The sequence below is a fragment of the Schistocerca nitens genome, chromosome 6 (genome assembly GCF_023898315.1).
Source record: "Schistocerca nitens isolate TAMUIC-IGC-003100 chromosome 6, iqSchNite1.1, whole genome shotgun sequence".
In the NCBI taxonomy this organism is placed as follows: Eukaryota; Metazoa; Arthropoda; class Insecta; order Orthoptera; family Acrididae; genus Schistocerca; species Schistocerca nitens.
The window spans coordinates 662,284,300-662,356,388 of record NC_064619.1 but is presented as its reverse complement, the minus strand read 5'-3'; positions in this window follow the sequence as shown (position 1 = coordinate 662,356,388).

Below are 72,089 nucleotides of genomic sequence, written 5' to 3'. Positions count from 1 at the left end.
CTTGTCTTTTGGGTGAAATGGAGAACCAATTGTAGGTTTCCCGTACAAGAAACTCTATGTTTCTAGGAATGGTATTCACTGAGGCGTGCGAAACTGCAAGCTGAAGAGAGTGACAAATGCAACGGATCAATACCAAATGCTTCAAACCATATTCTCTCTTGAGTTGATCGAAAAGCCCATTGTTTATTCCAACCATTGCAGAAGCATTATCTGTGCCAATTCCTACCATATTAGCGATTGGAAGTTTGAGATCTTTCAAAGAATTCACAAGAACAGCAGCCAGATTTCTTGAATCTGCAGTTTCTATTACAGCGAGGTTGAGAAATGTTGATCTAATGGTTTGGTTGTTTACACTATGGTACCGTATAACGATACCTAGCATTTTAGATATTGATACATCTGTGGAGTCATCTATTAGTACACTGTATTTTTGGTTACCTATATCTTCAACCAATGATTGTGTAAAATATGGAGCCAAAACTTCAGTTATAATGTTAGTGCACTTTGTACAATGTAATTGCATGTTTTTAGCGCTCTCATCACCGGGAAACACCTTCTTGCACAGTATTCCTAAATGATCTACAGCTAAAACAGAACAATGTTCAGCAATAAACAAAGAAAGGGCGCCTTACGGTCTGTTTGCTATTCTAACTGCAGTTTTCGGAACAATTTTCACAGGTAAGGTGGTTTGTGTTTTTTTAAATCAGTTTTTTTGTTTATGCTTAATAGTTTTCGAATGCTTTTTAATATCCTCCCCCCCCCCCTCCCCCTACATCCGGATCTGGTAGGAGGATTCTCCTGCAGTCGGCCGAATCTCTTCGAGTATCTTGATATCAGTGGAAATACGTTCCTATTGGGGCGTAAAAAAAAAAAAAAAAATTGCGAATATTACACTGAGTGAAAGGGAGATAGAAGATATAGGGATTTTCGTGAGTACGATAAATCCTTCCCTGAAAAATGTCCCTCCTTCATACCTCCTTTGTGTTAACACAGATGACGCGTCATTCATCACATTTGTACTAAGATCGCAGTACACATGAGGTGCCTAGTTGCTTCCACCGCCCTGAGTGGAATCCATAAGTTCTGAATAATCTACACCAACCTGTTGTTTTCTATTATAGTTGTCCCCTGTGCAGAAAACAGTATGTAGGTCGAGAGTCTGTTATCTTGAGGTTGTAATAAACTGTTAGTGAGGAACTGGTACCATATAAATAATTAAATTTTGAATTGGTATATTTAAACGAGACGGCACTCGCTTTTTATTAGCAGCATACGAGGAGCTGCACAATTATAGTCCCCTTTATGAGTCACAAACACTTTCCATTCTTCACACTTTCACAGAAACTAATAAAAACAATGAACAGCATATGTGCGTAATTACTATCAAATTGTTCTCACTTACATGTCCAAATAACCAGATTCATAATTAGGTTCTTCACCGACACCGACCAAGGCGTGCAACATGTCTGTCTTCCGAGACTGCGGAACCAGCTCTCATCTTACAGCCAAACCACTTCGCCCGCCATCCAACTTAGGTGCGATCCGAAGATCTCGGAAGTGTTTCGTCTGCGTTTTGATTTAGCAATTGTTTATTATTCTGCTAGTAATTAACACTTTTGAATTAATTCGCCATGTCACAGATTGCGCGGCCCCTCCCGCCGGAGGTTTGAGTCCTTCCTCGGGCATAGGTGTGTGTGTTGTTCTTACCGTAAGTTAGTTTAAGTAGTGTGTAAGTCTAGGGACCGATGACCTCAGCAGTTTGGTCCCTTAGGAATTCACACACATTTGAACATTTTGAAATAACAGAATGATAGCCTTCTATTGAGAGATACTTTTATATGAAATGCAAGTAAATTCACTGTTTAGTTTTTCTAATATTAATAACAGAAGTTTCTCATTTAAGAGCGTTACTTCCGAAGGCAGCAGCGACTCTCGGAGAAGGACCACAATTTAGGCGGTCTGTCATCGGTACCTCCCACCACATTACATCTTCCCACTGCTGCCTTCTCAACTGCTCTAAGAAGAGCTTCTTCGAGCTGAATATGATGGTTGTAAAGTCAGAAATATTACAATATGGTACTGTTTGTTTAAAAGACCCTGACGGAAAAGTGAGCTACCAGCTGCTTCATTCTGCATTCTTCAGCACTTTATAAATTTTTTCTTTAAAATTTTGACATGCGAACATAATCGCGGTTTTCTTAACATTCAATTCGCCAAAAACTCCTACAAGCTCACCTAACGGTAACACATTCAAACCCACTAGTCCATCACTGTAAGTTGCTCATACCCACACACGCCCAGTTGCCCTTTCTCAATCACTCATTCAGCTCGACTCACTGTCATTATCTCTTTGTGTCTCAGCCAGTCACAGTTCCCTTCGTTCTATTACTACAGTCTCCTCTCACTCTTTTCCTAATTTATATTGAGCAATCCTTATCATTAATTATTACACTTCACAAGTAGTTGAAGTTATTCGCTTGCTCCATTTTCTCTCCCCCTATTTTCATACAGCATTTCTCACCTTTCCTCCAATTACCATGCTTTTCGTTTTCTTCTCGTTAATCTTCATTCTATATTCTTATAATTTTTTGTTTGATCATCCAATATTTGTTCCATTTCTCTTGCACTCTCTGCCACTCTCCGACCCCCTATACAAACTCCTTCCATCAAAACTTCATTAGTAATTTCCTCCAGATAGATATTGAACAGTGTTGGTGACAACCTTGCCTTACACATCTTCCCAGTTCAATTTCTTCACTCATCACACCTCCAATTCTTACTCTTGCTCTCTGGTTCAAATATAAATTTCTAGTTATCCGTCTACCCCTCCATGTTTCGTTAGGATTTCCATCAGTTTGTCCCATCTGACACAGTCAAAAGCCTTCTCAAGATCAATGAACACAACATACACCTTCCTTTACTTCTGCATATACCTATCCCCTATCACTCTCAGTAGCCCAATGGCATCTCTAGATCCCACCTGAAACCAAATTGTTCATCTCCTATTACGCAATTCTGCTTTCCATATAGCCTTCTGTTGAGCATCCTCAGCAAGGCTTTGGCAGCATGCGATATCAGGCTCACTGTTCTATGTTCCTCACACTTTTTGCTGTTCTTTTTCTTTTCTATAGGTATTAAGATATTTTCTATAAAGTCCTTTGGCCATTTTTCTGTCATGTATAGTTGATTACACTATTCAATCAACTCTATTTTCCCTTCTTTCTCCAATGTTTTTAACAGTTCCGGAGGAATCTCATTAATTCCAATTGCTTTCCCATTTTTTCATCTCCTTCATATATGCTTCAAACTCACTAGTTGGTATTGCATTTCCTTTGTCATCATCTGCAACTTTATCTTCTTCTTCTATCTCAAGCTCTCTTTCACTTGGTTGGCTGTCTGCAGCGTATAGCCATTCTATATTAGGAAAAGAATTGCAATGGCAAAAGAAGGATTCAAGAGGAAACATAAATTTCTTTGCGGACCACTAAACAAAGATCTGAGGAAAAGACTTGACAAATTTTACATCTGGAGCGTTGCACTATATGGTGCGAAGACCCGGACATTGAGGAAGGAAGATGAAAGAAGACTGGAGGCGGTAGAGATGTGGACATGGAGAAGAATGAAAAAAAGTGAAATGGGAAGACCGTGTAAGGAATGAAGAAGTATTAAGAAGAGCTGGAGAAGAAAGAAACATGCTGAAAGTCATCAGAAAGAGAAAACAGAACTGGACTGGACATTGAGGAGGGATTGATTATTGAAGGAAGGAATAGAAGGAATGCTAGAGGGAAAAAGGGGAAGAAGAAAAAGAAGATATAAAATGCTAAATGCTGGACAATATGAAAGGAGACAAATATTCATAAATGAAAAGACTGGCTATGAACAGACCCCCCTCCCCCTCCCCCTCCTACCTGGCACTGTCTCCTTGCCTCTTCTCCTAGCACTGTTCTGTCGCTGTCAACCAGGTTCCATTGCCACTGTGTTCCTCTCTTTCTCTCACAATGCCATTGTCTCCTTCGCTCTTTCTGTAATACAACCACTGTCTACTAACTTCCAGAATTTATTACTTTTTCGTCTCTTTGCTCTTTTTCTCTCTCAGAATTAAAAAGCGCTAATAATGTTGGAATGCCAAAATTCTTGGTAAATTTTTTAAAGGTGCTGAGGAAGATACAATGAGGCAGCTGGTACCCCCCTTTTCAATCAGAGTTTTTTAAATAAACAGGAATATATTCGCATTTTTTGTGCTCCGATAGGAGCAGTTTTTCCGCTAGTTTCCTTCTTTTCCTTGCTGCAGTAGGGCATGTAACTCAAAAATAAGTGTACCGGTCACTAAACTTTAGGCAGTTTACTTATGTGAAACTGAAATAACGCAGAACTAATGTTATACCACAGACCAGATTTTACATGCAAAATAATTTTGCACGTGCTTCAGGACTACAACATCGGGTTCCCCGATGATAACGGAGACACTTTACAGCGTTTTTCTTCGTGCTACATTACTTCATAAATTACGTTTCGTCTGAGGCAGGATTTTAGCGTGAGTATTTTACCTGTACAGGTAGAGTAATTTTGAACCTCTGTATCTCGGTTACGGATAGAGATATGAAGAAAAATTTGAAGGCTGTTCGAGATAGGGATTTGCTGTGTATAACCGTCTGGGAATCCGCGGCTGGGTTTTGGTACCCAAAAAACAAGTTTTTGGGGTGTTTCTCGATAACGGATAAAGATTTTTGAAAACGGAGAGAAGGCTCTTCCAGACAAATGCCTAGAGAATATACCGTCGAAATTTGAGCGCTCTGATGCGGTTATTTATTGTTTAGATTTAGCCTCGTACCGGAGTTTACGAGTAGAAATAGGATAAATTTGAGTCCCCGCATCTTGGAAACGGATGAAGACATCACGAACATTTTCAAGACTCTTCGATATCATATTCTTAGAAACATATCGTAAAAATGTCAACCATCAGCTGTGCATAGTCGCCTTGGAATACTGGGCTGGGTTTTGGTCCGCTGGTGACGGCGAAGAATTTTAAAAATTCATATAAATTTATTGAAAGAAGATATAGAGCTGGCTTTAGTATTATTTTGTAGGGAAACACATCAAGCTAAAGATGTTGTATGTGGCTTCTGTTGGTTACCCTGCACACATCCCGTCATAAGTCAATTTCTTCTCAAACTCGCTGTAGCATTGTAGGTGTAACTTGCTCAGTGTTGGCGTAAATTCTTGCTCTAAGCTCAGCTAGAGAAGCCGGCACAGGAGGTACAAACACGATATCCTTGATGAATCCTCATAAAAAATATTGCGTTCTATCGGTTCTGTGGAACGTGGGGGCCATGCAATTGGCGCATCACGGCCAGTTCATTGGCCTGGAAAGCGGTCACTGAGAAAATCCCGGACATCAGCCAGACAGTGGGGTCGTGCACCATCTTGCATAAAGTAAACATTTCGTTCTTGGTCATCCTCATCGATCTGTGGTATCAAAAATTGTTGTAACATATCCAGGTACACTACCCGTTGATGGCACTCTCTCAAGGAAGAAAAGGGACCGTACACTTTGTTCTTGTTCAATGCACACAAAAAGATTCAGTTTAGGGCTATCACGAACATGTTGCAAAATTTGATGTGGATTTTCAGTGCCCCAGATCCTACAGTTCTGTATGTTAATCTTGTCACTTAAGTGAAAATTCGACTCGTCATAAAAGATGATTTTGTCCAAGAAATGTTCATCCTCATGTAATCGATTTAACAAATCTGCACAGAAGTTCTTGCGAGCAATTTCATCAGTGTCTTTTATTGCTTGTACAATCGTCAATGTGTACAGTTTCAAATGCAAATGGTTTCTCAACACACGCCAAACAGTCGTGTGTGGGATTTGCAGTTCGCGAGATGCACGCCGGGTCGATTTTATAGGCCTGTTGAGAAAACGTTGTCTCACTCGCTCAACGACGTCATCAGATATGCTTGGACGACCTGATGATTTCCCATGTTTTACTGAGCACACTGTCTAGCCCTGGAAGCTGTGTGGCAGTGTGACAGAAGGTCAATCCTAAGAGCCCAGGTTCGATTCCTGGCTGGGTCAGAGATTTTCTCCGTTCAGGGACTGGGTCTTGTGTTGTCATAATAATCATCATTTCATCCCCGAAGTGGCGTCAAATCGAAAGACTTGCACCCAGCGAACGGTCTATGCGACGGAAGGCCCTAGTCACACGACTTTTTTTTTTTTTACCGAGCACTCTGTTTCTACAAAACATTCATCCCACTCATAAATTGTAGGCCTACTAGGAGGCTATTTAGCGTACTTCGTACGGAAATTACGCTGAACTATTGTCGCTGGCTTTCAATTCTTCAAACAAAAACACACAGCTAGCACGCTGGGGTCAAGTGAAGGCAGCCATCTTTAATGTAACTGCCGCTAGCTCTCCTTACGGTGCGATTCGATACTAGCGAACTACGCGAGACAAAACTTGACGTATTTCCCTACAAATTGACACTACAATCACCTCTGTAGGTACTAGAATTAATTTATATGAAGTTTCAAATTTGTAAAGTCCTTTTTGAAGCACCCTGCGTAGTAAGAAAACTCTCTCTGTGGGGTTTCCCGAGAAACAGCCCACAAACTAACCGTGCCTCCATAAGTCACATCAAGCCCACCGTAGATCACATCAAACTCAGAAAAGAACCAGCCGATTTGCTCCATCTGTCTGAGCAGGATGAGGTATGTAATAGTCAACTTTGATCCTGTATTGTAGGATAGTGACACTAAGACGACCTTTTTGTTGGGTATACAAATGGTTCATAGCCCAAGGGCTACCCAAAACACTTGACCGTACCTTGTTATCACCAATAGAAGCCGAGGTATGAGCACTTTTGAAACACCGTTTTTATGCACGGCGTTTTGGAACATAGGTACGCATGCTGTCACATGCATACCGATTTCCACAGACTTAACGTTGCGGGATTGTGAGAAAGTGTTACGTCAGAGACCGTTGGCCCTGAAGCTGGTCAACACGGAATTCCATGAACCGTCAGCAGCGGCGCGTTTGCTCTTGACACTGACCCGAGAAGTACTTGAGCGCACACGCGTCTCACCTCGCTCCGCCACTGTTTACTCACGTGTCAGACAGACCACCCATCCTCGTCACTTTTTCTGGCGAAGCACCCAGTCGTCGAAGTCTCGCCAAAACTACACTGGTCTGAAAGGACTCTTTATGCTTTTGTGAGGAACTACACTACTGGGTGGCCCATAAGCGCATTACCCCCCTTTTAAAACAAAAGCTTGGCGATAAACAAAAATTTAAAGTCAAGTAATATGAGATGGGAAAGGGGAAAACCTGCGAGAGTATGTTACCAACTTGGTGGTCATTTTGGAATCCGCCATCTTTGATGTAAGTCGAAATTTTCAGGAGAGTCATGTGACACATAAAACTGAGAGAGATGTACACAAAGAAGACAATGGTACCTTTCTCTTGAGAACAGCTTTATTTATTTTCGAGAACAAGGCTTGTCCCCAGTGACAGCAATCTAATGGATTTAAGTCTCAAATTCGACGAACATGGAAAAAAACAGCAACTGTGAAAAAATTACTCTTTCTGTTATATGAAATAGCTGCTATTTTTATCTGATGCTTCAAAGAATTTCTGGAACTTTACCACATTCAGTTATCTATACAGCGTTATTCACAATTCCTATTACAAGATTCAACGGGTCGCAGGGAGGACTTAGTAGATAAACTTTTGATAAGGACCCATGTCAGATATGTGCAGTTTGGATATAAAATAAGACTGAAGATCGGATCAAACCTCCCGCTTCACAATACGCAAACAGCTGAGACAATGGACCATGTGAATAAAACTGAAGCACAAATCCAGAAGATAAAGGCAAAGAAAAAGGAGGAAGCGAAGCTTTTGCTTCAGACTGCATGAATGATTACATCTTTTACATCTGACACAGAAATAAAGGCTGGTAGCGATCTGCTTCGTCTGCATTGTCAGCAACCTTTGTTGAGCAAGCTCGGGCATCTGATTTCGTTGTTTGGTTGCCGGAAACACCCCTTTTCGCTTTCTTTGTTGTAGGTGAATACATGTAACTTGTTGATTAAAGATCTCTTCATCAGATTAGGATATAAGTTTGGTATGTGCAGAAACTACAATGGTGTTTTTAACTAAGCTTTAGAAATGCATAGCCGGCCGCTGTGGCCGAGCGGTTATAGGCGCTTCAGTCCGGAACAGCGCGACTGCTACGGTTGCAAGTTCGAATCCTGCCTAGGGCATGGATGTATCTGATGTCCTATGGTTAATTAGGTTTAAGTAGTTCTAAGTTCTAGGGGACTGATGACCTCAGATGTTAGATCCCATAGTGCTCAGAGCCATTTGAACCATTAGAAATGCATCCCGAATTATTAGAGAAATTGCTATTAATGGAAACAAAAAATAAGAAAGAAGAGACAACTCGGAAAGTAATGCACTTATTTGAAGCTAGTTTCGGCACACAAATTGATTGAAGACGGTTGTTAAAAACAAGGCACTAACATGAAAACCAAGCTAAAAAGGAAAACGGATAGGAAATAAACTAATTGCTTCATTTGTTTGTGAGAAAAAGCTTCATAGCCATCTATAATACAAGGAGATGGGAATCCCATATTGAACCAGATTACAAACATTACACTCAATCTGTAATGTTAAAAATATTTTAGAATTTTTCTTTTTTTTCAAATTGTAATTTTCATAGATATGACACTGGGACTTGTATCGTCCACATTTAACAACTTTGGAGCACATGAGGTCATGTGATGGGATTTAGTTCCAGTTTTTCTTAGGTCAACGAAATTGATCTTGACTACCTTGTAAAGATAATAGCGAAAATTTGTTTTTCGCAGGAAAAGTAAAATGATCTTTCCTTACTCCGTTCATTATAAGAATAAACCTGATGTAAAGATTACACTATGTATTCTTCCACGTTTGCTGGAACCTCATTGGATTTCGTTTCACGTGGAGCGGAAGCCAAGCTGTCTGGAGTGAAGTTTGACCGCATTGTTAAAGCTGAAAATCGATGAAAAAACAATAGAAGTGTTGCTTTTCTGTTGTTAATATACTCGATTACGTCAAGTTTTTCTTGTGATTGAGAAGACACATTGTGGCTCACCTCTAATTTTATCGAAGATGCATGTACAAGTGAACAAGAGGAATTGTATTATGAGTAGTTCCACATAGATCTGGATCGCTGAATTACATTCATTTCCTCGCACGTGCGCCTTATCGTTTAAATTCCAATGGTTATTTATAGCAGATGTTTCACCTGTTAACTACTTACGAATCGAACAAACTACAACGTTTCGCTGAGCAGGAGACACAATTCACAAAGAACCTCGTGCTGGTTATTAGTTGTCCCCCCCAAAACCCACCCGATCGTCTGTGCATGCGCGAAGCCCCTTCATACGCCTGAGAATGGGATCCATCCTATTCCGAGTAAGAGCGATCGTATGTGCGGTCCCGTCTACCGGCTGGTGGAACCGGAGCGCCATGTGTAATCTTGAAAGCTCGCACGCCTAGTGTAGATCGCTCTTAACGAACACAGGGCCATAACTGGCACTGAGGCAGAATCTGTTCTCATGGGAAAACACAACAGACCTCCACTCTGCCCTCCAGTGAGCTCTCGCTTGACACCACTGAAGTCGCAAATGGCGATGGTCTGGGGTCAGTGGAATGCACGCTAAAGTGGGTCTGGCTCGGAACTGTCCTTGAAGTAACCCCTGTGCGACAGTTAGTTGTGTCACTGTGGTGCCAACTGCTGCTCAAATTGCTGCTACAGATGCAGTACGATGTCCCAGAGCCATGAGCTGAACACGATGGTCTTCCCTCTCGGTAGCGCCACTTGTCCGTCTGGAGCCAGGTCTTCTTGCGACCGTTCATTCTCGTGACCACCGCCGCCAGTAATCATGTACAGTGGCTGCATTTCAACTAAGTCTTTCTGCAATATCGCAGAAGGAACAACCAGCTTCTCCTAGTCCTGTCACACGACGTCGTTCAAACACAGTGAGGCGTCGATAATGGTGTCTTTGTCGTCTTGGAAGCATTCTTGACTAACATCAACTCGACACGTCCAGTCTCAAAGGTGACTAACCTTCACGACCGTTATAGCGTGTACTGAAAGAAAACCGGATTTGCATTCTCGTAGTTGGGCAGCTGGAGCGTCTTACGCGACTTGGTCGAAATTTGAACAGATCTCATCTTTCAGATGCAGGAACTCACCAGCCTACTTTCGTTTATGTCGTACACTTCCTTCTTGGTGTGGCGATATTTTATTCCGTCAGTGTAATTGCTAGAGTCTGGCAACCTAACATCACACAGTGGTTCCTTCAGAGTTGCCGTTATGTTAGTCAACAGGAGGTCTACTCTGGCCAGTCGACTGTTTTCCTCTATAAATGAGGCATTAAATATTTTATTTTGAGTCACTTATTATGGCCAGATCAATGAATTCATACCCTCTCTTACATCTATACAGGCTTGTTCTATACATACATAATTTAACGTCGCCTACTATATAAGATATTATGCTGACAAGAACAGATTTTTTTGATAAAGAGATTAAGGGCTGTGGAGGGTATGTACTGTGAGGAGATAACAGTCATGACATACCTCCCAATGTCGCGTCTGACTTTCTTTTGCCCGTCGTAGTGCAGCAACTGCTAGACGTGTCACGGACTCAACAAATCGCTGGAAGTCCCCTGCAGAAATACTGGGCCATTCTGCCTCTGTAGCCGCCAAAATACGTAAGTGTTGTCGGTGCAGAATTTTGTGCACGAACTGACCTCTGGTTTATGTCACATAAAAGTTCGTCGGGTGGCCAAATTATGCACCCGAATGATCCAGAATGTTCTTTAAACCAATCGCGAACAAATGTGGCCCAGTGACATGGCATATTGTCATCCATAATAATTCCATCGTTGTTTGGGAAATTGAGTCCACGAATGGCTGCAGATGGCCTCCCAGTAGCCGAACATAACCATTTCCAGTCAATCATCAGCTCAGTTAGATCAGAGGGCCCAGTCAATTCCATACAAACACAGCCCACAGTATTATGGAGCCACCAGCAGCTTGCATAGTGTCCTGGTGACAACCTGGGTCCATGGCCTCGTCGGGTCCGCGCTACACTCGAATCCTGCCATCAGCTCTTAACGACTGAAATCGGGGCTCATCTGACCAGGCCACGGTTTTCCAGTCGTGTAGAGTCCAACCGGTGTGGTCACGAACCCAGGAGAGACGCTACAGGCGGTGTTGTGTTGTTAGCAAAGACGCTCGCGTCGGTGGTTTGCCTCCACAGCCCATCAGCGCCATATTTGCCCTCACTGTCCTAACGAATACATTCGTCGAACGTCCCACAGTGACTTCTGCGGGTGTTTCACGCAGTGTTGCTTGTCTGTCAGCACTGACAACCCTATGGAAACGCCGCTGCTCTCGTTCGTTTGGTGAATGTCGTCGGGTACTGCTTCGACCGTGGAGAGAGGTAATGCCCGAAATTCGATATTCTCGGTACACTCTTGACATTACGGATCTCCGAATACTGAATTCCCTATCGATTTCCGAAATGGACGTGTCATGCGTCTAGCTCCAAATAACATTACGCGATCAAAGTTTGTTAATTCGAAACTATTTTATACTGTAAGCAGCCGTAGCTGTTGAAAGGCATGTTGTTAGGAAGAAATCCGCTGACGGCTGGTAAAATTGATGTTAATTAAAACACAACCGGTTTCGCGACTTAAAGCCGCATCTTCAGGTGCAGCAACGTTAGAAGATCATAGGCATACCCATCTTTCCTCATCAAAATTTGCTTCTCAGGCAATATCGACAAGTCTCTTTGTCGTTCGTGCGGGCCGCTTTTGCCTTTCCCTGCATCGAGCTGCCGTCATATCACACGGATGCGGCCAAATTTTAAAGAATGGAGCACGTCTTCTTCACCTTTCGCTCGCCGTAGTATTGACGATATTCTTTGAATAGTAAATATTGGCTAGGAGTGATGGGTATGCCTATGATCTTTCAACGTTATTGGACCTAATGATGCGGGTTTTTTGCGCCTAATGATGCTTCTTTAAGTTGTGAAACCGGCTGTTTTCTAATAATCAACAATTTCACCAGCTATCTGCGGTGTCCTTCCTAACATCACGTCTGTTAATTCCCGTTGTGCGACCATAATCACGTCGGAAACTTTTTCACGTGAATCACCTGAATACAAATGACTGCTCTTTTATAGCTAGTGTATGGAGTAGTACCGCCATCCGTATATGTGCATATTGCTAAGCTGTGACTTTTGTCAACTCAGAGTAGATGCTTAATGCAACAGTTGTGGATCCAGAGCTGGTCGCTAGTTCTTTCTACACTACTGGCCATTAAAATTGCTTCACCACGAAGATGACGTGCCAGAGACGCGAAATTTAACCATCAGAAAGAAGATGCTGTCATATGCAAATGATTAGCTTTTCAGAGCATTCACGCAAGGTTGGCGCCGGTGGCGACACCTACAACGTGCTGACATGAGGAAAGTTTCCAACCGATTTCTCATACACAAACAGCAGTTTACTGGTGATGAAACGTTGTTGTGATGCCTCGTGTAAGGAGGAGAAATGCGTACCATCACGTTTCCGACTTTGATAAAGGTCGAATTGTAGCCTATCGCGATTGCGGTTTATCGTATCGCGACATTGCTGCTCGCGTTGGTCGAGATCCAATGACTGTTAGCAGAATATGGAACAGTGGGTTCAGGAGGGTAATACGGAACGCCGTGCTGGATCCCAACGGCCTCGTATCACTAGCAGTCGAGATGACAGGCATCTTATCCGCATGGTTGTAATGGATCGTGCAGCCACGTCTCGATTCCTGAGTCAAGAGATGGGGACGTTTGCAAGACAACAACCATCTTCACGAACAGTTCAACGACGATTGCAGCAGCATGGACTATCAGCTCGGAGACCATGGCTGCGGTTACCCTTGACGCTGCATCACAGACAGCAGCGCCTGCGATGGTGTACTCGACGACGAACCTGGGTGCACGAATGGCAAAACGTCAGTTTTTAGGATGAATCCAGGGTCTGTTCACAGCATCATGATGGTCGCATCCGTGTTTGGCGACATCGCTGTGAACGCACATTGGAAGCGTGTATTCGTCATCGCCATACTGGCGTATCACCCGGCGTGACGGTATGGGGTGCCATTGGTTACACGTCTCGGTCACCTCTTGTTCGCATTGACGGCATTTTGAACAGTGGACGCTGCATTTCAGATGTGTTACGACCCGTGGCTCTACCCTTCATTCGATCCCTGCGAAACCCTACATTTCAGCAGGATAATACACGACCGCATATTGCAGGTTCTGTACGGGCCTTTCTGGATACAGAAAATGTTCGACTGCTGCCCTGGGCAGCACATTCTCCAGATCTCTCACCAATTGCAAACGTCTCGTCAATGGTGGCCGAGCAACTGGCTCGTCACAATACGCCTTCACTACTCTTGATGAACTGTGGTATCGTGTTGAAGCTGCATGGGCAGCTGTACCTGTACACGTCATCCAAGCTCTGTTTGACTCAATGCCCAGGCGTATCAAGGCCGTTATTACGGCCAGAGGTAGTTGGTTCAAATGGCTCTGAGCACTATGGGACTTAACTGCTGTGGTCATCAGTCCCCCAGAACTTAGAACTACTTAAACCTAACTAACCTAAGGAGATCACACGCATCCGTGCCCGAGGCAGGATTCGAACCCGCAACCGTAGCGGTGACGCGGCTCCAGACTGTAGCGCCTAGAAGCGCTCGGCTACTCCGGCCGGCAAAGGTGGTTGTTCTGGGTACTGATTTCTCAGGATCTATGCACCCAAATTGCGTGAAAACGTAATCACATGGCAGTTCTAGTATAATATATTTGTCCATTTAATACCCGTTTATCATCTGCATTTCTTCTTGGTGTAGCAATTTTAATGGCCAGTAGTGTATTTTACGTTATGATAATTATGACACATCTGTTATAAAAAGCCTTACATTTAATGTGGAAGATAACAACTTACAAATAATAATAACACATATGTAGCAAACAGCATTGGCTACAGTTTGTTTTAGTTCCTGAAAGTAGAGCAGCAAAGAAAAATTACATGCAGCTAGATGCAAACTACGGGCACTAGCAGTAATGGACGTAAGAGAAGGGATGGAAGATGAATTAAAATGTCATAGACGTAACGTATATTAGTCACGTAATATGCTCAGCTGCAACCATCATATTTTGGTGTATGAAGTACTGACATGGTCAAATAGAACATTGTTGTAGGTTTATAGTACATAAGCATATAACAGATTTTTCAGTACTCGCGTCGTGTTGAACTACTGCATATCGGAATAGTGGATATTCGAAGAAGAACCACCCTCACATTTTAGTTGGACTTCGTGGAGGCCCCACGCTATTTCTACTCAACTTCCACTGGATAAACCATATGCAGTATGTGTAAGTTTCTACAAAAGAGGACAACTAGTAACCCATAAGTAAAAGTTACTTCCAAATTCGCCAAAATATATTACAAAAACGTGTATGTTTACATAACAGTTACGTCGTCAGAATGATGGAGCGGATCAGACATTGCAAACATCACGATAAAAAATCTGATGTAGGTACCAGAAAAACGAACTTAACTGTAGAAAATATTCCCCGAAACGCGTCATGCGGAAAATAAATAGAGAAAAGTTGTGACTTGAGGAAGCATATATTATTGTATAGAAAACAAAGAATATTCTTGTTACGGTCATAGGTCTTCAACAAATCATAATAGATCAAATAAAATCTATTTATTTGTCCGAGTAGATGATTGTGTACTGTTAACACAACAATTGGCCTTCAGAAATCACTGGTGAAAAGGAAATTAAATGCGTCACTTTTTTAAAGTATGTTGTGGACACCTAGAAGACCACATATGCATGTAATATAACGCGAGAATGGTTACTTCAGTATTCAAGGGTATCCCAACAATATACAAAAAAATTCCTATTGTTATTAAAAAAAAGATAAACTTACAGTAAGTGAATGGTGGGGGATCGCTGAAGGTCTTTATAGCTGAATAGGCAGCGTTATTTATTACAACGCAAGAAGGATTTCATTAATATTTAGTCCAGCAATATTGGATATCACAAGAGAAGTACCCCTGCTCCAACTGTTGAATCCTGCCTTGCTGTCGAATATAGGGTGTCTAGGAAACCTTCTTTCTCGGATCGCTAGACAAACAATTCAAACAAATCATATTAACGAGCTTCATTACGAAAAGTAAATGACAATACCTAACTTTGAGAGTTACATAGATGTGCCGCGAGCAAAGGGTGACATCCGAAATAAACAAGCATCTTCAGTATCACAGTTCTAATACATATGAAGTAATGAGCTTTGACGATTCTATTCAGGTCGCTAGTCTCGAAGCTTCTCTTCGGCTGGGCCGCGGCAAGTCGGGCGCCGGTCTTTCTTCTCTTCACATAGAGACCACTGTCGTTGCGTTGTCGTCCTGGAGAGGGGTCGGTTAGTGTGCAACTGGCTGACGTCTTCTTCACAGCCCCCTCTGCTCTCTCGTTTCCGACTGGCATGCCGGCGCTTGACTTTATGCCATAACACCAACACTATAACTGAATAAAAATGATTTTAAAATCCAGAAATGTGTCTACGACCCATCAATGTCATTTATGTGTAAAACTTTGCATTTGTGTAAAATCGATATTTGAACGTTAACAAATCTAAATATTAGTGTAACACATGTTGGTGAAGTATTATGAGTAATACCGTGTATTAGACAGTTACGACCTGCAGATTCGCAAGAGTCATAAATGAAGTATTATTCGCCACTACATATATTATGAACGCATGCAGTACTGACTGTCGTTGTTAAGGTCTTCAGTGTGAAAAATGATTTGATACAGCTCTCCATGCTAGCCTACCCTGTGCAAATTTCTTTGTCTCTGCATCACTACTGTAGCGAACATCCTTTTGCACTTACTTTGTATAGTCAAGTTTTGGTCTGTAGCAGAATTTTTATTTAGGAGAGCAAGGAGAGTTCTTCCCACATTTCGGTTATACCCAATTCTCAGGCTACAGCTGATGAATCTGTTCCTGTTATATTCAAGGTCACCCTCTGTTGTGTACACAGTTCTGCCTAGTCAGCGCGTACACAACTTTCCCGCTAGAGCACGCCCCACTAAGCACAACAGCACAGGCGCAGCGCTTGTCCGTCTTCGCACTACGAGATGGCACTGCCATAGAGACGGACCAAATTCTGCTTCTGCCAATCTGCGTATTAATATGTAACGCAGCCAATGAGATTGGTGCTTATGCAGAACCTTTTCTCCTCGCGGATCACACTCGCACTGTGATACATGAACGCGCACGGTATTAGTCAGTCTGCATTAGTCTGTTCCAGTCTGTACGAGTTCTACATTTGTCTGTACCAGTCTATAGTCAAGTTTCAGTCTGTGCCTAATAAGATTATCATATTCTTGTACATAGCCATGAAGGTAAATGTATAGACACGTTTGTCAAGTATCAGAGATATATGTGAGAATAAGATTAACGTACCAATACCAAAGGAACTTCAGTTTGTCAATTGTAAATAGCATCCAGAACCAAGTTAAGTAATTTTCATGCTTGTTATTATTTTAATAAATGTGTGTGAAAATTAATTAAGTTCTGTTTAAAGTTGGTCACCGTCAATCTGCTACTCTAAGCGAGCAAGTGGCATTTCTATCGTCTGACCTAACGGCGGAAGACAAACACGCCACGATAAGATCACGAGACATGTTGCTGACACTCGCCTACTTCGTTAGAGTTACAAGTCAAATAATCTGATGGTGTGTGTACTGAAGGTCTTACAGTTCGCACACCAGACCCTCTCTCCTCCCCCTCGTCTCCCCCACCTCTCTTCTCCATTTCCTCCCACCTCATGCTTCCCCTCCTCTCTCCTCCCTCACTTTACTCCTGTACATTTTAGTTAAAGGATCTTCATGAAGCGCCAATGACAGGACTCTTTCCATTGTTAGTGGGAGTCTATATGTATTAATACAGGGTTATCAGGGTTATTCTAAATGATGGACTCATTTTCAAAATTTCGTATTTATTCAAATCCAAAATAAAGAAGCTTTATACCTATGAAAAGAGGAAGTTTCAAAGACTTTTTTTTCGTACTGTTTGATATGAATTTAATAATTTGTAGTTAATTAGTTTTTAATTATTATTTAATAATTAGAAATGTGATAAATTTTATAAATGTTCAATGTGGCCACTGTTGGCTGCACAGCAAACATCAATGCGGTAGCCAAACTCGTCCCCCACACACGGAAGCATATCTGCTGTTACTGAGTGCACGGCAGCAGTGATACGGTTCCACAGATTGTTCAGAGTGGTTGGTAGGGGCAGGATGTAAACAGCTTCCTTCACAAAATCCCATAAGAAATAGTCGCAGGGTGTGAGATCAGGAGATCTCGTTGGCCAGAAGTGCAGAGCCAGGTCCTCAAGTCCCCGGTGACTGATCCAGTGCTGAGGAAGGTAGTCATTAAAAAAGTCTCATACATCACGGTGCCAATGGGGCGGAGCTCCGTCCTGTTGGAAAATGAAGTCCTGGGAATCTTCCATAACTTGAGGGAACAGGCATTGTTCCAACATGTCCGGGTATGCGATTCCCGTTACAGTTCTTTCCACAAACAAAAATGGTCCATAAACCTTTGTATGGGATGTGGCACAGAACACATTGATCTTCGGTGACTCTCTTTCGTCTTGCAATGGTGAATGTGGATTTTCCAAACCCCATATGCGAACACTGTGTCTGTTGACTTTTCAACTAATGTGGATCGTCGCTTCATTGCTAAACATTACGCGCTGTAGAAATGCGTCATCCTCCATCCTTACTAACACTCAACTACAAAATGCTGGATGCTTCTCTTTGTCATGGGCGTTGACAGCCTGCACAAGTTGTAATCGGTACAGCTTGTGCAGCAAACGCCGTCTCAGAACTTTCCATGCAGATGATTAAGGTCTTCCAAGTTCTTGACTGGCTCTATTGGTAGACTTACTAGGACAGCGCGCAAAACTTTCTTGAATCCGTCGGACATCAACGTGGCCGGCCTGTGCTTTTTCCTTTGCACACATTCCCAGTCTGTTTAAATAGCTTAAACCAATGGCTAATGCTTTTGCGAGTCGGTGGTTGAATACAGAATTTGGTACGAAATGCCCGCTGCACTGCAATCTGCGATTCACTTTTCGCAAATTCAAGAACGCAGAAAACCTTGTGCCCCTCAATCGCCATCTCACAACTGATAGTGGAACGGAATGACGGCCCTATTGCCGCGGCGCGCGAACTCTACCGGCCGCTTCTGGAACCGTCAGCGCCCCCCCCCCCCCTCCGCCGCCCTACCAAAAACTTTGAAACTCCCCCCTTTCATTGGTATAAAGCCTGTTCATTTAGGATTTGACGTGGATACATACGAATTTTTGGAAATGGGTCTGTCATTTAGATAACCCTGTATACTGAAAAAGGGCTGAGAACCAATTCTTCTTCTTACTGTAGTAGCTTCTGAATCCTGATTCTGAGTCCCTGGTTGCCAAGTGCTCAATTGACAAGACACTTATGTTGAGCGAAGAAGACATTAACAATAGTATTTCCTTTGAGCAAGGAAACTTTAAAAATTGTATTTCTTGTAAAAATGCATCAGAGAAGTGCATTCACAGCCTCCTACATGAAGAAGGAAAAGAAATGATAATGAAAAAAATGTATGACAGTTTATTCGGATTGCCCAGCAATCGGGAAATGTGTACACAGAATAATTGTTAAAAAAAATAATGGCAATGCAAGAGAATGGAACGAAGATGGGTTACCTGATTGGGCTCTCTAAGACATTGAGTTGTAGTTGCTGGAGTTGTCTCCCCTTTTAACGTCCCTCACCGATCGGCCTCTCCCAATGCACAAGAAGCAGTTGGTACCAATGCAGTGAGTTTTGCAACCCAGGAAGCAATTCCTAGTCACATTTGAAAGTAAGTAGTTGTCCACCCATTACTATTATTATTAATACATTCGTATATACTTACGTTGCATTATTTGTGTTCCAGGAGCGATACTAGAAGAACTGCTGGACCATCGCAACAGCAACTGGAGCAGTCCGCGGGCAGTCTTCCAAAATTGTCATAGAATTCTGTACTGTCGCAACCAAAGCAGACACCTGAATTATGGGATTCCAAAAACGGAGCCGACATATGCACCCCAGGAGCAGCGGCACAGCAATAGCTTACCTAATATAAAGCAACTGTTGCGAAATCTTGAGGACTCATTATTGCCATTGTCAGCAGCTCTTGCCGACCGCTACCACGGTTGATTTCGACTACTAAGGTGATGTTTTTCTGTATAATATACAATCTAAATGCATGTGGTTGTAGGTTTATTCCTAAATTGTGGATTCAATGTAGTAGTAAAGCTGCAAAATCATCAACACAGTGGTATGAATGTAGTTCTTTCACACAACAAACGAGGTGTATTGTGTCAGAATTTCTCATAACTTATATGTTCAGTGTTCAATGATCAAACTCTTGCTGTGTTACTAGATAACCACACAATATGTGTTGGTGACAGCCTGAGAACAATTCAGATATTTAGCAACTGGCGTACTCAGGATTGGACTAACTTCCAGAAATCAACATTTAGAAAAAAAAACCTCATGCGCACTAATTTGACCATTCAGTGTGTTGTAAATGGCGTCTCCTGTGATGTGAGTGTGCGATTACAGAACTCATCCATCAGAACACGCCAGAGAACTTTTTTTTTTTTCAAAGAATGGGAGGTGGAATGCGTACAGAAAATGTCCAGTATTTTGCTGTTAATTTGTGTTCATTAAGATATGAAGCTTGAAGGTGGCCATTTTGGACCCTTCATTATTGTAACACTGGCTAAAATTTTTGGTGGGATAACACACAGTCATACAATTTTCCTAGTGGAGTGGTTGGACTAACATTATCCACTACTCTTATAAAAACGCATGTAATGTTGTAGGGAGTGTACGCCACATTCATTGACACACGATGTGATGCTGGCGGCATAGACGTTGGAGATAGTGGAAGCTCAAAATTTGGAAACAGTTCTGTATGTTCTCCAGATTTCGGAATTTTTCTCCATCGTTTATTTACTAATATATTAGGGGCAGTCTTATAGCACTGTGACACACACTGATAATGTATGCTTGGTATGTACTTGTCTAATGTATTATTTGCTGACGCCCAGGACTTTAAACCTTATGGACGTTCCTAAGGCATCCTTATTATGATGTTACATCTTAGATTAGGTGGAGCAGACAGAGACATTAAGCAGCAGAAAGTTTCGTGCCAGATAAAACGCAAATACGTACACTGGAAGATGTATCAGCCAACACAAGTGTTTAACGGCATGTAATCCTGACAGCATCACATCACCACTCTCAGCACTGTGGTAAGCTTGACATTCATGCGTACACCGAAAACGCCTAGAAATGAGTGTATATGGATGTCAAACGACGATTTTTTTTCTATCACAGTCGACTTAAACAAAATATTTGCCATACAGGAGATCTTTGCTGATATTCAGACTGTTAATAACACATCATTACTGTAAATATTCTCAGTACTTAGGGAGAGACATGAAATACTTTTTTTAGATTGCTTGCGTACGCTGTGTGTGTGTGTGTGTGTTCTCTGACAAGATAAAACCTTCTAGCAGTACTCAGTTCTTTACTGCCAGGTAGCACGAAGCAGGCATATGTCACAACCAAATGCTGAGACAGCAGAATGGACATCAATGTATGTATGTGTTTTGTCCTCTCTTATAAGCAGCGTGGTCATGACGCAACAACAAGCGACTGCTGCCATTTCCCAGCACTCCACATTTGTCAAGAGTATTAAAGACATCATGGGACTATAGTGGTGTCAGCATAGGCTACAGACGGATAACAGTAACTATTTCTCTGGCTTTATGAAACGAATGTGTGTATTATAAATTGACTATGTGATTATGAGATCACTTCCGGTTATGGATACTAAATTAGAATACAAATACATAATGATACTACTGTTAAAAATCGCGTTACGTGATAGGGGGATACTTCAGTACGGAATCGCACTGCTGCTACCGTCGCAGGTTCGAATCCTACCTCGGGTATGGATGTGTGTGAAATCCTTAGGTTAGTCAGGTTTAAGTAGTTCTAAGTCTAGGGGACTGATGAACTCAGATGTTATGTCCCATAGAGCTCAGAGCCATTTGAACCATTTTGATAGGGGGATACTACACAGTCACACATAATTTCCCTAGAGGACTAATATTTTCCAACATTTAACAGAATATGTCATGGGTATGCATTTGCTTCTTTATCTTAGGATGGAAGTGCAGCTATATGATAGCAAAGCCATGCTTTGTAATGAATATGTTGGAGTCTTTTACCTTAGTAGTAATACAACCACAGACTGTAATGTCAAAGTATGTTACATTCTCAGGTAGTCACCGGCGCGTACTGTATGGTTATCTAATAACGCAGTAGATGTTTCTTCATTGAACGCTGTGGCATATATCAGAAATTATAATATATTGACTGTGTGAAAGCGTTACATCCATACCATCACATTTAGGATTTTCAGTCTTTACTACAACACTGAACTCATGATCTGAGGATACTCCTATAAGGACACGCATTTAGATTGTATGGTATACAGAACAATGTCACCTTAATAGGTGAGGTATGCCAAGGTGACAGTTGACGACTGGTACTGATTATGGTGATAAAAGGGGAATTCAATATCCTGGAACAGTTGCTGTGTATCAGATTGCCCATCGCTATGCTGCTGCTCCTGGCGTGCATATGCCAGCTGTGTTTCCTGATCGCGTAATTCAGGTATGTACTGTGGCTGTGACCGTAGAGAATTCTGTGGTAATGTGGAAGACTGCCAGTGGACTGCTGCTGCCGCTGCTGTGGTGGTGCTGGTTGAACTGTTCATCTAGTATCGAATCAGGTTGTGTCGTGCTGCTCGAAAGCAAGTAATGCAATATAAGTACAGTATAACCTCGTCAGCGTGAACTCGCATAAGATGAACTTGCAGTTACCGCGAAAAAAATATTGGTCCAACCAGGATAAATTAGTTCTTATGGTATGTTTTATCGGTTAACACGAATTTCGGTTAAGGCGAATTATGAACTCTGTCTCAGATCCTAGCGTAATTAAATTTCACTGTAACACAAACTTCCGAGCTTAGAGTATTTGTTGTGTACATAGTTCCGCGTAGTCAGTGCGTACACAACTTTCCCATTAGAGCGCGCCCCGCTAAGCACAACAGCGCAGGCGCAGCGCTCGTCCGCCTCCGCACTACGACAAGATGGCGCTGCCATAGAGATCTACATCTACATCTACATCTATACTCCGCGAGCCACCTTACGGTGTGTGGCGGAGGGTACTTATTGTACCACTATCTGATCCCCCCTTCCCTGTTCCATTCACGAATTGTGCGTGGGAAGAACGACTGCTTGTAAGTCTCCGTATTTGCTCTAATTTCTCGGATCTTTTCGTTGTGATCATTACGCGAGATATATGTGGGCGGTAGTAATATGTTGCCCATCTCTTCCCGGAATGTGCTCTCTCGTAATTTCGATAATAAACCTCTCCGTATTGCGTAACGCCTTTCTTGAAGTGTCTGCCACTGGAGCTTGTTCAGCATCTCCGTAACGCTCTCGCGCTGACTAAATGTCCCCATGACGAATCGCGCTGCTTTTCGCTGGATCATGTCTATCTCTTCTATTAATCCAACCTGGTAAGGGTCCCATACTGATGAGCAATACTCAAGAATCGGACGAACAAGCGTTTTGTAAGCTACTTCTTTCGTCGATGAGTCACATTTTCTTAGAATTCTTCCTATGAATCTCAACCTGGCGCCTGCTTTTCCCACTATTTGTTTTATGTGATCATTCCACTTCAGATCGCTCCGGATAGTAACTCCTAAGTATTTTACGGTCGTTACCGCTTCCAATGATTTACCACCTATGGCATAATCGTACTGGAATGGATTTCTGCCCCTATGTATGCGCATTATATTACATTTATCTACATTTAGGGAAAGCTGCCAGCTGTCGCACCATTCATTAATCCTCTGCAGGTCTTCCTGGAGTACGTACGAGTCTTCTGATGTTGCTACTTTCTTGTAGACAACCGTGTCATCTGCAAATAGCCTCACGGAGCTACCGATGTTGTCAACTAAGTCATTTATGTATATTGTAAACAATAAAGGTCCTATCACGCTTCCTTGCGGTACTCCCGATATTACCTCTACATCTGCAGATTTTGAACCGTTAAGAATGACATGTTGTGTTCTTTCTTCTAGGAAATCCTGAATCCAATCACAAACCTGGTCCGATATTCCGTAAGCACGTATTTTTTTCACTAAACGTAAGTGCGGAACCGTATCAAATGCCTTCCTGAAGTCCAGGAATACGGCATCAATCTGCTCGCCAGTGTCTACGGCACTGTGAATTTCTTGGGCAAATAGGGCGAGCTGGGTTTCACATGATCTCTGTTTGCGGAATCCATGTTGGTTATGATGAAGGAGATTTGTATTATCTAAGAACGTCATAATACGAGAACACAAAACATGTTCCATTATTCTACAACAGATTGACGTAAGTGAAATAGGCCTATAATTATTCGCATCTGATTTATGACCCTTCTTGAAAATGGGAACGACCTGTGCTTTCTTCCAGTCGCTAGGTACTTTACGTTCTTCCAGAGATCTACGATAAATTGCTGATAGAAAGGGGGCAAGTTCTTTAGCATAATCACTGTAGAATCTTAAGGGTATCTCGTCTGGTCCGGATGCTTTTCCGCTACTAAGTGATAGCAGTTGTTTTTCAATTCCGATATCGTTTATTTCAATATTTTCCATTTTGGCGTCCGTGCGACGGCTGAAGTCAGGGACCGTGTTACGATTTTCCGCAGTGAAACAGTTTCGGAACACTGAATTCAGTATTTCTGCCTTTCTTCGGTCGTCCTCTGTTTCGGTGCCATCGTGGTCAACGAGTGACTGAATAGGGGATTTAGATCCGCTTACCGATTTTACATATGACCAAAACTTTTTAGGGTTCTTGTTTAGATTGTTTGCCAATGTTTTATGTTCGAATTCGTTGAATGCTTCTCTCATTGCTCTCTTTACGCTCTTTTTCGCTTCGTTCAGCTTTTCCTTATCAGCTATGATTCGACTACTCTTAAACCTATGGTGAAGCTTTCTTTGTTTCCGTAGTACCTTTCGTACATGATTGTTATACCACGGTGGATCTTTCCCCTCGCTTTGGACCTTAGTCGGTACGAACTTATCTAAGGCGTACTGGACGATGTTTCTGAATTTTTTCCATTTTTGTTCCACATCCTCTTCCTCAGAAATGAACGTTTGATGGTGGTCACTCAGATATTCTGCGATTTGTGCCCTATCACTCTTGTTAAGCAAATAGATTTTCCTTCCTTTCTTGGCATTTCTTATTACACTTGTAGTCATTGATGCAACCACTGACTTATGATCACTGATACCCTCTTCTACATTCACGGAGTCGAAAAGTTCCGGTCTATTTGTTGCTATGAGGTCTAAAACGTTAGCTTCACGAGTTGGTTCTCTAACTATCTGCTCGAAGTAATTCTCGGACAAGGCAGTCAGGATAATGTCACAAGAGTCTCTGTCCCTGGCTCCAGTTCTGATTGTGTGACTATCCCATTCTATACCTGGTAGATTGAAGTCTCCCCCTATTACAATAGTATGATCACGAAACTTCTTCACGACGTTCTGCAGGTTCTCTCTGAGGCGCTCAACTACTACGGTTGCTGATGCAGGTGGCCTATAGAAGCATCCGACTATCATATCTGACCCACCTTTGATACTTAACTTAACCCAGATTATTTCACATTCGCATTCGCTAATAACTTCACTGGATATTATTGAATTCTTTACTGCTATAAATACTCCTCCACCATTGGCGTTTATCCTATCCTTGCGGTATATATTCCATTCTGTGTCTAGGATTTCGTTACTGTTCACTTCCGGTTTTAACCAACTTTCCGTTCCTAATACTATATGCGCACTATTTCCTTCAATAAGAGATGGACCAAATTCTGCTTCCGCCGATCCGCGTATTAATATGTAACGCAGCCAATGAGATTGCTGCTAACGTAGAACCTTTTCTCCTCGTGGATCACACTCGCACAGTGATACATGGACGCGCAAGGTATTATAACGAGTGTACAGACCTCCGATTAGTCAGTCTGCATTAGTCTGTACCAGTCTGTACGAGTTCTACATTTGTCTGTACCAGTCTATAGTCAAGTTTCAGTCTGCGCCTAATAAGATTATCATATTCTTGTACATAGCCATGAAGATAAATGTATAGACACGTTTGTCAAGTATCAGAGATATATGTGAGAATAAGATTAACGTACCAATACCAAAGGAACTTCAGATTGTCAATTGTAAATAGCATCCAGAACCAAGTTAAGTAATTTTCATGCTTGTTATTTTTTTAATAAATGTGTGTGAAAATTAATCAAGTTCTGTTTAAAGTTGGTCACCGTCAATCTGCTACTCTAAGCGAGCACGTGGCATTTCTATCGTCTGACCTAACGGCAGAAGATAAACACGCCACAATAAGACCATGAGACATATTGCTGACACTCGCCTACTTCGTTAGAGCAACAAGTCAAATAATCTGATGGTGTGTGTACTGAAGGTCTTACAGTACGCACACCACAGTATTCTAAAGCGTAATTTTTTTCCGAAATGAATGTAGGAAATGTAGCTAAAAAGCTAATTATACTTATTGTTGACTCGCTTTTAACGTATTGTAGGTCGGTAACCGTGATTATCACCTCAACAATGAGCGTATGCTGTACATTGTAAGACATCCAATAATTTGTACAGCAGCATTTAGGAACGTACTCAGTGCCAGATTTGACAGGTGTTCTGTTTGTCGTAGCCATATAGAGTTGGAATACTCAATAAAAACTACAGTCTCTAACGTTGCCGTAGCACGAGAAAACAGACAGCTCCAAATCTACAGTTAAAGCTTAAGTTTCTAGATGAAGTGGACTGTGGTACCAAGAAAACAGCAATTGCAGAGCAGTTTGGAATACTTAAATCTACTTTATATACGATTATTAAAAATCGAGAAAAAATTATTAGTGCTGCGGCATCAGGTTCTGGAAACAAATCTAAACGATTTCGTACCACCGAGTATGAAGACATCGAGACGTTACTGCTAGAATGGTTCAATCATATGTGTGCATCTAACATACCTATTACTGGCCCTGTGATTCAGTCAAAAGCAAATGATATTGCTAAAGATATGGGCATCGAAGACTTTCGTTGTTCTGCTGGTTGGTTGTATCGGTTCCAAAAGAGGCATTCAATTTCATCCGTACAAATTTGTGGTGAAGCAAATAAAGTTGACGAAGAAAGTGCGAACAGCTGGTTGCACGAATTCAACCGAGTGAGGGAAAAGTATGCCTCGTGTGATGTGTTTAACATGGATAAAACTGGATTTTTCTACAATCTTTTTCCAAATCACACCCTGGGGATAAAAGGTGATAAGTGTCACAGTGGCGCACGAAGCAAACAACGTGTGACTGTTGTACTGTGCTGTAATGCTGACGGCAGTGAGAAGTATCGTCCCAAGGTTATCAGTAAATCCGAGAAACCACGGTGTTTTAGAAACATAAATATGGACACTTTACCCTGCATCTACTCTCAACACAAGAAATCTTTGATCGATGGCACATCATTTCGCAAGTGGCTTCTTCGTTTCAACAGTCGAATGGTTGTTCAAAATAGACATGTTATTCTTACATTGGACAGATGTACTGCCCATAACGATCATGATCTGAACCTATCCAACATAAAGGGTCAGTTTTTTCCACCCAACGCCACAGGCCGCCTTCAGCCTTTGGACCAAGGCATAATCTCTCTCATAAAGAGAGCTTATTGAAAGCGACTTGTAAGAGCTGCAATTCGTGCTGCTGAAAACAATAGTGCAACCCCTAATTGGAATCTGCTTGACGCAATAAAAGCCATCGCAGCAGCCTGGAACTCAGTTTCGCCACATCATATAGGGAAGTGCTTTAACAGAGCTTGGAGACATAGCAACATTGAAGATGTTCACGAGTTAGAAGATGCCACTTCACCTGATGAACGGACAGTTCTGCAGGACGTTGTGAACCCTGAGACTAGTTTCGAAGAATTCATTAGTTTAGACGATGATGCTGCCGTATGTGCTTCTGTGGAATCGGATGTGCCAAAAACTGTGAACGAGGTACAAGAAGGGGCATCAGAAGAAAGTGAAGAGGAAGAGAATACAGATACCATTCCACCTACCCATCAGGAGATGTTTACAGCCTTGGACTGTTTAGAACGGTTCGCTTCAACAATCCGACGTCACTGCTGTTTTTACGGACGCTATCATTACAATTGGTTGTGAAGTTACAAAATATTGTCGTTCCCATGAACGTCAGCGAACCATGACCGAATTTTTTCCAAGAAAGTAACGTACATAATTTGTGAGTACTTGTAATTTTACAATCTTTATAGTGTTATAAGTCTACAATAATGTGATTGATAGTGTAGTGTATTACACATTAGTGTACTGCTGTACATGTACACTTATTAAAATCTGTGTTTTTCACTTAACACGAATTTTTTTCAACACGAACTCCTGATTTTTTGGCCCCTTCGGATTCGTGTTAACGAAGTTTTACTGTATAGTCGAATATATTAATAATAATATTAGTAATAATGTGACTAGGAACCACTGCCTGGGCGCCACAGCTCACTTAACTGAGGTGTACAGATAGGTGTTTCCAAACAGGAAGACAATTTCAGCAATTGCAACTCATTGCCTCGGAGAGCCCGATCAGGTAATGCATCTTCGTGTCATTCTATTGCATCACCATTATTTGTTGAACAATATCCATGCATATAAGTCTCTGGATTGCAGGGTGATCCGAATAAACTGTCATGCGCCACCGCCTGGCTTGCACAATTCACTGGATTGGCGCCAACTGCTTCTCGTGCAGTGGGAGAGGCTGACTGGTCACGGATTTCAAAAAGGGGAGACAATTCTGGCAACTCCAACTCGTTGTCGTCTAGAGCCCAATCAGGTAATACATATTCAAGCCATTGTTTTGGCTTGCCATTATTTGTTGAACGATAATCCTGTGTATACAGGCCTAAATTTCTGGGTAATCCAAATGAGCTGTAATACATTCTTCCATGCCTTTCCATTCTTGATGTATAAAGCTGTGAATACATTGCTCTGATTGACGTTTACAAGAAATAAAGTTGTTGAATTCTCCTTTGCTTGACACATGTATCTTGTCAATTGAGCACATGAAACCCAAGGACCTGGAGAGAGGGCTCAAAAGCTACAAAACTTAGAAGGAGAGTTGGCTCTCAGCCCTTTGGCTGTTTATTAATTTATATATTGACAAAGGCAATAGTCCTGCTGTTGGCACTTCATGGTGCCCATTTAACGGTAACTTGGCCGAGAGAATCATTACACAACAGGTAGATTGGAGGAGGGGAGAGAAGGGGAGGTATAGGAGGAAAGGTGGAGTTCGTTTGGGGTGGGGAATGGCTGGGGAGGGTGAAATGATTAAAATAGTAACTATACCAATGTCGAATGTAATAAATATTAAGTCCTCCAAGTGGAGGGATTGAGGGTGGGGACGCTGGTGACGTCCCTGAAAATAACAGGAACAGATGTATCAACTGTAACCTGAGAACTGTTTATAACTGGATCCTGGGTAGTACAGCCCTAGCACTTCTGCTGCCACTTCATTACGAAATTGACGCTTCCTTGGTCTGTCTCGATGTGTCCTACTAACTGATCTCTTGTTTCAGTCTTGTCGAGAAATAAATTTATTTTCTTTCCAATCCTGTTCAATATCTCTACATTAGTTATTCCTTCCACCCAACTGTCCTTCAGCCTTCTTCTGTAGCACGACATTTCAAAAGCTACTGTTCTCTTCGTGTCAGCACTGCTAATTGTCCTCATCTACGTCCACACAAGACTCACACCAGACAATTAACACTAATTCCCAACAGTAAAATTTATATTCAATGTTAAAAAATTCTCTTTTCCATAAACACTTTTCTTGCTACTGACACCCAGCAGGTCACGTACTTTCTACGTCAGACGCCACCATTTATAGGAAAACACATGGACTACTTTCGGTGTCTCATTTTATAAAATGGCTCTGAGCACTATGGGACTCAACTGCTGAGGTCATTAGTCCCCTAGAACTTAGAACTAGTTAAACCTAACTAACCTAAGGACATCACAAACATCCATGCCCGAGGCAGGATTCGAACCTGCGACCGTAGCGGTCTTGCGGTTCCAGACTGCAGCGCCTTTAACCGCACGGCCACTTCGGCCGGCTCTCATTTTATAACCTAATTCTCTCAGTAACACCTCATGTGATCAGACTGCATTTTATTACTCTTTTGTTTTTTTTTTTTTTACTCATCTCGTAGTTTGTTTTGAAGACACTGTACAATCCCCAGGATTAAACTTTCAAGGTCTGTCTCTTATAGAATTGCAATATCATCAGCAAACCTCAGAGTTTTTATTTCTTCTTCCTGAACTTTAATTCCCTCTCCAAATTTCTTCTTAGTATATAAAGAAGAATATCAGTTTGTTTATTTGTAATTCATAGAAATTATTCCGTCATATATGAAGTTCTGCACGCTTTACATTCAAGACAAGAGGGAGATCACTGTCTACATAAGATTTCGTAATCTGACTTGAAACATGTATCTATGTAATATATAAAGGGGAAAGGTTGTTAACAAAAATCTCTAAACGTTTTTGACCAATTTGCTTAAAATTTCTACATAATCCCCTAATGAACATTTAGGCAGACATAGACTCGCTACCAATCAGGCAGACATGGGCTGTCGTTACCAATCATAGCGAAAAGTACTTGATCGATTTACTCCAAAGTTCTTGGCAGATATACTTCAAATTTCTACGTTCAGATAAAACAATGAAGAAAATTAATGAAAAACTGAATGCCTAACAAACGAAATATATCGTGGTATTCTGTATGGTATGACCGTAACTCCCACCACGAGAGTAAATGACAGTGGCAATACCGTCTTGGAGCCGGCCGCGGTGGCCGTGCGGTTCTAGGCGCTGCAGTCCGGAACAGCGGGACTGCTACGGTCGCAGGTTCGAATCCTGCCTCGGGCATGGATGTGTGTGATGTCCTTAGGTTAGTTAGGTTTAACTAGTTCTAAGTTCTAGGGGACTGATGACCTAAGATGTTAAGTCCCATAGTGCTCAGAGCAACGGGGAACGAGCATACCGTCTTGGAGATAGTACAATCAGACGTCGCTAGATCGTGGGACGAGTGAAAGCTGGAGAATTTGACAGTAACATCATTGCAAACTCTTATTTATTGATTCGTTGCCGTTGTTACATATGACATACACCCTAGAAGATAGTTTAATACGTGTTTCAAAGTTATTTTTGTTATTAAAATTCAATGCAGTTTGCATTCGCTTTGAATATCAACAAGGCATAGGACCAGTCATTTGGTGTTGCTATACAAACACTAAGGCAGGTCGTGGCTATAATACCGACAAAAGTCACTACGTCACAGTCCGATCAAAAGATCCCACCGAACTTGTCATTCCCCGGACTGTGACGTAAACTATTCGGACAGTTCGAGTCGTACTCAAACACAACCCTTCTTGAAACAATGAAAACGTAGCTGAAACAATAGAAGACCAATTCTACAAAAGCACAATAACTTGCATATCGCAAAATGTAACAACAGATAGTTTAAAATTGGTGTATATTTGCAGAAGTCAAAACCAGAGGCCTATAAAGTGCTTTTTAAGAACGCCACAGTTGAAAACGTATTCATTCGTCGCATTTCGTTGACACCGAACGATTCAAATATGCCTTTCTATTTAAAGCGACTGCAGTTTTCCGTGCAGCTCGCATTTGCTACGAGTATCAACAAGGCACTGGGCCAGCCACTGTGTATAGCAGATACTAAACATCTCGGGCAACGCCAGGCACTGCAGCTAATATTTTATAATGCATATACACTTGTGCTGACCAGCACTTGGCACAGTTCAGAGCAAAAATCTCCTTCAAATTCTTGAGCCGTGCGCGACTCGTGTTCGTGCCGTTTATTATTGACATCTTGTCTTTGCTGTACCGCCGTCCCGTTTCTTATTCGATTTACTGGCGTCGCTAAGTTGCTGGTTTGCTTGCTCGTGAATGGCAGCAGCAGCGCTTATCGATGCGCTTATCGATAAGTGCACTGTCGTACTATCTCCGGAGCGACCCTAGTATTTCCGGGTCGTCGTCTGTCGGGAGTTAGGTCGGCACGCAGCGCCAGTGAGGTCTGCACAGCCAGTACTCGCCCACAGTTGGCGATAGACATGCACTGTCCGACGGGAGGAGACTGGAGCGGAAATGACCGTTGGTTGGTCGTTCGGTCGGTCGTCGCATCGGGCGACGTGTATTTGGTCTTTTGACCGTTTCTGGGCCTCGTCAGTTGGTCATCTTGGCGGAAGTGGGTCGCTTCCTTCCTTGTGCAGAGATGTCAGGTGGCCATGGGTAAGAGCTACCTCTGTAGGGTTGGGTCCGCGCCAGTGTGCCCGGGTCGCCGTGTCTCCGAGTCCCGAGCGGACATCGAGTTGAGTCGGGACGGAGCTGTAGTGAGGTCCGGACAGCCAAGACTCGCCTGACCGTTGGTGACACACGTGACTTGACTGGGGACGGCCGTGTTGTTCGTTCGGTCTCTCGTCTCATCGGACGCCTCGGGTTCTCTGTGTGTGTCGACTTTGTCATTCGTCCTTGTTGTTCCACAGTGATTGCTTTTAGGATTGTTCCAGTTCTTGTGGAAGTGTTTTCGTGGAAATGTGCCTAGCTTGTGTAATTTCGACTGAGCAGTTAGTTATGTTAATGCTGTCTGCGTACTGGAGTAGGCAGTCGGTCGGTTGGGACCGAGCAGCGAGGAACGCGGCGAGGGCATTAGCGTAGTGTTTCGCAGTGTGTTTTTCCTAGCCGTGTAGATGCTGACCGTACCGCGTGTAGTTCGACAGCCTTTGGTGTTGTTCATATTGTTGAGTGGTTATTGCGCCTTGGCTGTATTTAGACGCCAATATTTGAAGACGTAGTGCTGCTGGTATCTTCGTCCTCGCTGACATTTTCGGTTGTCGTGCCGTTTTTCGGGCGGAACGGAATTGCTTAGATGGTTGGTCGGTCCTTCAGCCGTCACTGCGCCGGTTTGCCATCCGAGTATTTAATCTTACTTTTGGCTGCCTGTCTCACCTAACTTTACGTTAGAATTACCTCCTCAGGCCGACCCTTGGTTCAAAAATGGTTCAAATGGCGCTTAGCACTATGGGACTTAACATCTGTGGACATCAGTCCCCTAGAAGTTAGAACTACTTAAACCTAACTAACTTAAGGACATCACACACATCCATGCCCGAGGCAGGATCCGAACCTGCGACCGTAGCGGTCGCGCGGTTCCATACTGAAGCGACTAGAACCGCTCGGCCACACCGACCGGCTCCGACCCTTGGAACATATAATGTTTGTTTTTGATTGTGATTTTCTTTAGTGTGAAATACTGTGCGAGGCCTTCAGCTGTCTATTAGTTTAGTTTGTTTTAATTTTAAAATAAGGCCTTCAGCCGACTTAAACCAAGCTTTCAAGATTGATTTGTTTAAAACTATTTTAAAAAAAAGAGTTTTGGGTCCATTTGAAATCTTTGTTATCCAGGTCTTAAGCCTTGAGTTGTTCAGTGTTCAGTATGTGGCCTTCAGCCAAGCTTTTACGTGAAATATTTTAAGATAAGGCCTTCAGCCGAATTAAATTTAAATTTGAAAAATCATTTGAAAATTTGAGAATTTTCCTAGGGCCTTTAGCCGAACCTTATGTGAAATATTTTAAGATAAGGCCTTCAGCTGTCTTAAATTAAAACTTGAAAGGTCATTTGTTTAATAAGATAAGGCCTTCAGCTGTCTTAAATTAAAACTTGAAAGGTCATTTGTTTAAAAACATTTAAAAATTTTCTTACTGCAGTTCTTGTTATCCAGGCCTTAAGCCCTCAGTTCTTCTATTTTGTAACTAAGGCCTTCAGCCGTGTGTATTCCTTAACGCAATTTTAATAACTTGTGTTCTGGCCTTCAGCCGTATTGTTTCTGCATTCTTTTAAGGGCATCTGTGATTAAGTGTTTTAGCGAAATAAAGTTTGTATGTTTCTGCAACTAACAGCAACTGACTTGGGCCCCTTTCCACAACCTGATCCGCTCTGTCCTGCGAATCCAAATTTCAATTCTATTTCATGTTAATTACTTTTCTGAAACAGTTATAATAAGCGAAAGTAATGTTTGTAGCCGGCGGCGGTGGCCGAGCGGTTCTAGGCGCTTCAGTCCGGAACCACGCAGCTGCTACGGTCGCAGGTTCGATACCTACCTCGGGCATGGGTGTGTGTGATGTCCTTAGGTTAGTTAGGTTTACTTAGTTCTAAGCCTAGGGGACTGATGACCTCAGATGTTAAGTCCCATAGTGCTTAGAGCCATTTGAATTTTTGTTTGTTGCCCGCCTAAAAGTGGTGGATTTCTACTCCACTTAGCACATGGATTTAGATTACGATGGGCAGCGCACAAACCATATTACACTGAAACGAAAGAGGTTTTCCAAGTACTGTAGTTCACGCGAGAGTTCACTTAAGTCAGTTCTATAATCGAATGGTCTTAAAATTTCTCGATATCACTTAATGGTGTCCGTACATAGTCGCCCGATGGCTCAGGTTTCCGGTTGCAGATTGAATTACAGCGCACATTACAGCAGAGCTCGGCACTGCCCGATGACGCCACACGCTGCTGGCGAAATACTCTGAGGTAATGAACCACGAGACTGCTGCTGCTGTTCCAAACGAGCATACCCAGGCTCGTGTTGGTGCGGGTGAAGCGTAGAACGCTATTGCTGCTGTTCCTGTGTCGTTGGTATGGTGGTCTCACGATTCCATTGGCCTGAGAGGATGCTTTTGGTGGCATCCTGACTCTGTTATGGGTTGTTAGTCCCGCAACAGGTCAGGCCAATTAGTAGTTGGCCTGTGGCGGATTTGGTGGCCCAGATCCCTGTTGAGCCAGTTGTGGGACCGCTCGATTCTCTCGCAGAACAGCCGCACAAACTGTCTAAATCTGTCCCGTCATAATGAGAGGATTTCGGTTTGCTAGCGAAGACGAACTGTGGAACACAATCTTGGCAGGCATAGCGCGAGCTTAAGCACCTGGTTCAGCACCCTCTGCAGCACTCTGACGTGGATGTCAGCCGCCTTGCCCCAGACTATGGCTGCACACTCCAGCATTGGGCGAACCAGTGCCAGGTAAAGGGTAATGCTATGGTGGAGTGGGAATGCTGATGACAGGTTGGTTAAAGGACGCGTAGGCGCCCTATTGCTCTGCCCCTCACATCCTGGACATGCAGCCGCCAAGTGAGACTTTGATCAAGGGACACTCAGAGATATCACCCAGTCTTACCCCAGGGAATGGGGATTTTCATTATGGTGACTGGCAGCAGATCTGGTGGCAGTAGTCTCTGTGTCAAGACTACAGCCTGGTTCTTCGCAACGTTTTGTTTGAACCTCCACTTGGTGGTCCTCGCGCTCAGCGCCTTACAGCCACACTGGAGAAGTCGTCTCATCTCCACCACTTCCATGATCCGCACGAAGAGCGCAGTGTCGGCAACATAGAGAGCCAACTTCACTCAGGGTGTATACGACCCGGGACAACTGGGAGATCCGGGAAAAACCCGGGAATTTTTCCATCCGGGAGAAAACCGGGAAAAATCGGGAATTGTTTAGAATTCTGGGAGTTTTTCATTGGTTTAGTTTTCAGTTAAATTTTTGTGATTTTGACTGGTAAGAACCAATACTCTAACAAAGGATATTATTGTATCCCGCTACTGCAGAATGACACTGCAGCAACAAAATATAAACGGGGGGAAAAAAAACGAAAATAAAACTTAAGTTGCAAAGGAAATGCGCCGTACAAAACAACAAAACAGTGCTCGTACAAGCGTCTGCCAACAGTAAAGTGCGTCAAAGGCTTTAGGAACACTATGCAATGCTTTATAACAACAAATTGCCACCGATGAGCGTGACGTGACAAGTGTTTATATTAGATTCGTTTGAGCTGTTGCGGGCGGGCTCTTGCGCATGCGCAGTTGAGTCGCGTATGAGTAGTACTTTCTCCCACTTCTGGTTACGGAAGTGTGGCTGGGCGCCACTACTTAATATTGCCCCGGTTCGGAAATATCATAGATCCGGGGCTGATGCAGGTGGGTCGTCTCCACGTGACCTGTGTTTACGTTCAGTGATTTTGTTGTTTCCTCTTCGTTTATTGCTCTCACGTTAAATGATAACAAAACGGATTTTTGTGGCCGGGAGCTATCAAATGATTTAAAATACGTTCGCATAATTACGGCAGGCTAAAATATGTTAATAGTTTCAGATTTTATTTCCACCTTTGACAATCAAGCATTAATCGCCTTAGTTATTTTTGCTGGTTTGCTAAAGAGATTTGGCTTTTATTAATCCTTTCTACTGAGGCAATCAATTTATTTGAAATGAAGTGTTTAATTTCACACTATTGGCTAGTTTTAACTGTTCACTTCATTTCAAGTGCACGTATGGCATTATGCTATAATAAAGAACCAAACATGAGTACTGCTTCTCCAAGAAAATTTACATACGGATGTGCATTTTAAGCTGAATTATGCGCTTTAGTATGGTTCCCGACGCTCTTGAAGTATCCTTTGATGTCTTGTTTATTTTATGACATATATAAGATCTTTTAATGTTTTACACGTGCGAACATATGGGCTTCCTGCGTCATTGTAGCTGCGCAAGCGCGGTGACGCCAGTTATCTGGTGATTTCTTGCAACTGCTGAAAGGAACCTATTTCTAACAGGTCGCGGGAAAATATTGCGAATGGTGGTTTGAAAAGCGTTACATTCAAAGCAGATTTCCTTTTACGCAAGATGAATTATGTGCGAGAATGTACAATGAATTTCTAAAATCACAAAGCATTTGACTCTCATTTAAAAATCAACTCTTTGAGGACGACCATTTAGAAGTATTTCGAGCTCAGAAGATGAGACATTTGCGTCGTTATTAAAAATATTACTGGCACATTTGCGTGTGTATCTTAAAGTGCAACACGCGCAAAAAAGATCAACATTATATGTGGAAGCTTAGCTTCTCTTCCAACTTATTAATCTTCGAGACCAATATTATATGTGAATGCTATGTATATTAATTTAAGCCATTAACTTTTCTTATTTGTGTATTCGCGCTACTGAAGAGTGATCTTGCTATTGGCTGACTACATCACGTGTCCTATTGCTGTCATCAGCTGGCGAGATCACGTGAACGAGCTAAGATGCTTACAAAAGCGCATCGGAATCTCAGTTTCAATGCTTCGGAAAGTGACATGCGTTATTTGGTGGAATTCAAATTTATACCTTCGTAATACGAAAATATGCAGCGTACATGTTGCTGCACATCAAAGGTCTTTCAAAACGTGTTTTTCCTCTTGAGTTTCGTTTTCTAAAGTGCCGGGAAATTAAACATCGGTATATAAAACCATAAACATTCAAAGGATTGATGACTTTTATAGCGCCAAGGAAGAGTATACTGTTACTTAACACGGAAAAAGTGTATTTTCATCCGGGAGAAAGTGTATTTTTAACCGGGAAATCCGGGAAAAATCCGGGAATTTTTGTTCCTTGTCCACGTATACACCCTGTTCACTGGCACCAAGCTCGAAGCATACATGGTGAAGAGGGAGCACAGCAGAGGGCGAAGAACTGACCCTTCGGGAACTCCACCACGTATCGGACGGTGTGTCGATGAGGCATCATACACCTGGGCATGGAACGTCCTGTCAGCCAGGTAGGAGCAGAGGAGGACTTCGTGCGACATTTGGCCTCGGTGCACAAAGAGTTTGTACACAAGGCCATGTGCCACACAGAGTCAAAGGCCCTGGAGACTCTAGCAACTTTGTGGTTGCTTACGTAGTTATGGCTCCGTTGGGTGCGAACCGAGAAACGGAATGGTCGCTACTGATACGCGAACCTCTTTTTCCCTTTTCTCAAAAAGCTCCCTCTCTGCATATTAAATTATTAATAACATCCCAGACTGAAATCATATCACCTCTGTAAATCTATACTTGACGAACATTTCACTATAATTTTACTTTCGTACCTTATATGATTATTTCATTGGACTGTTGAGCTGAGGTTACCCCCTGAACTGTCTCTTTTCTTTACTCCTTTACTTTCGTAAAATCCATCAAATGCAGCGTAATTTAGAACATTGTCATTACTTCTTACATAAAACAATAGCACACTATTTTTATATTCTAGCTTGTGTTTAACTGTAGGATAATCTACTAAGTTTTTCCGTCTTCTTTTGTATGCGCTTTAGTATGGTTCACGACGCTCTTGAAGTATCCTTTGATGTCTTGTTTATTTTATGACATATGACATATGCAATTGCTGAAACGAACCTATTTCTAACAGGTTGCGGGAAAATATTGCGAATGCTTGTTTGAAAAGCGTTACATTCAAAGCAGATTTCCTTTTACGCAAGATGATATAAAACCATAAACATTCAAAGGATTGATGACTTTTATAGTGCCGAGGAAGAGTATACTATTACTTAACACGGAAAAAGTGTATTTTCATTTATCACCACTACTTTTCTCAATAACGTCGCTGGTCATCCGGATCATTTCAAAGCGAGACTCATAATTGAAGACAATTCCACTGTAGTGAATGAGACTCCAGGCCGAAGGCGCACTCGGCTTGAACACGAAGCTAGGTAGGGGTAATCCCTCTCCCTCTCTGACTCGCCACTGTTAGTAGGCTGCAAACTCTGTGCTGGTCTGACAGAAGAAGAAATGAATGTCAATACGGAAGACATGGGGTAACCAGCAGGCCAGGGGCGGCGAAACTATGTGAGGCCCTCGCGAAAGTAAATGAAGCCCTCGGTCTGCTCAGAAATTGATATATTTGTGGTGTAAATTTTGTAAAAAAAAATATTGATGCAAAGGCTGACAAAAAATCAAGTATTTATAATGTGTGTACTCTACATTTGAGCAGTTGCAATAAACGTACTTAAACGTATAAGTGAGAAACTTACGATATGAATTAGCATTTAGCACAGCAACCATCAAGGAGGCTGCAAAGAAATAATAAAGAGTAGACTAAGAAAATTATCTTTTATTTTATATGTCTGGAGACAAAGCTTGTGCAATAATAATAATACCAGATAATTTCATAAACTTGTTAGTACAAGACATCAGTCATTATTAATATTATTATATAGCACATGTACTCACACCACTACTTTTCTCAATAATGTCGCTAAAATGTATTTCATATAAAACTTTTCTTTCAATTGATAAAATGTCAGGTTGGCTAGTAATTCTCAATATTAATGAAATTCTCCGACAACCATGTTATTTTATTTTATTTTGACGATAGCCAGTTTCGGTATTCTGCTACGCCAACTTCAGGACCAATATGCATTTCCCCAAATAAACGATAATGCCATACAGTACCATATATCCCTCAATTTCGTGAATTCAAACCGTTTCACAAGTGCTTCACTCGAAGACTTGGATCTGGGGCTAATGAATGGTCAACGTTTTGTTGGCATTACCGCTGTTCAAGCCAATGTAACTCTGGAGTTAAACAACATCCCAAAGAAGGACTTTTCTGACAGTTTCACAAGGTCGTATGAACTTTTTGTGCATTGTACTCACGGGGAGCAGACTATGTAGAGCACCTAGGGCCTTAAAGCCACCAGCTTAAATTTTCTCTACGTTTTATTAACCCTGTCTCTAAACGTTTTGGACCGACAGGCGGTGGTAAGAAGCATGTCTGGAATATTAGAAAAAAGTGTAATAAATACTTACGCTCTAAGAGAAAAAATTTAAAAAATCCGGTACATTTCAAAGTAATTACCCATATGCGACGGAAATCGATGTACATATACAAACAAATGATTACGATTTAGGAAAATTGGATGATTTGTCCAAGAGAAAGAGCGTCACAAACGAGAAACTCAGCAACGCATTGGGCCACCTCTGGCCCTTATACAAACAGATATTCAGCTTGGTATGGATTGGTAGAGCTGTTACATGTCCTCCTCAGCGATGTTGTGCAAATCCTGTCTAATTGGCCACTTCGATAGTCAAAACCCCAAGCTGGTTAAAGGGTCCCGTCCAAAATGCTCCAAACGTTCTTAAATGGGGAAAGATCCGGCGACCTTGCTGGCAAAGGTAGAGTTTGGCGAGCACGCAGACAAGTAGTGGAAATTCGTCGTGTGCGGGCGGGCATTATCATGCTGAAATGTAAGCCCAGCATGGTTTGCTATGAAGCCAACAAACGGGGCGTGGAATGTCGTTGATGTACTGCTGTTCTGTAAGGGTGCCGCACATGTCAACGAAAGGCGTCCTGTTTTGAAATGAAATGGCACCACAGACCATCACTCTTCATTGACGGGCCCTATGGCGGGCAACAATTAGGCTGGTATCATATTGCTATCTGGGGCGTTCAAAAATGGTTCAAATGGCTTTGAGCACTATGAGACTTAACATCTGAGGTCATCAGTCCCCTAGAACTTAGAACTACTTAAACCTAACTAACGTAAGGACATCACACACATCATGCGAGAGGCAGGAATCGAACATGCGACCGTAGCGGTTTCGCTGTTCCAGACTGAAGCGTCTAGAACGCCAGCGTCTGGGACGTCTCCAGATGCGTCGTCGCTGGTCATCCGGATCATTTCAAAGCGAGACTCATAATTGAAGACAATTCCACTGTAGTGAATGAGACTCCAGGCCGAAGAAGTGTCTGGAGACGCGTCCCAGACAGTGGTGGAATACCAGCCTGTCGCCTGACATACGGCCATACAACGAGAAGAGATGGTCTGGAGTGTCCTCTCTTTTCATAGCAGAATCCTTGTTGTCCTCACGTCAAGCCATTCTAGGCTTATATTTCAGCAAGATAATGGCGGTCCGTACAGGGCGACAATTTCTACTGCTCGTCTTCGTGCTGGTCAAACCCTGCCTTGTCCCCAGTTGAGCATTGTGGGCAGGGCGCTCCCACCATGTCGCTTTTTTGACTATCTAACGCGACATTGGGGCAGAATTTGATGTGATAGCGCTCAGGAGGACATGCAACAGCTCGATCAGTCAATGGCAAGCCGAATATCTGCATGTATGAAGGCCAGAGCTGGCGCAGAGCGTTATTGACTTGCTCCATTTGTGAAGCTCTTTCTCTTGAACGAATCGTCCTGTTTTTCTGAAATAGTAATCATTTGTTTGTCTGCACGTGTACATCACATCTACAGATTTATGTCCAGTTTGGCAAATTCCTTAGCGGTGTGTCTTTCTTTCTTTTTTGTTGAGAGGCAGACCATTAGTAGACTCATGTACGAAGAATGATGCCAACGTTCTGTTCGAACACCTGTTGTCGAGTGTTAATAGTGTTTTAAGGAAGCTGTAGAAGACGTTAAACAGAACGATTCGACTGGGCCGTGACACCAATGTTTTCTGTTTCCCGAATGCACTGTTATTTCACCAGCGGAAATGAGAAGAAAATCCTACCAACTCAAGGATCCATATGTAATACCACTCAAATGCAATACAAGGAAGCAAGAAGATGTCAAGGGCCAATTTGACCCAGGTTTTTCGTGTGTCTCTATTTTGTTTTTTTATTTTCGTCAGTTACTCTACTGGCCATTAAAATTTCGGCAGCACGAAGATGATGTGCTACGGACGCGAAATTTAACCGACAGGAAGAAGATACTGTGATATCCAAATGGCGACACCTACAACGTGCTGACATGGGGAAAGTTTCCAACCGATTTCTCATACATAAACAGCAGTTGACCGGCGTTGCCTGGTGAAACGTTATTGTGATGCCTCGTGTAAGGAGGAGATATGCGTACCATCACGTTTCCGACTTCGATAAAGGTCGGATTTTAGCCTATCGCGATTGCGGTTTATCACATCGCGACATTGCTGCTCGCGTTGGTCGAGACCCAATGACTGTTAGCAGAATATGGAATCGGCGGGTTCGGGAGGGTAATACGGAACGCCGTGCTGGATCCCAACGGCCTCGTATCACTAGCAGTCGTGATGACAGGCATTTAACCGCATGGCTGTAACGGATCGTGCAGCCACGTCTCGATCCCTGAGTCAACAGATGGGAACGTTTGCAAGACAACAACCATCTGCACGAACAGTTCAACGGCGTTTGCAGCAGCATGGATTATCAGCTTGGAGACCATGGCTGCGGTTATCCTTGACGCTGCATCACAGACAGGAGCGCCGGCGATGGTGTACTCAACGACGAACCTGGGTGCATGAATGGCAAAACGTCATTTTTTCGGATGAATTCAGGTTCTGTTTACAGCATTATGATGGTCGCATACGTGTTTGGCGACATCGCGGTGAACGTACATAGGAAGCGTGTATTCGTCATCGCCATACTGGCGTATGACCCGGCGTGATGGTATGGGGTGCCATTGGTTACACGTCTCGGTCACCTCTTGTTCGCACTGACGGCACTTTGAACAGTGGACGTTGCATTTCAGATGTGTTACGACACGTGGCTCTACCCTTCATTCGATCCCTGCGAAACCCTACATTTCAGCAGGATAATGCACGATCGCATGTAGCAGGTCCTGTACGGGCCTTTCTGGATACAGAAAATGTTCGACTGCTGCCCTGGCCGGCACATTCTCCAGACATCTCACCAATTGAAAACGTCTGGTGGCCGAGCAACTGGCTCGTCACAATACGCCAGTCACTACTCTTGATGAACCGTGGTATCGTGTTGAAGCTGCATGGGCAGCTGAACCTGTACACGCCATCCAAGCTCTGTTTGACTCAATGCCCAGGCGTATCAAGGCCGTTATTACGGCCAGAGATGGTTGTTCTGGGCACTGGTTTCTCAGGATCTATGCTCCCAAATTGCGTCAAAATGTAATCACATGTCAGTTCTAGTATAATATATTTGTCCAATGAATACCCGTTAATCATCTGCATTTTTTCTTGTTGTAGCAATTTTAAAGTCCAGTAGTGTATATACAGTTTTTCTTTACATCACGTACTTTCTTGTGTTGTGGTAATTTTATGTAATGTATATCTGTGAGTTTTACATGTATGTGTAATTTCACTGTACTTCTTGATATCTGCCCGATATCAAAATTAACGCAGAGAGAGAGAGAGAGAGAGAGAGAGAGAGAGAGAGAGTTGAAGGCTAGTGTAGGAAGTTCACCGAACCGTGTTAAGACGAGGTTATATTATGGAAAAACCTCACCAGTTTTATCGGGAAGTGAACTGTTCATCGGTAAGAGAAGAAGGAAGAGTTTTGATCAATGTTGCTTGTTGAAAATACAAGATAAGGACAGTGGTACTGGGAGACATCGCGACGTTTGTATTCCCGATATATTTATTCTGTGGCTTGTAATAAACACTAATTTAGAGAAGAAGGCCAATTCGCAAGAGAAGAACAAAAAAAAGGAGGAAGAAGCGTAGAAAGAACATTTGAAAGAGAGTTGAAAGAGAGAATAGATTGGGGAAGATTCATCCTCGAAGACGACACAATGTACTTTCAATATACTAGAGGTTCAGAACGTGTCAGAGACGGCCGATGGTAAAATGGAAATTCAGCTATGCCACAAATCATTCCACAGCATACGGAACCAAACATATGAGTGTAACTTACTTTCGAAAAGAGTCTCTGAACCGCGTTACGCTGCTGAGACAAGCACAGTGAACTATTGTCGTTGGTGTATTGACCTGTATTGCATGGTTACATGCAGTCATAATTGGTGTTGTTTCTGCGGGCCGAGAGTCAAATAATGTTTGAACTTTGAGAAGTACGAATAAATAGGCGAGCTGTATAATAAAGAGTATATTAGTCAGCTGCCCAACGTTAATACTGAATGGTTAGTTGCGTCTTGTCGCGTTTTATGGTGGAGCAGTGAAAATTTGTTTCTTTTTTTAGAGTGTTTTGACTGTGTGACTTTTCGAAGCAGACGTCGCAGTATTATTAAATTCTGGAGTCGCTGCACACGATTTATGGAATTTAGCGTCGCTGCGTTTGCTCCTCACTAGCGATCAACGAGACAGCGGCACCAAAGATCTCGCAGCAGCCATGGCAGGTAGGGAGCAGCTAATAACACATCTAATTGGAAAGGACAAGTTTTTAGCAGTTGTTTTCGAGAACAAAAACCGAGCGAGGTGGCGCAGTGGTTAGCACACACTGGACTCGCTTTCGGGCGGACGATGGTTCAATCACGCGTCCGGCCATCCTGATTTAGGTTTTCCGTGATTTCCCTAAATCGCTTCAGGCAAATGACGGGATGGTTCCTTTGAAAGGACACGGCTGACTTCCTTCCCCACCCTTCCCAAATCAAATGAGACCGATGACGTCGCTGTTTGGTCTCTTCCGTCAAATCAACCCAACCGAAGAACAAAATCATGCAATCAATGCAATCATGCAAGAAACCCGTGCTATATGAGCCCAACATTAAAACGTACAAGAAGATAATCGAATTTATATGTCATGGGCTGATAAAGATATAAAGTGTGATAGTAACTATAAGGGATGGGTAAAGGGAAGCTACACTAAAAGGAACAGAGCCGGATATTGAGTGAACAAAGAACAAAGACATTATTATTACTCAGCAATGAGTGTATGGAATCTAACCGAAGTAATACGTATATATTATTCCTCTATTACGTAAAAAGCTGGGGGTGGAGAGCCTCGGCCGGCCGTTGTGGCCGAGCGGTTCTAGGCGCTTCAGTCTGGAACCGCGCGACCGCTACGGTCGCAGGTTCGAATCCTGCCTCGGGCATGGATGTGTGTGATGTCCTTAGGTTAGTTAGGTTTGACTAGTTCTAAGTTCTAGGGGACTGATGACCTCAGATGTTAAGTCCCATAGTGCTCAGAGCCATTTGAACCATTTTTTTTTTTCGGAGAGCCTCGGCAATGATAATAACACCTACTCTCAAATATTAGTATACACTTTTACTGCTTGCGCGAATAAGTTATGCGTATTCATTTTGCGTGTGGTATATGTATTTGTGTCCGCAACGTCGGTCAAACGAGTTGAAGAATTGAGAAACGACAGACGTTTGTTTGCTTGTACGGCCCTGTAGGATAGGACGCTTAGCTGGATAGTTTTAACCGAGTAATAACACAATAGGAACCAGTTAAAGGAATTTAGAACCATCTGCAACCGCTTTGAATAGATCTTAGAACAACATTTTTGTCCTTCCGCAATAAATAACATGAGTGCAGTGAAGCTGTTCGCGTGATCATGTTATCCACAGTTTATATCAGAGAAAGAGATACAAAACCCGGGAAAATTCAACAAAAAGTTTGACAAAAAGGCGGATAGGAATTTATTTCCATCCAGAGCAGTCACGGGCTGAAAAGCGTTTTTCGGCCTCGGTTCCTAAACTGCTGAGAAATTTACGAAAACCGATCGTTTCGATTTCCGGAATATCTAAGGAGGCGGAGCCAGGTATTATGCACGGCGAGGGAGGCGCCCCACGTTAACTTATTCAACGAAGCTGCAGAGTTTGACACAGAGTGGGAACGAAGGCGTGGCAGTCTGTGAAAACACAGCGCCGGTTGCACAACAGACGTTTGTTCTAACACGGCAGTCGAGCTTCCAGCGAGCCGGCATGCGAACCAGCACAGTCCACAAAGAGTACGTCATCGCTTTAGTCACCACTGCGTTTGCCACGCTGTTGTTTTCCTTTTAAAAACGTTCAAATGTGTGTGAATTCCTAAGGGACCAAACTGCTGAGGTCATCGGTCCCTAGACTTACACACTACTTTAACTTATGCTAAGAACAACACACACACCCATGCCCGAGGGAAGACTCGAACTACCGGCGGGAAGGGCCGCGCAGTCCGTGACATGGCGCCTCAAACCACGCGGCCACTCCACACGGTGTTTCATTTTAAATACTGGACTTGTATACGACCACTCCTTGAAGCATACTTACAAGGGAACCTCCCCATCGCACCCCCCTCAGATTTAGTTATAAGTTGCCACAGTGGATAGGCCTTGAAAAACTGATCACAGATCAATCGAGAAAACAGGAATAAGTTGTGTGGAACTATGAAAAAAATAAGCAAAATATACAAACTGAGTAGTCAATGCTCAAGATAGGCAACATCTAGGATAGTGTGAGCTCAGGAGCGCCGTGGTCCCGTGGTAAGCGTGAGCACCTGCGGAACGAGAGGTCCTTGGTTCAAGTCTTCCCTCGAGTGGAAAGTTTACTGTCTTTATTTTCGCAAAGTTATGATCTGTCCGTTCGTTCATTGACGTCTTTGTTTACTGTAATAAGTTTAGTGTCTGTGTTTTGCGACCGCACCGCAAAACCGTACGATTAGTAGATGAAAGGGCGTGCCTCTCCAATGGGAACCGAAAACATTTGATCGCAAGCTCATAGGTCAACCGATTCCTCTACAGGAAAACACGTCTGATATATTCTATACGACACTGGTGACGGCATGTGTGTCACATGACAGGAATATGTTGTCGACCCACCTAAAAAAAATGGTTCAAATGGCTCTGAGCACTATGGGACTCAACTGCTGTGGTTATCAGTCCCCTAGAACTTAGAACTAGTTAAACCTAACTAACCTAAGGACATCACACATCCATGCCCGAGGCAGGATTCGAACCTGCGACCGTAGCAGTCGCGCAGTTCCGGACTACAGCGCCTAGAATCGACCCACCTAACTTGTACACTTGGTGAATGGGTAAAAAGATTCTTCTACCTTGCCCGATTTAGGTTTTTTTGTGGATGTGATAATCACTCCCAAAAAAGTGATCGCATCGGACGGACAGATAATAATTGTCTGAAAATAAAAAATTAAACTTTTCACTCGAGGGAAGACTTGAACCAAGGACCTATCGTTCTGCAGCTGCTCATGCTAACCACGGGACCACGGCGCTCCTGAGCCACATCCTTGATGTGGCATATCTTGCGCATGGACTACTCAGTTTGTATGGTTTGCTTATTTTTTTCATAGCTCCACACAACTTCTTCCTGTTTCCTCGATTGATCTGTGTTCAGTTTTTCAAGGTCTATCCACTGTGCCAACTTAAAACTAAATCTGAGGGGGGTGCGATGGGGAGCTTCCCTTGTTAGTGTAGGAGCAAACACAGCTTGTTGCGACGGATCGTGTTACCTGGATGACAACCACACATGTACAGGTGAAATCGGTCTGAAAAGCGTTCGACACTGTGCCATATCGACAGCTAATAATCCAAATACACCGACGGAAAAAAAAATTAGCTACACCAAGAAGCAGTTGTGTGACATGCACGAAAGTTGGTAGGCGTGTTCCTACATCTGAAAGATGGTATTTATTCAAATTTACAAATTTAGCACCAGTCGCATAAGAGTGGCGCTAGTAGCGCCACTACGAGGACGGAAATCAGATGTACACAACTGGCCATTAAAATTGCTACATCACGAAGATGACGTGCTACAGACGCGAAGTTTAACCGACAGGAAGAAGCTGCTGCGATATGCAAATGATTAGCTTCTCAGAGCATTCACACAAGCTTGGCGCTAGTGGCGACATCTACAACGTGCTGACTTGAGGAAAGTTTCCAATCGATTTCTCATACACAAACAGCAGTTGACCGGCGTTGCCTGGTGAAACGTTGTTGTGATGCCTTGTGTAAGGAGGAGAAATACGTACCATCACGTTTCCGACTTTCGTAAAGGTCGGATTGTAGCCTATCGCGATTGCGGTTTATCGTAGCACGACATTGCTGCTCGTGCTGGTCGAGATCCAATGACTGTTAGCAGAATATGGAATCGGTGGGTTCAGGAGGGTAATACGGAAAGCCTGGATCTCAACGGCCTCATATCACTAGCAGTCGAGATGACAGGCATCTTATCCGCATGGCTGTAACGGATCGTGCAGCCACGTCTCGATCCCTGAGTCAACAGATGGGGACGTTTGCAAGACATCAACCATCTGCACGAACAGTTCGACGACGTTTGCAGCAGCATGGACTGTCAGCTCGGAGACCACGACCGCGGTTACCCTTGACGCTGCATCACAGGTAGGAGCGCCTGCGATGGTGTACTCAACGACGAACCTGGATGCACGATTGGCAAAACGTCATTTTTTCGGATGAATCCAGGTTCTGTTTACAGCATCATGATGGTCGCATCCGTGTTTGGCACGCACATTGAAAGCGTGTATTCGTCATCGCCATACTGGCCTATCACCTGGCGTGATGGTATGGCGTACCATTGGTTACGCGTCTCGGTCACTTCTTGCTCGCATTGACGGTACTTTGAACAGTGGACGTTACATTTCAGATGTGTTACGACCCGTGGCTCTACCCTTTATTCGACCCCTGCGAAACCCTACATTTCAGCAGGATAATGCACGACCGCATGTTGCAGGTCATGTACGGGCCTTTCTGGATACAGAAAATGTTTTTCTGCTGCCCTGGCAAGCACATTGTTCAGACCTCTCATCAATTGAAAACGTATGGTCAATGGTAGCCGAGCAACTGGCTCGTCACAATACGCCAGTCACTACTCCTGATGAACTGTGGTATCGGGTTGAAGCTGCATGGCTAGCTATACCTGTACACGCCATCCAAGCTCTGTTTGACTCAATGCCCAGGCGTATCAAGGCCGTCATTACGGCCGGAGGTGGTTGTTCTGGGTACTGGTTTCTCAGGATCTATGCACCCAAATTGCGTGAAAATGTAATCACATGTCAGTTCTAGTATAATATATTTTTCCAATGAATACACGTTTGTCATCTCCATTTCTTCTTGGTGTAGCAATTTTAATGGCCAGTAGTGTACTTTAAATACTTGCTGTAAACCATCGGCATTAGTTACCTCTGAAATTGGACGCGGTGAATGCCTTTAAGACGATAAGGACGCCATTATCAACACCTCACAGAGTTTGAACGATGTCGTGTAATACGGCAACGGAGAGCTGGATGTCCCTTCTGTGATACTGCAGGAAGACTTGGCAGGGATGTAGCCACTGTACATGACTGCTGGAAGCGGTGGTCACGGGAATGTACGGCCGCAAGAAGAAAGGGCTCTCGATGGCCACGTGGCCCTACCGAGAGCGAAGACCATCGTGTTCGGTGTATGGCCCTGGCGCATCGTACTGCATCTGCAGCAGCAATTTGAGCAGTAGTTGGCACCACAGTGACACAACCAAGTGGTGCAAATAAGTTACTTCAAGGGCAGCTCAGAGCCAGACGCCTTGTAACGTGCATTCCACCGACCCCAAACCACCGCCGTTTGGGACTTTAGTGGTGTCAAGCGAGACCTCATTGTAGGGGAGGGTAGAGGTCTGTTGTGGTTTCTGATGCAAGCTGATTCTCCCTCGGTGCCAGTGACGGCCAGCTGAGAACCTGCAAACAATCTTTCTGCGCGCTAGGCACAGAGAACCTACATCTGGAATTATGATCTGGGGTGCGATTTCGAATGACAGCAAGGACACTCTTACGCTTATCCCACGCAAGGTGAATACAAATTTGTACGTCAGTCTTGTGATTCGTCCTGTTGGGCTGCCATTCATCAACAGCATTCAGTGGGTGTTTTCCAACAGGATAACGCTCGCCGACATACCGCTGTTGTAATACAACGTGCTTTACAGAGTGCCGAGACGTTTCCTTGGCCTGATCGATCACCAGACCTCTCTCCAATGGAGCACATATGGCACATCATCAGGCGACAACTCCAGTGACATGCAAAAATGACGTTAAGCGTTCCTGTATTCATCGACAAAGTACAACAGGCATGGAACTTCATCCCGCAAACTGACATATGACACGTGTACTACACAATGCATGCACGTTTGCATGCTCGCATTCAACATCCCGGTTCCTACATCGGCTATTAATGTACTAGCGTTTCACATCTGCAATGGCTTACCTCGCACTTACATTAACCTATGATCTTGGGGTGTTAAACGCTTAAATGTGTTACAACTGTATGGAGAATATTCACCAATACGTGACCGCTATCGAATCCCTTTACGTTATACAGGGCGGCAAACGTTCAACAGAAAGAGCAGTAACATCAAGCGCACTCCAAGGAAGCGAAAACGGCACGTAATATTCGGAATGCACATAACTGGTTTATCAGAAAGGCTGTGCAGTGTCACTGACGGAAGTGCCGCCGACAGGAAAACGCCGTCGTTGGACGATCGAAAGGAAATGAAGCTTTCTTTAAACGTCGACAATGCGAGACAATTTCCGCAACAAAGACAGAGAACTCGATAGCACCAGATTACAAGATAACCATTGAATATCTCGAGGTACAGTTTACCTAAATGTTATTCAGAAACGCGATTCTTGTTATTGCCAGTTTGCATTCCATATCCTCTCTATTTCGACCATCATCAGCTACCTTCCTACCCAAGTAGCAAAGCGCGCGTACAACTTTTAGTGTCTCGTTTCCTCACGTAATTCCCTTAGAATCAACTGATTTAATTTTAGTACAGTCCAGAACCCATGTTTTACTGATGTTGGTAGCAATGATGTCATTTACTTCTGAATGGCTACTCCTCCGTGAAATGGGGCAAATCAGCAGGGAACCGTCCCTGTAAACCGTATTACGAGTAAAAAGTTTGCAATTGATATGGTAAGTAGAGAGGAAATTATAGGTTTTAAATGATGATGGGCGAAACTCTGGAAGAGAGATGGAATATCGAGGAAGATTAAGGGAACACCAACAAAGGTACCACTGTCCTCGTAGCATTCAGACTTAACCCAAATAATCCACTTGCGATCATCATCTTTCATTGTTCTTTTAAGACACACTATCGAGTAAGTGTAACAATTACAACTCAAGTGTCTCTTTTTCGATGTACTGCACAGTGGAAATATTCCTCAAGTTTGTTCTAGCGAGGTCAACAGCTGAAATAATTAGTTTCAATGACAATAGCCTGTCACACTGACTGCTATCACGTCGATTATTATTTATTTTTATTTGTTTCACTATTGCACAGTTTCAATTGTTTCTCAAGTGTCCGATATAACCTGTCAAATAAATGTATTAAGGTTACAATCAAAATTAGAATTTGTCGTAGTACAATGTTAAAATGCAGATGAGTGTGCGGACGCTAAAACAAATGACACGGCACCTTATTTTTTTATAATAGTTGTGATGTAGCATACTACATGTAAATATAATAGCATACTGGAATGAGATTTTCACTCTGCAGCGGAGTGTGCGCTGATATGAAACTTCCTGACAGATTAAAACTGTGTGCCGGACCGAGACTCGTACTCTGGACCTTTACCTTTCGCGGGCAAGTGGTAGAGCCCGCGAAAGGCAAAGGTCCCGAGTTCGAGTCTCGGTCCGGCACACAGTTTTAATCTGCCAGGAAGTTTCATAATAGCATACTGTACTTTATTATTATATCGCAAGTGGAATGTTACAACACAACGATTCAAGAAAAATAAGATGCCATGTTGTTTATTTTACGGTCCGCGCACCTAATTGCATTTTAACATTCTATGCAGCTCGTGGGTCGCTGCAGATCCGTCACTAGTAATATCCCTGCCGATCCTGAGACCGCCCCCGCTCGCGAAAATAGCGTAAATCGGCTATGTGTGTAGTTACAACAGAATACATGCATGTTTGTTTTAGCGTTGGCATCTGGAGGCTGAAGTAGGTACGCTCGCTCTGTATTAAAGTTGAATGGCACTCTTATGCAAGCCATAAGAGCATGTACACACCTGTACATTTAAATACGGAAAATATCGAAAAAATGTGGAAAATGTTAAAAAAATTGGTAAAATCCTGATACGTCATGGTCATGCAGGTTATCTGTATCTATACTTAGAGTGTGGCTGAATTCTTTTATGTGACATAAGCACTAGATCAAAGTGTCTCCATTGTCTCCTAGAAAGTTACAAGGGGACAAATCTATTAGAATCACAGCACCATCTGATGGAGAGATGGTGTGTTCCAGACAGAGATATTACAAGGCCATATTCTCATACTCCCAACAGGCCGTCCGGGGTGGCCGAGCGATTCTAGGCGCTACAGTCTGGAACCGCGCGACCACTACGGTCGCAGGTTCGAATCCTGCCTCGGGCATTGATGTGTGTGATGTCCTTAGGTTAGTTAGGTTTAAGTATTTCTAAGTTCTAGGGTACTTGGGACCTCAGAAGTTAAGTCCCATAGTGCTCAGAGCCATTTGAACCATTTTGAACTCCCAACTGTTCCACGTGTGCATAAATAAGCTGTAATGCTATTTTATCCTACACATGCCACTTATATGTATTTAGAATCGTAGAATATATTTCAATCTATTATGATTCCAGGAGCGATACATATTGATTGCATATTGACGTTACTATTGATAACATTAATCGACGTTACTAATGCTAACAGAGGATTAAAAAGGAGCTCTGTGGTCGGCATGAGTAGAATAATTTTGGAATCTACGTGAATAAGATTATCTCCTAATACTCTTGCTTGACGTTTGTCTAATTTTTAAACAATTTCTCGTGCATTTAGCCATTTTTTCGATCGTTCTCTCATGTGTTTTGGTAACGTCATGCACACACAAAAAAAGTCACATGCGCCGTACCCATGAATCTGGTGTGTGCTCACGACACAGCGTGCACATAAACTTGTGTAATTACAGCCGTATTCGGAAGGTGTCAATGAAAGTAGTGCCATGTAGAGTGTGTGGTGCTTGTCATTGTTGCTGGATCCACGTCCAGTTGCCACTGGTCCAGCGTTATCCACAGGGTAGCAGCCACGAAATGGTGTAATTGGATTGATAGGCATAGTTAGCAAATGAAAGATTTTGACAGAGAACAAACAATGTATTTACCTTAATAGTAATAATATATATAGCAGTTCATGACATCCATTCTTACAAATGTACTGTTTCTGATGGACACACGTCCAGATTATCCACTCTCAAAAATCCGCCATCTCACTTCCCCACATCCACCACTGCTGGCGGCTCACCTCCAACTGCGCAACGCTAACCGCTGTTAGCATCCATCTGCCCAACACTACAATGGCAGACAACAATGCAAACTAGCCACAGACTGCACACAGCACAGCCAGTGGTTTTCATACTGAGCGCTACGTGGCGTTACCAATAAAAAAGCCTGAACGGCCTACTTACAGGATTGCAAGTCCAATTACATTTAGAAGGTATGACCAGAAGATCCTGTGACTGGTAGTGTCATCACGAGCTTTATCTGATGATTTGCGTTTGGTGTTGGCTGTCATATTGACATGCTAAGATGCATTCCTGTGTTTGTCCCACGCTTTTAAGAATACTATGGTCGGCTGACGTGGCGTCTAAAAAGGAAACTGCCGCAGAAATAAAGTAAAAATACTATAACCTTGAGTGGCTGTGCATACATCCTGTATAATTAGTCACTTTAAATGCGAACATTTTAGGCTAGGCTTTACCTTGACTGTTATTGACATTGAATGAAACAACAAATCTTGAAACACCATATTTGTTTACAAAATATGGCAGTGTACATGTGATGTGTTGCGGCAGTGGAAGGAACTTGTGACCACTGGAGACAGTTCCACAAGTTTCTCAAAAACAAAAAAATAAAAAAAAATAAAAAAGTCAATAACTGGTTATAATGGTATGCTCTGTATCTCTATAGTTTTAATTATTTAGCCAAAAATCAAATACCTGTGCTACCAAACAGCGATGCTGACAGTTCTACTACGAACAATGTCTAGCTTGGATATTTGCGTATACGTTGAGCAACACAATATTCCCAGATATGTTACGGCTACGACACAGAACAATGCTAATCTCCGTACGGTTTAATAAAAAAACACTTTATGATTGCCCTTAGGATCTATAATTATCACATACATACTAAGTTTAGGATTTTGTGGTGTGCGTTATAGCAAAATATGGGCTCTGATCGATATAATCAGGGACACTTATCAGGTTGGATTAAGTGCTTCCACAGGACTTTATTTTACTGTCAGATCAGCAATTACATATGTACATTGCCAAACACGGCTTCACCATATATTTTGTGTGTTTTCTTTAAACGTGGATATGTAGTCTCTCTTTCTAAGACACACACTCACAAAAAACGGTGCTAGAGAGAGAGCAACACTCTCTATCGATCCCCAATTTCTCTTATCTTACGCGAAATATAGCTTGTTAACTTTGTGTTTCGTGAAAAGATAGTTGTCCGATTTGAGTTCTCGTAATATTACCGTGTTGGTCGAGCCTACTGCTACCAAGGCCAGAATTACGTAGGTAAGTGTGTGTGTGTGTGTGTATTTTACCGCAGCACGAGATTCGCTGTCACGCAGCGAGCAGGCTTATAAAATTACATTACAGGATTTGCTCGTCAGTCTGAGACGGCATATCAGTATGGGTTAGTACATATGCGGAATATAATTAGCGTGCACCCTATCTTAAACATGTTGTTGTTGTTGTGGTCTTCAGTCCTGAGACTGGTTTGATGCAGCTCTCCATGCTACTCTATCCTGTGCAAGCTGCTTCATCTCCCAGTACGTACTGCAGCCTACATCCTTCTGAATCTGTTTAGTGTATTCATCTCTTGGTCTCCCTCTACGATTTTTACCCTCCACGCTGCCCTCCAGTACTAAATTGGTGATCCCTTGATGCCTCAGAACGTGTCCTACCAACCGATCCCTTCTTCTAGTCAAGTTGTGCCACAAACTTCTCTTCTCCCCAATCCTATTCAATACCTCCTCATTAGTTATGTGATCTACCCATCTAATCTTCAGCATTCTCCTGTAGCACCACATTTCGAAAGCTTCTATTCTCTTCTTGTCCAAACTGTTAATCGACCATGTTTCACTTCCATACATGGCTACACTCCGTACAAATATTTTCAGAAACGACTTCCTGACACTTAAATCTATACTCGATGTTAACAAATTTCTCTTCTTCAGAAACGCTTTCCTTGCCATTGCCAGTCTACATTTTATGTCCTCTCTACTTCGACCTTCTGGTGAGCAAAATGTATGACACAGGTGAAATACCCTCAGACTTCAAGAAGAATATAATAATTCCAATTCCAAAGAAAGCAAGCGTTGACAGATGCTCTCTGAATGTATTAATCAGCAGAGTTCTTGTCTCCTGGTTTCCGCCAAAAGACTCTCAATGACAGCTCCCTGCTTGGAACCGACTTTTGTTACAGACGCCATTTTGAACTTCATGAAACTATAGAGGCTGAAGCGGGAAAATTCCATGATGTCCTACAACTGAACACCCCTCGTATATTAATTTACACACTGATCAATCGGAACATTATGACCACCTATCTAATAGCCGGTACGTGCACCTTTGGCACTGATAACAGCGGCGACACATCGTAGTTTGGAGGCAATTGGTAGGTCGCTGGAGAGAGTTGGCACCACATCTGCACACGCAAGTCACCTAATTCCCGTAAATTCCAGGGAGGGGGGCGATGAGCTCTTACGCCACATTCAATAACATCACAGATGTGATCGATTGGGTTTAGATCTGACGAGTTACGGGGACAGCATATCAACTGAAACTCGCCACTGTGTTCCTCGAACCACTCATCACTCTCCTGGCCTTGTGACATGAAGCACTATCTTATTGAAAAATGTGGCTGTCGACGGGGAACATGAACGTCTGCAACCAGTGTACGATACTGCTTCGCCATCATGGTGCCTTGCACGAACTCCACTGGACCCATGGATGCTCACGTGAACGTTGCCCAGAGTATAATGGAGCCGCCAAAGTACAGGTGGCAAGGAGCTGTTCTCCTGGAAGACGACGGATTCGTGGCCTCCTATCGGCAAGGTGAAGAAGGTATATGCCACTGTGCCAACGTCCAGTGCCGATGGTCACGTGCCCATTACAGTCATACAGGGTGTTTCAAAAATGACCGGTATATTTGAAACGGCAATACAAACTAAACGAGCAGCGATAGAAATACACCGTTTGTTGCAATATGCTTGGGACAACAGTACATTTTCAGGCGGACAAACTTTCGAAATTACAGTAGTTACAATTGTCAACAACAGATGGCGCTGCGATCTGGGAGACTCTATAGTACGATATTTTCCACATATCCACCATGCGTAGCAATAATATGGCGTAGTCTCTGAATGAAATTACCCGAAACCTTTGACAACGTGTCTGGCGGAATGGCTTCACATGCAGATGAGATGTACTGCTTCAGCTGTTCAATTGTTTCTGGATTCTGGCGGTACACCTGGTCTTTCAAGTGTCCACACAGAAAGAAGTCACAGGGGTTCATGTCTGGCGAATAGGGAGGCCAATCCACGCCGCCTCCTGTATGTTTCGGATAGCCCAAAGCAATCACACGATCATCGAAATATTCATTCAGGAAATTAAAGACGTCGGCCGTGCGATGTGGCCGGGCACCATCTTGCATAAACCACGAGGTGTTCGCAGTGTCGTCTAAGGCAGTTTGTACCGCCACAAATTCACGAAGAATGTCCAGATAGCGTGATGCAGTAATCGTTTCGGATCTGAAAAATGGGCCAATGATTCCTTTGGAAGAAATGGCGGCCCAGACCAGTACTTTTTGAGGATGCAGGGACGATGGGACTGCAACATGGGGCTTTTCGGTTCCCCATATGCGCCAGTTCTGTTTATTGACGAAGCCGTCCAGGTAAAAATAAGCTTCTTCAGTCAACCAAATGCTGCCCACATGCATATCGCCGTCATCAATCCTGTGCACTATATCGTTAGCGAATGTCTCTCGTGCAGCAATGGTAGCGGCGCTGAGGGGTTGCCGCGTTTGAATTTTGTATGGATAGAGGTGTAAACTCTGGCGCATGAGACGATACGTGGACGTTGGCGTCATTTGGACCGCAGCTGCAACACGGCGAACGGAAACCCGAGGCCGCTGTTGGATCACCTGCTGCACTAGCTGCGCGTTGCCCTCTGTGGTTGCCGTACGCGGTCGCCCTACCTTTCCAGCACGTTCATCCGTCACGTTCCCAGTCCGTTGAAATTTTGCAAACAGATCCTTTCTTGTATCGCTTTTCGGTCCTTTGGTTACATTAAACCTCCATTGAAAACTTCGTCTTGTTGCAACAACACTGTGTTCTAGGCGGTGGAATTCAAACACCAGAAAAATCCTCTGTTCTAAGGAATAAACCATGTTGTCTACAGCACACGTGCACATTGTGGACAGCACACGCTTACAGTAGAAAGACGACGTACAGAATGGCGCGCCCACAGACTGCGTTGTCGTCTATATCTTTCACATCACTTGCAGCGCCATCTGTTGTTGAAAATTGTAACTACTGTAATTTAGAAAGTTTGTCCGCCTGAAAATGTACTGTTGTCCCAAGCATATTGCAACAAACGGTGTATTTCTATCGCTGCTCGTTTAGTTTTTATTGCCGTTTCAAATATACCGGTCATTTTTGAAACACCCTGTAGTTGCCGATGTTGTGGTGTTAATATTGGCACATGCATGGGCCGTCGGCTGAGAAGGCCCACTGTTAGGTGTGTAAGTAGGCTGTTTAGGTTTTTTTATTGGTAACGCCACCTCTGTATAGAAAATCACTGGCTGTGCGGTGTGCAGTCTGTGGCTGCTTTGCATTGTTGTAATACTCGCCATTGTAGTGTTAGGCAGCTGGCTGTGAACAGCGCGTAGCGCTGGGCAGTTGGAGGTGAGCCGCCAGCAGTGGTGGATGTGGGGAGAGAGATGGCGGAGTTTTGTAATTTGTCATGAACTGCTATATATATGATGATATCAAGGTAAATACATTCTTTGTTCTCTATTAATATCTTTCATTTGCTAACTATCCCTATCAGTAGTTAGTGCCTTCCATAGTTTGAATCTTTTATTTAGCTGGCAGTAGTGGCGCTCGCTGTATTGCAGTAGCTTGAGCAGCGAAGATTTTTGGTGAGATAAGTGATTTGTGAGACGTATAGTTTAATGTTAGTCAGGGCCATTCTCTTGTAGAGAATTTTGAAAGTCAGATTGCGTTGCGCTAACAAAATATTGTGTGTTGAAAGTCAGATTGCGTTGCGCTATAAATATTGTGTGTCAGGTTAAGCACAATTATGTAAAAATTGTTCAAAGGGGACGTTTCATATGTCGACCCTTAGCCTAGGATACCTCACTGGAATCTTCTGATTTTTTCTTGTATTTTGTGTAATTAGTGTAGATTTTGTTTATTGCTAGTGCATAATTGTAGAGAGAATTTCCATTGTAGTTGTAGTTTTTCATTGTTGTACAGTAAAATAGTTGTGGCATGCATGTAGATTTGCACCAAGTATTTCGCAGCTGCAATTAACTAGATATTATTTTCAGTGTTATGTTAATGTGTTCTCTTATTTTTGATCTTCAAATTGTGTTTTTCTGTGTTGTCGTGTGAAATACTGTGACAATAATGGCGTGTGAAAAACGCAATACTAGGCTCCAAACTAAATTGAGAAATGACAGTGAAGACGAAAGCAGTATGTTAGCGCCGCAGAATAATGAATTAACTAATGTTAACAGCGGTAATTTGGTAATTGCGCATAGGGAAATGGAGCGGGTTGCAAACAATGGCGTGAACAGTGAAACAATTAGTGAAGAGGGAAGCATTATCGATCGATCGGTCGGCAACAGCTCGCTTCAGGTATCGGGAATGACAGGACACAATTTTGCAAATACTATAGACTCAGGTTTTGGGTCCTCACCGTTTTCTCAAATGAGTCAAGACACATTTTCTGCTTGTCAAAATGTGAATGTTTCCGGTGCAAATTCACTGCCGAAAAGCACTGAGGAACATGTTTCAGACACCAATGCATTGTTATTACAATTAATACAACAAATGGGACAAACACAGCAACAGCTAGACACAATGGGACAAAATCTTCGAAAGTTAGACACAGTGGAACAAAATCAGAGTCAAACACAGCAAAAGTTAGACGCAATGGGACAAAATCTTCAAAAATTAGACACAATTGAGCAAAATCAGAAACAAATGGAACAAAATCAGAGTCAAACACAGCAAAAGTTAGACGCAATGGAACAAAATCAGAAACAAATGGAACAAAATCAGAGTCAAACACAGCAAAAGCTTCAAAAGTTAGACTCATTGGAGCAAACTCTTGAACAAACACGTGAGGATTTAACTAATGAGTTACATCACATTGAATCGAAATGTCAAAAAGTCTGTAATGACGTAAAAACACAAATTTGTGAGCATTTCCAACCTATTTTTTCGCGGCATGAAAATGCACTACAGAATCACGAAGCAGCCATAAAAGAACTGCAAACTACTGTTCACGAAAATCATGAGACCTTGCAAGCTAAATTTTACTCAGTTGCATCTACCGATTCGGTTACGCAACTTGCAAAAACTCAGGAAAACTTAAAGGACACAGTAGATACTCTGAAACTTGGTTCAGAAAAACACACTGAGGAAATAAGTACACTATCGGAGAAAGTAGCCGAACTTTCGGATCAGTTCCCTAATTTATCTACGAAGGTAGATGATAATCTGAATGACACAAAACCGGTATTCTTTAATGACACAGAAGAGAGCGAACAAATTAGGAAACTGAAACAAAATCTGAATCAACACCAAAGAGAAATCCGGGAAGTACAAGATCAGCTGACACAGGTAATACAAGAATTACGTATTTCAGAGGACACTCGCGCCCCAACACGGGAAGAGGGACATAGAAATACGGAACAACCACAAAATAATAACACAGGACACTTCGGAAATTATGAAAGAAATTGGCAAGGCACACCGAATTTTGAGATGGAACCGCCGACACGACGTAACAATGACCGATATGCGACTCGCCGACATGATGACTTTGACTATAAGCTGTTCATTACTACACGTAAATTCAAAACGTTTAAAAATTCTGCCAACGACATTCATCCACAAGCGTGGCTCCATCAATTCTCTCATTGTTTTCCCCCCAACTGGTCATTAGAACACAGATTAGAATTTATGTGTGGCTATTTAGAGAATGAACCAGCTGTAAGAATGCGTTCGGTCATTCATGATTGTCATAGTGAAGGAGAATTTTACCATGCCTTCCTCTCAGCATATTGGTCTCAAGCCACACAAGACCGAGTAAAACATGGCATCATAATGATGAAACATTTCGAACAATCTGAATTCTCCAGTCTTGTGAAATATTTTGAAGACATGTTGCATAAGAATCAGTACCTGTCAAACCCATACAGCCCCTCAGAACTCATCCGCATTTGCTTAATCAAACTGCCTGAACATTTGCGACATATTATTTTGGCAGGACGTTGCAAAGACGACATTGAAGCATTTCAAGGACTCTTACAAGAACTGGAAATTGACACTGACAATCGCGGAACGCACGAGCACAACAATTACAGATCACATCCGTCGCAATTCCGCGATGAAAGACATAATAACTGGACGCGACAAGGCTATTCTCACAACACGAATCGTGACCGAAACAGACACCACCCGTATAACAACCGTTGGCAGAGTAGTAATAATTACAGGGAAAGATCACCTCTCCGCGGTAATGACTATCACAGAGACAATCAGAGAAACAGACAATATGGGAACCAAAACAATTATTATCACGGGAGACAGAATAACTTTAGACGCAACGGTCCAGCGCGCAGTTACGATTCAGGGAGAAATTCTCCACCTCGTGACCGACAAGAAAGAAACTATGGCATCTACCGACATGACGACAGACGATATGATCGTAACGACAGACCTGAATTGCATCAGAACTGGCGGGATTCTAACAGAGCTGGGCCCTCTCGGCAAGGCGAATTTGTAGAAGTTCGGTCTCCTAGTCCGAATAACGACGCGCGGCAGCAAAGAAACAGACAATGACTCGCACAGCAGGCAGCCGCGTGCGCCCGCTGGCTCCGAGAAAAATAACACAGACGCTAACCTTGAGAAAAGATTTAGCATTCTTTACCGACGTATACCGCATGATAATTACGTTCAAGTTGAAACTCTGAGTACTAGGAAGAGTAAAGGTTTACACCACATTTCACACGTAAAACCGTTTATTGAGAGATAATGTGCTTTTTTAACTTGAGATTTTAATGCAACATTTTGGTTTACTTGAAAATACATTCTGGATTTAAAGTACTTTCTGAGAGATACCAGATGATACAGTGGTTAGTTTATGTGACAGCTACACGATGTTATCACGACGCTACTAATGAGTGACAGTTTACAATGTTGCTTTTGAGGTGTTTCTGTTTTATATTTGCACAGTTTTCTGAATTCTTTTGGAAAGAAAAACATGTTTTATTAGTAACTTTTGTGGTATAGCTACAATGAGACAGCCTTTTTCGTGGCACAACAATACGTTACAGGACAGTACTTTCCTCATCACGGCAATAAGCGTAATAACTAAGATATCTATACGCAAAGCATTTCACTTTTGTGTATCATGAGGTAAGTACATTGACTTTTGTGGAACTCAGCTTTCGGAGGACGATAACTACGAGACTTCCACAGAGGTTATCTTACAACATGACGCACAGTTTAGCGCTACAGTACACGCATTTGAGTGATTAATCTTATACTTAAAACACTTATTTTTAAAGATTTTTTATTACAAAGAAAGTTTTCCGAGATATATTTCATTCCATTGCTGTAATCTGTAACACCTGAGGGTATAATTACATTAATCCTCAGGGGGGTACACGTTTACTTTGTGTACCATGTGTTTGGCACACACAAGGAGCCCTAGCTAATATGGTATTTGCTTATACAACTTTACACATCGGTACCATATTTCCCCAACACAGTATTACACAGCTATCAGATCATTTAACTGAGAGAGACAAACATTTTTTTTACTACGTCAGTGACAGATGTTTACGTAATTACACAGTTGAATAACTTCATACGTATGAAATTGTATTTTGTCTGTACTTTGTAAACTGTTCATATTTTTTCGGAACCATTGTGATACTATGAGAGCTTTGAATGATGTATTTGGTATGAGATCATGATTTTTAAGGTATGTTTGAGGTAGATGACACTTTTGAAATGAGCAGAGAATTACTTTTAGGTTTTAAAATATTCAGGAAGCTACGACGATTTTGAGATTTGACTGAGGTGTTACGATGTTATTTTTACGACGACGATGTGTATTATGTTGTTGAGGTATGTTTATGATTAATAAGCTAATGTTATATGAAGAATTTGATTATGCTAGGTATCTAATGATGAAGTATTGAAGAAGCGTCGACGAATTTGTATATGTGTAATAAGGTAAGGAGTAATGAGTAGCGATTAGGGCACTCTGATTTGTGGAAAAGGTTGTTGGAAACCAAGATCGTACTTTAAGAGTTATGAAATGTGTGTAAATGCGTGAATGTATCACAATGCTGACGAATATTTTTTTTGGACACTTATATTTATAGGATTTTGTTTCTACAGATTTGCAACGCAAATTCTTGACCTGTGAAATATTTTTATATGAGACTGCCATTTTAGCGCAAACTGCTGTCGTTAATATTTCCGTACGAAAGTTAAGTGACCACCTGCACGTAATGCGTCGCGGGCACCCACCTGGGCGACAGCCGCCCGAACAAAAAAAAAGGGGCCATTAGCCTTCCAGCGGCACAGGTAGAAGAAAAAGCCATTAGGGGAAGCCATTATAATCGCTATTGACGTTCCTTTGTAGAAAGCATCGCAAAAACGACACGGTCGAACTTGAAAACGATGAGAAACATTTCACGGCTATTGTCGTGCTAATTGAGAGAAATGCCATATGGCTAGTGAATGACGTTTCACGCCTTGCTTTGCCCATTTTGTTTAATATCTAGTTTCTAGCTGCACTGCAGCACTGGTTAAAATAAAATTTTATAGATGTACTAATTTAAATATTTTCTGTCAACAGATCTATTAAATAATTATTTTATGACCCACATTCTTCAAAAAAGGAGCTCTTGGAATGGAAAGAACAATAAGAAGGGACTAATAACAATAACTGCATATATAATTTTCTTTTCAAGTACTTGGTAATTTTTTTGTAGAATTCGTTTTTGTGGTGCACCACTTTAATTACATAAACATTAAGATGTGATTATACATTTCCCTTATCTGCATTGTTGTCTTTACTGTAATATTTTTCTGCTTGAGCGTTGTCATGTTTAGATATAATTTATTGCTTTTGCTTCTGCTGTTTGCCAGGCATAATGTTACTGAATTTGACTTTGTATTACGCTGTTAAGCCAGTTTTACTAATGATTATTTTATTGTTTGCTGCGCATTGCCTCATATTAGTTGTAATGTTGAATTGCTTGGTAATTTAGATTTACTGTAGCTTGCTTTGCCAGTTTGAAATTTTTGTCATTGATGTTTATTGTTTTATGTGATGCTGCATTGCCTCGTCCCTTGGTATATATATCTGAGCTCAGTAGATTTAAGTTAGCTTAAGAGGGGGTAGACTATATAAGAAACTAACTATGATGAATTGGAAGCAATGCATTGACAAGGTATATAAAAAAAGATTTGGGCCTAAATGAGTATTGTACAATGAGCCGTATTTATTTTGAAAGACTTATGGTTGGAATACAGAAAAGAGGTACAGATAAGACTTTTTGGGAATAATGATGAACACAGGGAGATCTCCAAGAACAAAAAAGGTTTTGTTCGCACAATACTGCAGTACCAAAAGTTACACTGAAAACGAACTCTATCCATTCCTTTTGTGTCATCCCTCTATGTGTTTGTGTACCCTTGTGTATTTGTGTTTTTCCTGTCTTTATGTGTTTAGCTGATTAGAGCTATGTTGTAGAATTTTTCTAATACTATGTTATTTACTTGGTAAATTCTGTTTTGTTGTTCATATGTGGAGGTGATGTTTCAAAAGTTATTCTGATCTTTATGTAAGTACTTATGTCATTATTTTTGTAACACTGATGTATATGTTTATTTCTATTCTTTTGTAAAGCCCCTATTACTACGAATGTTATCTCTACTATTATGTTTTTAATGATGTTTTCTGTATCTTTGTAATTGTATTCTTATGTTATAAAATTGTAATTGACACCAGTTCATCAAATTAAGTAACTTCTAAGTTACATTTCACTGCACACGTTTCTGTTGGTCATAGTATATGGACAATATGTGAGAAGTAAGGACTGATAGTGTTTGCACGTGTGTTAATAATTCAGCAAGGGACTGGATAACAGCATTGCTGGTTCTAAGGACAATTCCAAAAACTTTGTGAGTGCACAAGTGGTGGTTATGGACTTGCTAAATTATCCACAAGACACTTCAATGGTGATTGTGCACCTGCACAGTCACAGCAGATGGCTGCTGGCCGTCTCTACAAGGACTACAGTGGGTCTGCATCTTTGATGGCCCACCAGTACCATTATTTCTACAAGGACTGCAGTGGGTCTGCGCCTCTGGTGGCCCACCAATACCGTAATCTCTACAAGGACTACAGTGGGTCTACATCTTTGATGATCCATCAGTACCATTATCTCTACAAGGACTACAGTGGGTCTACATCTTTGATGATCCATCAGTACCATTATTTCTACAAGGACTGCAGTGGGTCTGCACCTCTGGTGGCCCACCAATACCGTAATCTCTACCAGGACTACAGTGGGTCTGCTCTGTGATGACCTACCAAACGATACTCTTAAAAATTTCGACTGACTCCGCTGTGCGTTTACTCTGTTGTGGCCCATTACCTGTCTGCATGTAGAGTCAGCACTGTCTTTTCGTTGGAAGGACAACAATACTTCTTCAATACTGCATGGAAATCCACTACTTCCGTGTGCATTTTCTTTTACTGCTCAGACTTTGAGAAAAAGACTGATATTTTACTGTGATGAACGATTAGGACTGTCTTTATGGACTGTGAGAAAATTTTAGCTTTTGACCAACATTGTATCAATAAGTGTGTGCATTTGATTTCTTTGTTATTGTAATTATAAAAAAATTTTTCAAATCTGTATTGGGCACTGCCCAAACCAATTTGTAAAATTTTTTTGTGGGGAGCATGGGGGCTATGTAAGTAGGCTGTTTAGGTTTTTTTATTGGTAACGCCACCTCTGTATAGAAAATCACTGGCTGTGCGGTGTGCAGTCTGTGGCTGCTTTGCATTGTTGTAATACTCGCCATTGTAGTGTTAGGCAGCTGGCTGTGAACAGCGCGTAGCGCTGGGCAGTTGGAGGTGAGCCGCCAGCAGTGGTGGATGTGGGGAGAGAGATGGCGGAGTTTTGTAATTTGTCATGAACTGCTATATATATGATGATATCAAGGTAAATACATTCTTTGTTCTCTATTAATATCTTTCATTTGCTAACTATCCCTATCAGTAGTTAGTGCCTTCCATAGTTTGAATCTTTTATTTAGCTGGCAGTAGTGGCGCTCGCTGTATTGCAGTAGCTTGAGCAGCGAAGATTTTTGGTGAGATAAGTGATTTGTGAGACGTATAGTTTAATGTTAGTCAGGGCCATTCTCTTGTAGAGAATTTTGAAAGTCAGATTGCGTTGCGCTAACAAAATATTGTGTGTTGAAAGTCAGATTGCGTTGCGCTATAAATATTGTGCGTCAGGTTAAGCACAGTCTTGTATAATTGTTCATAAGGGGACGTTTCAGGTGTTTTGGTGCACTGTGTTGTCACACACAGTTGTACTCTGTCCACCATTAAAATTTAATGTTAGTTCCGCCACATTTCGCTGTCTGTCCTGTTTTAGCAGCCTGTCCAGCCTACACCGTCCGACATCTGTAATGAGGAGTGGCCACGATGTGTGAAGGTGGTTTCACCTTGGTTTCGCCACGTGTTGTAGATACTCACCAGAGCACTTCCTGAACGCTCGACAAGTCGTGCTTTCTCCGAAATGCTCGTGCCGAGCCCTCACAATGTGCCCTCGGTCAGACTCAGATAAATCGCGCAGCTTCCCCATTCTACGCATGGACAGCTCGCTCACTGACACTAGATGCTCCATGCGTGTGTCTAACGGGTAGTCGTTCCTCGCTAGGTGACGCTGCTATCATCTGGTGGCTTTATATCAACAGCATATCTGTGGTCGTAATGTTCTGGCTGATTAGTCTATGTCTTGTAAATAATAGCATCGTCTTTATTAATATAACTTACAGAACTTCTTTAATAAAACGTTTTACATCAAACTCGGTACTATTTTCACCTTACTTTAACATTAGAAAATTTGAGCCATTTTGTTATATCACTTCTTTCAAGCACTGCGGCAAACTGCTTATGATCCTAACGGTCAGTACATGTACCATCCAATTCTTCTTCCAATCGAAGCTTCACAGGTTCTTTGGAAGATATTGGTGTTTTCTAATACGCCGCTGTAGCTCTCCCGAAACGTTCTCAATACGGCTGAGATCTGGTGACTGAGGTGGTTGGTTGTAAAACTTTAGGGCAATTGTACAACAAGTATTAATGCACAAAGCAATGTTTACGCTTAGGGCCACCGTCCTCGTCAAATCTGAATGTATGTGTCTGATATCCCCATTTCGTCAGCACTTGCACGAAAATTGGTTTTTTATATGTTCAGATAGACATGTTTGTCCGTAATACTCTCTATGAACACTAATCTGCTTGGTCCAAATGTAGATATACAGCCCTTGGCAAGACCACTGCCACCTCCATACTTTACACATCGGCTTAACATTGGTGACTTCAAATTCTTCATTCACCTTCCGCCACACCTCCCTTCGTCCACTTGACCCAAAAAGTTAAATTTACTTTTTTTGTTATAAATGACGTCTTAATAAACTTTTTAGCAAAGTCCATTTCTTCTTCCGATTCTGTTGATTCACATACGGTCTCTTCCATTGTAATAGTGTCTTTCAGTGCTCTCCGAATCGTTGGAGGATGATCCTTCCGTCCAGTCTCGTTTAGAAGCTCACTTGCTAATTTCGGTGCACTAAGTGTACGATCCTTCATTATTTTTCGTATTAGATTCGTTTTGTCGCTTGCATCCAACTTCTTTGGCTGGCGCTTTTGAGGTATGGTGCCTATACGGTCTCGTTTTCTAGTAGTCTGATGATCCCTGCCCCCCTCCCCCCCCGCCCCCCCTGTACCCACCCTCCGCCCCACAAAAACACATTACTCTTGCTTAATTTGTCTATACGATTTAACTTTCGCGTTTCGAAAAATCACTAGTTGTCGTATGTCAAATCTGGCATCGTACCGCCAGGACAGTCGACCACACTTGTAAACAAACACTGCCTTATAACTCAAAATACATATTACCGGACCCCGATATTTGTTGTACTGGGCCTTCCGTAGCTGTTATCAGAAACGCAAGGTGACGTTACAGTAAACAAACACATAGCATTGTGAATGATTTCAAGAAAGTTGTGCATGTGATATCATATGGCTCAGGGTTTCCTCGTGAAACATCACGATAAGCAAGGGTGGCCGGATTTCCAAAATCAAAATATGGCACCCAAATTATAAATTGAAATGAATCGACATATTGTGGAAACTTTCGTTAATAGTATATCTCTGTAGTGGATATGGGTTAAGATATTTGATTTGTATTACAACTACATAGATCGTCGTGGATTTTGTAATCCTCGCATTAAAGAAACCATCACAGTACCCTGAATTACTAATCGAGTAAATATTTTATTTCTTTACTATTACTAGATGCGAACACAATATATCGCTTTAATACCGTTTGGTTCTAATTAAACTTTTCCTGTGTACCACGTCATAACAAAGAAACTAATTACCATACGAGGACCAAATTTGGTAGCGTTGACGTCAAGGACAAGGAGAAGAGAAATAGTACTGAATTAATTCAACTGAAACACTTTTAATGTGCTGCTGCGATACATCATACCATTACATAGCAGGGGATATGACATGCTCGCGAAGCATATTACAGTAACGCTGGCCAGTCACACTGCGCGTCTTTGGTCCTTGGGCGCCAACCTTTTCAAAAAAGAGTGGGCAATGAACGTAGCCGAGAAGCCACACCATACGGTGACACTTGAAGATCCCCACACTCGGCAATTCTGTGTGTTCACCTCACCAGTCAGAGAAAAATGAGCTTCGTCTGCCCATTGGATGGTCCATGGCCACCCCTTATCAACTTCAATCCTTGCGAGAAGGTAGAGAGTGAAGTCAACACGTCGTTGTGCGTCTTGCGGTGCAAGCTGCTCTACGAATGGATGTTGAACAGATACCATTTGAGAATGGTTCGAAGCACCTTCCGTACAGTGGACTACGGGATATTCAAATGTCGTGACACAGCACGCTCACTGCCAGACGATCGGGAATTGCGCAGAGCGTTGTCTACCATAGCAACAGCGATTTCATCAACCACCTGTGGTCCAGCCGGTTGTCGGCCTCTTCCCGGAGCGACGCCCAATTTTTCAATTGATTCGAACTACTTCATCATGCTCCGCACAGCAGATAGAGAAAGAGGACCCTTACGTAATCCGTTCAGCCGGCGGTATTCTCGAAGTGCAGCTGCAGCATTACTGTTGCTTTGATAATAGACCTTCACCAATAACGCTCGGCTCCTTTTGTCCAAGCTCATGTTGACACGTCAACAAGTGTACGGCGACTCGTCAGCTGTGTGAGGCTATGAATCACGATGACTGATCATGGCACCTGGTGACCATAGTTGGAACTGGACGGTGGCACTGTGACTCATGGAAATCATGCACCCTATACACTAGACATTAATGCTACCAAGTTTGGTACTCGCACGGTAATTATTTTGTGTGTTATAATTTGTTAAATAGGGAAAGTTTAATTATAACCCCCCCCCCCTTTATAACAAGGTCTTCAGCTAGGGCAGAAAATGATTACTATTTACATAAGTTACTTGTATTTCACTCTCAACTGGCCTGTAAGTTTTACTGTGGATAGTTTATGAAAATCTCTTTTGTTAGATTTTATTTTCTGAAAAATCTCTTTTGTTAGATTTTATCATTCAGGAGTTTGATATTTTCAAAAAGACCTCTTCAAAAATCAACACATATAATATAGTGAAACTGGGGCTTTGTATCTCCTTAACAGTGTAAACACTAAACCTATTCTTTTCATCAAGTCTAGACATATTTGTCTGCATGGCGTACCGCGAACGTATCTTATAAAAAAGTATCCAAAGTCCGGTTTCGGGACAGCAGCCCATCTTCAGATCATTTGTTACAATTACAGCGTAACTTGTCGAATTTGTAACTGAAGCTTCACTGTCACATGACTCCACAGATCACTCTGTAACTGTAACAAATGATCTGAAGACGGGCAGCTGGCCTGAAACCGGTCAAGTGGAAACAAAGGAAAGTCATCAGAAAACGAAATTTTCACACTTTTTTCCTATTTTTTTCATCAGTCAATAAACATTTTCTGATGGAGGACACACTTTCCGCAGCAGCAGCATTAGCGTCAGGTAGAACTACACAAACATGGTAGTGAGCTGCAAATCCATGCATAAGATGTCCTGAGATGTACGAAAGTTGAAATTGATAGACCTGTCTTAGTTTGGTTTAATCAGATAGTGTATTTTCTTTATTCTTTGGGTATGACCACGTTTCTTCTGAATTTGGTTATGCTACACGTTCCTTAAAAACTGGCTATTTCAGAATATAGGGGATAGTTATTGAAAAACGGGACAGTATATTTCGTCACGTCAATTGGACGGTTAAGCAAATTAAGGGACGATCCTATATAATATGGGACGTCTTACGATAAGTCGACCAAAGCGCCCTCACTCTCAGGTGCAACAATATTGTAACCGACCAATAACTTGTGCTGAATGATCAAAACAAATGCTACACTGCCAATTGTCCAAATGTTAAGGTAACATGAAATTTGAACTGAACGTTATTTAAATCGTATTGTTTAACAACTGTAATAAGTTACGTGAAAAATTTCATACTATTATTTACTGGACATATACCTTAATATAATACTTGATTATTTTTGTTTTGTTAAGAATAAAGTTATGATTCTTTCTTTCTTTCTTCTTTCTTTTTCTGTGTCGTTTTTCCCGCGGATACGCAGGGTCGGCATGGTTAATCGGATGTGGCAATGTTAGTTGAAGGGGTGGCCGGATGCCCTTCCTGTCGCCACCCCGTACCCCCGGGAAGGAATTAGTGTGCCCCCAACTGTCTGCGACGAGTGTAATCAATGGAATAGTGCGAAAGTGTTTGGATGTCTGCGAGTCGTGTAGTTGACGCGGGACGTGGGGACCGGCCCGGTATTCACCTAGGGGATGTGGAAAATCGCCTAAAAACCACATCCAGGCTGGCCGGCACATCGGCCCTCGTCGTTAATTCGCCGGGCGGATGCGATCCGGGGCCGGCGCGCCTACCCGAGTCCAGGAAGCAGCGCGTTAACGCGCTCGGCTAACCTGGCGGGTAATAAAGTTATTATACTACATAGTCAAAATCTCGTGTTTTTGAGTCATTCGTCTTCTGACTGGTTTGATGCAGCCCGCTACGAATTCTTCTCCTGTGTCAACCTCTTCATCTCACAGTACCACTTGCAACCTACGTCCTTAGTTGTCTGCTGGATGCATTCCAACCTCTGTCTGCCTCTACAGTTGTTATCGTCTACAGCTCCCTCTAGTACCACGGAAGTCTGATGTCTTAACAGATATCCTGTCATCTTGTCCCTTCTCCTTGTCAGTGTTTTCCACATATTACTTTCCTCCCCGATTCTACGCAGAACCTCCTCATTTCTTAGCTTATCAGGTAACTTATGTTTCAACATTGGTCTGTAGCACCGCATCTCAAGTTCTTTGATTCTCTTCTGATCCAGATTTCCCACAGTCCATGTTTAATTATCATGCAATGCTGTGCTCCATATGTTGTACATACTCAGAAATTTCTTCTTCAGATTAAGGCCTATGTTTGATTACAAGACTCCTCTTGCCTGGGAATGCCCTTTTTGTCAGTGCTAGTCTGCTTTTGATGTCCTCCTTGCTCCGTCCGTCATTGGTTAGTTTACTGCCTAGGTAGTAGAATTCCTTAACTTCATCTACTTCGTGACCATCAGTTTCGCGCTGTTCTCATTTCTGCTACTTTTCATTACTTTCGTCTTTCTGCGATTTACCCTCAATCCAAATTCTGTACCCATTGGACTGTTCATTGTATTCAGCACACCACGTAATTTTTCTTCATCTTCACTCAGAATAGCAATGTCATCAGCGAATAGTATCACTGATATCCTTTCACCTTGAATTTTAATTCCATTCCTGAACCTTTCTTTTATTTCCACCATTGCTTCGTCGATATATAGGTTGAGCAGTGGGGGTGCAAGACTACATCCCTGTTTTACACCCTGTGTAATCCTAGTATTTCGTTCTTAGTCGTCCACTCATTATTCCCTCTTGGCTCTTTTACGTATTGTATATTCCCCGTCTCCTTATAGCTTCCCGTGTTTTTCTCAGAAATTCGAACATCTTGCACCATTTTACATTGTCGAACGCTTTTTCCAGGTCGACAAATCCTATGAACGTATCCTGATTTTTCTTTAGCCATGTTTCCATTATCACCCTCAAAGTCAGAATTGCCTCTCTGGTGCCTTGACCTTTCCTAAGGCCAAACTGATCGTCTCTAACACATCCTCAATTTTCCATTCTTTTGTATATTATTCTTGTCATCAACTTGGATGCATGAGCTGTCAAGGTGATTATGCAGTAATAATTCTCGCACTTTTCAGCTCTTGAAGTCTTTGGAATTGTGTGAATGATATTTTTCCAAAAGTCAAATGGTAAGTCACCAGACTCCATACATTCTTCACACCAACGTGAATAGTCGTTTTGTTGCCACTTGCCCCAACGATCTTGAAATTCTGATGGAATTTTATCTATCGTTTTTGCCTTATTTGATCTTAAGTCTCACAAAGCTCTCTGAAATTCTGATTCTAATGCTGTATCCCGTCTCCCTTCTAAATCGACTCCTGTTGCTTTTTGTATCACATCTTCTCCCTGACAGAGGCTTTCAGTGTACTCTTTCCATCTATCAGCTCTCTCGTTTGCATTTAACAGTGGAATTCCCGTTGCACTCTTAATGTTACTACCTTTGCTTTTAATGTCACCGTACGTTCCTTTAACTTTCCTCTACGCTGACTCGGACTTTCCGAAAATCATTGCTTTTTCGATTTCTTCACATTTTTCCTGCAGCCATTTCGTTCTAGCTTCCCTGTACTTCCTATTTATTTTGTTCCCCAGCAACTCGTATTTCTGTATTCTTGAAAGTTCCTGAACATTTTTGTACTTCCTTGTTTTATCGATCAGCTGATGGATTTCTTCTATTACCCAAGCTTTTCTTTCCAATTTCTGTGATTGCCCTTCTTAGAGATGTCCATTCCTCTTAAACCATACTGTCTACTGAGCTGTTACTTATTGCTGTATGTATAACCCTAGGCAACTTCAAACATACCTCGTCGTTCCTTAGTACATTCCGATTGATTGTTCCTGAATAATCTCTTAAACATCAGGCTACTCTTCATCACTATTAAATTGTGGTCTGATTCTATATCAGCTCCTGGGTACCTGTTACAACCCAGCATCTGATTTCGGAATCTCTGTCTGACCACGATGTAATCTAACGGAAATCTTCCCATATCACGTGGTCTTTTCCAAGTTTACCTCCTCCTTTTGTCATTCTTGTACAGAGTATTCGCTGTTACTAGCTGAAATTTATTTAATTATTATAATTAATTATAATACTTATATAACTGAATCCAATGTTCGAATATTAATATTCCTCACTCTATATGGGGCGATTCAGCTGCCCCTATAGGAAGATGTTATGCAACCCACAATGTCTTCAAAAACCACGTGCAATATTTTCAAGTTCTCGTGCTTCATACATGCTAACTATTAGTCTTAGAGAAAAATTGAATGGCATCTTTTTGTGGGAAATTTAAACGCAGTTGAAGTTTATACCGGGGTAGGTTTTCGCTGGAGGCAGCAGTTACAGGTTATTTAAGAAAA